At 39.1% G+C, this 72,089-nt stretch overlaps 1 protein-coding gene and 2 pseudogenes across 1 annotated transcript; 2 read left to right on the top strand and 1 right to left on the bottom strand.

Moving 5' to 3' along the window:
• The first annotated feature begins 6,387 nt into the window (after positions 1–6,387).
• Positions 6,388–59,009, top strand: CTTNBP2NL (CTTNBP2 N-terminal like). The gene is made up of 5 exons (XM_065890601.1): positions 6,388–6,513; positions 9,622–9,729; positions 52,083–52,313; positions 55,872–55,979; positions 57,072–59,009. Exons 2-5 carry the CDS (start codon positions 9,631–9,633, stop codon positions 58,551–58,553), a joined length of 1,920 nt encoding a protein of 639 aa, XP_065746673.1. The 5' UTR covers positions 6,388–6,513; positions 9,622–9,630; the 3' UTR covers positions 58,554–59,009.
• Positions 18,307–18,921, bottom strand: LOC136135420 (small kinetochore-associated protein-like; annotated as a pseudogene).
• Positions 43,817–45,223, top strand: LOC136128163 (26S proteasome regulatory subunit 4 pseudogene; annotated as a pseudogene).
• Positions 59,010–72,089: the final 13,080 nt, after the last annotated feature.

A 72,089-nucleotide genomic window follows, 5' to 3' on the forward strand; every position in this document is an offset into this window, starting at 1 on the left:
ACCTACCAGGTTAGAAGCAGTAAACTTGTTTTGATTTCTAAATTAGACACATGAGTGGTAGAAAGTGAGAACTCATTGGAAAAAGGAAGACTTCATTATCCTTACAGATGAAACCAAATATATGCTCTCCAGGGATGAGAAATGAGAGAACTGACCAGTCACTAACTCGTTTAAACCATTCAGTATCCTGTTAGAGTATGTATTGTCATCCGCATTTTATAGATGAAGAACTGAAAGCTCAAAGGTTACATGGATCAAGGAAGTATGAAGTGGTAGAGCCAGGATGCAAACTTAGGTCTGTAGGGCTCCAAAGTCCAAGCACTTTCCACTGCAACACACTGCCTCCCAGAAGAGTTACTGTCCCCAAAAAACCTTGGAGCAAAAACAATTGCTAGGTCTGTTGGTCATTTTCAAGTGATATCAAATTGTTAAACTTTTTAAAAAATCAGTGGTCTGATTTAGAAGACAGAAGTTAAAAGGCAAAACATCATCATCAGTTACAATATTCTGTTACAGGTTTTGTGAGATTTTTTTACAGCTCAGGGAGAGTCAGGTTATGGGCATAGCTAAAACACAGATACCTTGACTGTATTACAGTTCATCCTGCACACCATGTGCTCTGTTTCTTCCTGGTTTGAAATCCTGATGGAGTCAGCGACTTCATCCAACATTAAGGTTGAATATTTGAAGGGTTCTTGTATTCCAGGCTGCCTGTAGAATTGAGTCCCATGAATCATTTTACTGGAAATAAAATCAATCTACATATTATTCCCTCATTGTGGTATTTTACAAATCACGGTGACATTATTTCAGAAAAGCAGAAATTTAGGGGAATGATGGACAGATAGATGATATAGACAGATATACGTATTTCAATGAAATCATGTTATAATTTCATTGAAATAAATAAAGCCACTGACACATATACCTGAGATGGTAAATACTGCTGGTAATTTTCTGATATTAGAAGACATATTTTTAATTTTAATGAAAAAATGTGTTAATGTAAAAACTATTCTTCATTTTCATTAACGTACATTCCAGTAGCTTAACTAATGTAGCTCTTCTGGTTTGGTCTTGTCTCAGATGAGAATACTTGAAAAGGTGTAAACGGATATCTAGGTAGACAGACCTGTTTTTAATAGCGTTGTGCCAGATGTCCTCATTTTGGGGGAGAGATGTTTGAATGCTTGTTTATGGGCATGAGGCCACTTCCTCCCTTTCTTCAGGATGCATATAAATGTTGTTGGCAACATGTAGAAGAGACAATGATAGAAACAGATGTACACACATAGTAAGAGAGACGGACATTCACACACACACACAGATACACTAGAGATGTATGAGGCTTAAAACAAACAAAACAAAACCCTGATATCCATCATGGTGTCCCAGAAAGTGGATTAGACTGGATCTTAATAATTTTACTATTTAACTATAATCTTCAGTAATTCACTTAACAACCCTGGCCTCAGTTTTCATCTGTAAAATGAGAGTGCTAAATTAGATTATTTCTGAGGTCCCTTCCAGCTCTGTGAATCACATTTTAGCTGATAAAATGGGAAAATCTGATGGAAACAGTGGTTACCAAGTAGCAGTGGTTTCTAAGGAAGCCTCTGGAATCAAATTACTTAGGTTCAAATTCTATTTCTGCCACATACTAGATGTGAGACTTTAAGTTATTTAGCCTTTGTACCTCAGTTTTCCCATCTGTATAAAATGGGGATGATGATGATGAACTTGTTGATAATGGTTATAGCATCTATCACCTAAGGTTGTAAGGACGGAATTAATACATGTCAAGTACTTAGAACACTGCCTGGAACATGTTTATGTTTAGCTCAAAAAGTGTGTATCTTTTTTATTATTGCTATTAAGGCTTGAATTCTTCTTAGAAAACTACTCTAGAAAACTCTGAGGAAAAAAATAATCAAATAAAAATAAAACTCTGAGGAAGTGGTGATTAACATTGGTAAGTTCGATTATATTACTAATTTCTGTACTAAGTATAAATCTAGAATATCTGGTATCCTAGAATCAGCTTTGAGTAGAGTACTGAAAGCATTTTAAGTATTGATCTTAAAGAATAATCAGCTTTATTACAGAGCTGGTTTCTTGAGGCCTCCTTCAAAATCCATATTGACAGTATTGGATAAACAAGCACCTCAATCCTTTAGCACTGTTGTAATTTCTTTGTAAGTGCATTATTCATATTATATTTCAGGATCCTGAAATTTACAATCTCCAAAACTGTTTCAAAACCATTCTGTTTTATATAATCCTATACATAGTGTTGCTGGAAAAAGCAGACTGATAAGACAAAGCAGGGCATTCTTTGTTCAGGCACTCTCATGGTAAGGGGAAGGCTTTGATCTAGTTGCTGTAATAGTCTTTAAAAGTAGTAAACTATTAGCATGTTGTATTAGTTTGCTAGAGCTGCCATAACAAGTGCCACAGACTGGGTGGCTTAAACAACAGAAATTTATTTTCTCACAATCCTGGAGGCTAGAAGTCAGAAATCAATGTGTCAGCAGGATTGGTTTCTTCTGAGGCCTCTCTCTTTGGCTTGTTAAATGACCATCTTCTCCCTGTGTCTTCACATGGTCTCTCCCTGTCCTGCGTTTTTGTCCAACTTTCTCTTCTTATAAGGACACCAGGCATATTAGATTAGGGACTACCCTAATGACCTCTTTTTTTTCTTTCTTTGTTTTTTTGGCTGCACCACACAGCATGCAGAATCTTAGTTCCCTGACCAGGGATCGAACCCATGCCCCCCCACAGTGGAAGCGCAGAGTCTTAACCACTGGACCACCAGGGAATCCCATGACCTCATTTTTTAAAAATTAATTAATTAATTAATTTGTGGCTGCATTGGGTCTTCATTGCTGCACGCGGGCTTTCTCTAGTTGCAGCAAGTGGGGGCTACTCTTCGTTGCGGTGCGCGGGCTTCTCATTGTGGTGGCTTCTTGTGTTGTGAAGCACAGGCTCTAGTTGTTGGGCTTCAGTAGTTGTGGCTCGCAGGCTCTAGAGCACAGGCTCAGTAGTTGTGGCGCACGGGCTTAGTTGCTCCGCAGCATGTGGGATCTTCCCAGACCAGGACTCGTCCCGTGTCCCTTGCATTGGCAGGTGGATTCTTAACCACTGCGCCACCAGGGAAATCCCCCATGACCTCATTTTTCACTTAATTACCTCTTTAAAGACCCTGTCTTCAAATACAGTCACATTATGGGGGTACTGGGGATTAGGACTTCAATGTATAATTTTGGGGTTAGAGGACACAATTTAGCCCATAACACGTTATAACACATAGACACATAAGAATACAAATACTCAGATAATATCTTTTACCTTCAACTGAAAGAAGATTGATTTGACATTTGTAGTAAAGCTTTTATTGCATAGTATTGTAGAATTCAGTAAAAAGGTTTGTTTTTCTGTCTTGGTTTTAGAATCTGTAAATAATAATAGCAGAAACAGCTCTCTTTAGTAAACGTACAAAAGATCTGCTTTCGTGATCAGAAAATTTATTTTCTGATAATATATTGACATGTTTTTCTTTACTAACCTAATCCTAAAATGCCAAAAGTGGAATGAGAGGTACAATTTGGAATGTTGTCACTCTCTTACCCCCAAACGCATAAATAACCTTTATGAAAAACCAAAAATGCCAGAGGGTGGGAAGGCTTAAATCTTGAGATAGTCAAGGTAATGTGTCAACACCTTCCGCCCTCAGATAGGAGGTTGCTTTGGATACATTTTTTTAAAAATAGCTGTGCACTTTTGTCCATTTTAGATTTGGTATTTATAAATGTGACGTGTTTATTTTTTTAAATTTCATGTATACTGGATTTTTAAGGAAGTACATTATCTAATGGAAAGCTGTCAAAACAGCCACTTTGTATGTCAGTGTTGACTCTTTGAATTTTTAGGATTAACTGGCCTCCCAAATTTTGGTTTTGTTTATATGTACTGGAAACAGTCTTTACATAATTGGAGCAAGTTTGCTTTACATCCGTGCTAATACCTTATCACCGATACTAAAAACTTACTGAATGGCCTGAATCTTAGTCAGTTGTAGCCCAAGTATAAATTTCTTTAATCTGATATCTGAGTATATAGTAAAGAAGTGATTTTTATCCAGTTTTGCAAGAGTGGTCTCCTGGGTAAAATAACTGTTTTCTTTTTTTTTTTTTTTTTTTTTTTTGGTGCTAGCCAAATGGATTTTTAAAAAAAGATTTATGTAGGTTTTTTTGAGGTGCTTCTATGTTCAAAAATATCTGAGATTCACCTTAAAAATGTTTTTTCTCTTTCCTGTCCCACATCACCGACCACACAGAAATAAAGTCTTCAGTTCCACATAAAGACATACACAAACCCAGATACTAGATAGACAAACATCTACGTGTACTCCACCCTGCCCTGCCTTACTCCTTACATAGCTGTAGAAACTGGGGTGTTTCTTTTTCTGCCACCCAATCTCCATGTGGTAAAAAGGCAACAATGCCTGCTATCAAAGAATGAGTTCCAGAGCAAAAGCTGAGACTTCCTCAAGAAGGAAGAGGCACAACCAGAACCAGAATGAGTGGATGTTGGGGTCAAGGGAAAAGGCTAGAATAAAATGAACAGAGCCCAAGTCAGAGCAGCATACCCCCGTGGCAAAATGAGCACTGTTGTTCAGGAGGTGCAGAGCCAGTGTCCTCCTCGATACCCATAATTCTAGTGGCTGTTGGCACGTGGAAGTTCATACAGAAGAGATTCATGGACTTCCCTGGTGGTGCAGTGGGACACGGGTTCAAGCCCTGGTCCGGGAAGATCCCACATGCCACGGAGCAACTAAGCCCGTGCGCCACAGCTACCGAGCCTGCCCTCCAGATCCCGTGAGCCACAACTACTGAGCTCACACGCCACAACTACTGAAGCCCGCACGCCTAGAGCCCGAGCTCCACAAGAGAAGCCACCGCCCGCGATGAGAAGCCCGCGCATCACAACGAAGAGTAGCCCCCGCTGGCCGCAACTAGAGAAAACCCGCACAGCAACGAAGACCAATGCAGCCATAAATAAATAAATAAATAAATAAATAAATAAATAAATAAATAAATGTAATTTGAAAAAAAACAGAGATTCATGCTCTCCTGGCTGTTGGCCCTGTCTTGGTGGGAAGTAGCATGTAAATCATTTATTAATAACTTAAAAACAAGTTTTATACTTAGTCTATAAATAGGCTCAGTTTTCCAGGGTATTAAAATATGTGTAACTTTTTATTATATATGTTTATATATTTTTTTAATTGAGAAAACTTTAAAGTTTAATATAGCTACAGCTAGCTGTACCACAGTGTATGATAACATATACAGACAACTTGTCCACAGGTGGTTTTTATTTCAAATTTATAGACTGTAGCATTCCTTAGGCAGAAATATCTACATCTAAACTCTAAGGAAAGTTGGGTCTTGGAGAGATTCTGCCGGAAGGAGTGAGCTGAGCATCTGGTTGAAACGATCTTGTCTTTCACAGTTACTTAATGGACAATGACAAGTAACAGCTCATTTAGAAAATAAGTGGAGAATGAGTCTGTAGACTACAATATGACATGCCAGAAATCTGGCAGTCATATTTCTGATAATGAATATGGAGTTAGAAACAGCCTTTTTCTGAAAATCTTAGACCATATAATTTATATATTGGCAGAAATTGGAGTCGAATGGACTTGGTACTTTAAATACCTTAAATACAAGACAAAATTTATGTTTTATCAAATAAAAATTAGGGCCTATCTTTTTTTTTAGTTTGCAGGGTCTAATACACTATTAGAAAAACATAAACCAAAAATTACATATAATTCAACATTTAATATTTGAAAATAAATGGGAAAAAGTAGAATCTGGGATGAGTAATAAGCCTTACAAAGTTGAGGTGGTGACAGATTGATTTGTTTGTTTATTGATTGGCAAGAGATGAGGGGATGAGAATTTTCCTTACACAAATTTGGCAGTTTGAAAAGTTCAGTTGTAATTGTGTTTTTTTTTTTTTTATCTGAGTGCATTGTGCATAAGTCATGGTGTTTCAAGCAAATAGGCTTTTATCAATTCAGGGAGAGAAAGTCAGTTTCTTCTGGTGACATTCATAAAATAGTCCTTGAAATGACAGTGAAAAGATTTTGAAAGACCTCACCTTCCCTAATTATGATTGCAAAAGGGAAGTCAGATTCCTGATATTTTTTCCTATGTCACTCAGCTTCAACTTGAAGAAGTGGCTATTTTCTTCTTTCTTGTCTGTATCAACCAACAGCTGTCAGGCTTCATCAGCTATAATGACAGCTGACATTCTTGGGATTTACCAATTGTTTATAGTATGGTCACATAGACAATAAATTTCTTATTATTTTGCAGCATTGGACATTTTTCCACCATGCTGATGACATTTTAAATATATTTGTCCATTTTCCCAAATTTTAACTGAAGAAAACCTTAAGAATTTATACTTGAGGACTAAAGTGTGACTGCCAGTTATCAGGTCAGTATCACCCCCATCCCCATCCCCACCCTCATACCACCCCCAGGAATATCAGTGCCATACTAAAACATAATACAGTTTTACTATCGTTCATTTATATTTCAGACAAAAAGTTCTGCAATGTGTTGTGTGTTAAAATTAGATTCAAATGTAAAGGACAGCAAAGAACTAAATTCTAATATTTATAAAGAATGGTTATAGGAATATGCGAAAACAGACCTCTTGGGTTTGAATTACACAGCTGTGGCCCTTTTTTTCCCTCCTGTGTTGTATTTGTATTTATTTCATGTAGACACCAAGCTAAATAAGTTGATACATTAGCAAAATGTTCCAGATATTAAAATTTGTGTGCAGAAGTTATTTACAAGTGTAGAGGTAACATGAATATTGATCTTTATGCCATTGACAAAGAATAGAATTTTTTCTTGCCTAGGCTAGACTGTTTTATAATTAAAGTGACTTAAGATTGTTTCAATTTCACTCTTTTATGAGGATGTATATTTATCACAACAGATCAAAAACTGTGATTTAGGTACAATCTGTTTTAGTTCTTTGTATATTTACCTGTAATTTTGATTTAATTGATTTCTCTAACAAGTAATTCTTGATTTTCACTCATGAAAGCTTAGAATGGAACCATGAAGGACTTTAGAGACTATCTAGTCTGTTTTATTTTACCTGTGAGGAAACTCAATGCCAGAGCAACTAGGTAATTTTTTTTTCTCAAAGCCATATAGCTGTTTAGTAGCAGAGCTGAGACTAAAATTCTATACTCTTCACTCCCGGCCTATTATATTTTATTATATCACACTGCATCTTTAAGCCACAGTTTTTAGATTTCTAAATGAGAATATTTAAGGAGTATAAAGATACTGAAGGAAAAAAAAGTAATATGTGTAAACACTATCATTTTTAGCTCTATTCCTAGTTGATTTACTCAGTGCAGTTGGTATTTATGGAGCACCTTTACCAAGTGCCCATTATTCTGCTTAATATCAGGGGAGGGGTGAAAAAAGGAATAAAATGATAGGATTTTTTCTCTGCCTTATGATCTCCTTGAGAGAGATGAAAACATGAAACCATCAGGAATTGGGGGAAGGATTTCATCTAAGAAACCAGTGTGACTCAAATGGTAGTTTAAATTCCTCATCATTATTCACTCCAGGATGCTATCATCCTTCTTCATTTGTGGTTCCCAACTACAGAAGGGCAGCCAAAGTCACTTATTTCTGAAGTAATTGATCTTGGCTGCCCCCAATGTTGGTAATGCCTTTCTTGGAATTCTTTTGGAAAGTGAGAGAGGATAGTAGTTCTTAATAATTAAACCATTGATCAGCTTCTATCAGGAACTTGGCAAGATGTTTTATATTTATTAACTCAATCTTTACAACAGTCCTATGAGTTAGATATCATCATTTCACTTTCACAGGTAAGAAAACTGAGAATCAGAAAACTTGCCCAGTCACACAACTAGGAAGATGTTGACCTGGCATCTATCTGACTGCAAAGCCATGTGTTTTTTCCAGCATACCATCTTACGTTAAGTGTAGCTTTATTAGGTTTGTTGTTTTTTTAATTTTTTTTTAGCTCTTATTTTTTTTTTTTTTTTTTTTTTTGCGGTACGCGGGCCTCTCACTACTGTGGCCTCTCCCGCTGCGGAGCACAGGCTCCGGACGCGCAGGCCCAGCAGCCACGGCTCACGGGCCCAGCCGCTCCGCGGCACGTGGAATCCTCCCGGACCGGGGCACGAACCCGTGTCCCCTGCATCGGCAGGCGGACTCTCAACCACTGCGCCACCAGGGAAGCCCTAGCTCTTATTTTTAAAGTAACTGTTGTGAGCGCTCTCTAATACTGAAGTGAGAATGTGAGAATCGCTTACTAGTCGCTGACCCTCACCAGTTAGAAAGTTAGCAGTTAGAGCTGAAGTTACATTAAACATGTTTTACCATGTGGCAAAAGATTTGTACAGTGTGTTCTGGAGCAACATCTAACAACACAGTGAAGTATGCATTTTCTACACGCTCTCATTTGCTTAAAGGCAGTAGCTCTGGAAGGAATCAATGCCTCTTTTGTGTGCCTCCTAAAATTTAATGTGCTCATAGGAGTTGGGAGTTGCTGGAGGGTGTGTGAACTAGTCATGTTGTGATTCACTTTAAAAAAAAAAAAAAACTATATGAGAGTGGCAATTTAGAAGTAAAGAGTGAGAGAGGGAAAATAGTACTTGCTGTACTTTAGAAGTTATGAAATGTATCTTACCATACACAATGGTCAGAAGATCCTTCCAAGATTGTACACCGTCTAGCTTCTATCTATGTGTGGTTTGTGAGAAATTAATCTTATGGAAAGGACTGAGTTTGTGCCATGTAATTTGCCATTTAACATATTTTAAAAGATGCAAGATTTCATAGAAATGTGAACTTGTTAAGTCAAATAAATTCAGTTTATAGTAGCCTGGCCAATTAAGATGTTTAAACAATGTATTTTAAGCAGTCATTTAAAAGTACATTTGTACATGGTTGCATTTAAGTCTTATTTTACTATATGAAATATAAATATTGTGATAGATGTTCTCTGTGAAAGTAGACAATTTAAAAGAAAAATTTCTCCCATACTCCCACCAAACATTATCTTTGCTCAAATTCATTTCAGCCAGTTTCAGAGGGATCCCACAATGTTTTATATACAGTTTTGGAATTTAGTTATCTAAAACTGGGATATCTTTTCGTGGTCAAACAATTTTTCATTGAAATAGTATTCATTGTAACAAAATTTTACCTGAACTTCTAGTGAACAAAATTAGTGATTAATTTTTTCTGAGACCTTCTAGGATGTTTGTATATATGCCTGGAGGAAAAATGATAAAAATTTGATCTTTGTGAATGGTGATGAAATCAATAATTAAAATGAATTTTATTTTCTGTTACTGCTCAGTTTATGATTAACTCAGAAAGTTCTTATTTTTCCATTTAATTATAACCATTTCCTTTCTTAAAGTATTTTCTACTCTAATTGTTGCTCTTTTCTTATCTGTCTCACTTTATTTTTTCTTTAATAGTATCAAATTAACTCTGTCTTCTGAAGATTGTCTGATTATTGTCCTTGTTTTAGGCTTTCAGGATGAATCTGGAAAAACTCAGCAAGCCAGAACTCCTAACACTATTCAGTATTCTTGAAGGAGAGCTTGAAGCAAGGGACCTTGTTATAGAAGCTTTAAAGGTATGTTTAAAAAAAAAAGAGAGAGAGAGAGAGTGGTCATCATATATTTGAAAGCCATATCATTGGTTAACTAGGATATTTCTATAGCCCCAGTTGAAGTTGAGGGGCCTGGGTATATATATCAATACTTGCTATAGCAGCCACCTGTATGGTATGATTTTGGGACACTGATGAAGCCTTTCTGCCTCCACATAGTTCCTTTAGTCTCTCTACCTGATGTCTAGACTTTGAACTTCATTCTTTAGCTTAGTAGCGTTAGCTGTTTCTGAATGCCAACCCCTTGAGAACTTGATGAGACCTGTTTCCTAAAAAATCTATATACACGCATATACCATAATTCAGGATATAATATCTGATAGATCAAGGACCCCATTAAGACCGTGAATAGATTCCCTACATCCCAGATTATAAATCCTTACTTTTTTTTCAGTATTTGATATCTGTTAAAATACACGGGGCTGGGGGGTGGTAGATGACAACTCTACTTTCCACTCAATTTTGCTGTGAACCCAAAACTACTCTAAAAAAGTCTACATAAAAAAAAAAAAAGATCAAGAGGGCATAACTCCTTTAAAGGGTCTTGAATCTTTTACACCTTGGTAAGGATGTTTCCCAATCTGTCTTGAAATCAGGTTTGGAGAGGGGAAGAAAAGAGCTTAAGGCTATCTGTGTGAGTAGTAGGAAAATGATACCCCCATAGGTGAGGAGAAATGGCCAAAGAAGATGAGACTTGGGCATGCTGAAGAAAGCATAGTCTCTGCCGAAAACTATTGCTTTTTTGTTTTCCCTTGGAGCTTTGTAATGTGTGATAAGTGATTTCCAGTGGTTTCATTTCTCTGCAGTGCATGAGGCAGTTCCCTTCTGGTATGGGGGTAGAGTCTGACTTATTTTCCTTTTCCCACTTACTTCAGTCTTGTTTTGCATGGTGTCCCTGGGGATCATCTGTTTATGGCTTTGACACATGTCTAGTCACGTGATAAAGTTCATTGCCCGAGTCTTTGCCTGTCGTGCCACTGAGCATGACTGTGTGACCTTGGTAAAGTCATTCAGTCTGTCTGAAACAAAGCTTCCTTGTCTGTATTAAAAAGAAATGATTAACAACTAGTATTTCTGTGTAACATTATAATTTGCATGGCATTACAAATACTCCAACAGTGTAGGATTCATTTCTTCTTCTCCCTTTATTTATATTTTCTCAGTACATATCATGTACCCCATATCCAAGGAACAGTCAGTAGTAGCTAATCATTTGAATTGATGTCTCTAGTGTGCCCTCAACAGTGCCTGACTTTTCAATGACTCCCTTGCCAACATATATTACATAAAAATGTTCCCTCTGCTTGGTGACTCATTTCTGCCACATCCACCGGTCTTCCCCTTTTGTCACTATTGGGGATTTCTCATCCTTTCCCTGTACGTCCCTGAAAACTATTCTATTTCTCATAACCCCATCCCACTATTACCAGTAGTCCTAACCTGATTAAACCCAGGACACCCTCCCATTTATTTTCACATGTTTATCTGATCGATCAAGAGAAAAGAAAAAGAAGGGTTGAGGAAAGTTTGAGTTCATTCCTAATCCTCACTCCTAATGCCTGTTGTTTTTCCTACTTCCTTCCCTTCTTCTCATCTGAGACCTCTGGCTCTCCTCTCCACAGGAATTATCAGCCTAGACCTGGAAGAGTTCCACTGCCTAGGCTGAACTAGAAAGTGCATTGTTCGTGTCCTTTTAGAGCTCAGAAAGCATTTTCCAGGAGCAGCATTATTATAAATAGCAATCCGATTTTAGAAAACTACAATAGCTTGGCAGCGTGTGTTAAATAAATAGCCTCACCTGAGGATCTGTCCCTGTTTACACTGGGACTCCAGGAAGAAGTTTCCTGTAAATATTGCAGTTGACTTATACAAAAACTTCTGGGCCTCAACCCTCTCATAATTGGGGTAGGGGTTGGGGAATGGCTGCCTCTAACAGAAAAATTAGAGGATGACCTTATTTTTCTCTTTGCTTTTTAGCTTTAGAAATGATACAAACCTGTGGAGCTTTATGTTTGTTTTATTGAGCATATAGATGCTCAATAAATAGTTGTTGAGCAGATGAAATATATGCCATTGTTTTAAAAGATTGCCATAATATTTCAAAATGAATGTTGTGAACTATTAAATTTTACAGCCTGCCTTATGTGTGCTTAAACAGACTGCCTTCTGGTTTTAATGTTAGCAGATGCTAAGGTGCTTGTTGCATATGTTTTCCTAAAAAAATTTTTTTTCTGCGTGAATCCAATTTTAGTTACTTTAGGCAGCTTCTGACAAGTTGAAAGAGCAGCTTCAGAAGCAAGAGCTATAATTAAGAGAGCATTTTGATATAAGATACCATTCAGAATCAGGCACAAGTGTTGTATTTAGTCTGTGCATACAGCCTATAAGTGGTAAAGTTCAAGTTCTCTTCTGAGGCTTAAACTATAGGCAGTTTAGGTGAAATGAATAGCTTCACCAGAAGTAATACATCTTTAAATAGTCTATTGTTAGATAAAATAAGTAGCAGCTGGGGGTCAAAATTGTTTCAGTCCTTTGAGAAAAGCAACTGCCATACCAGATTCTTAAAGTTAAAATGAAATTGTTTTATTTGTGGAGTAGGTTTTTGTTTTGGCTTGGGTTTTTTTGTTTGTTTTTGGTTCTGTAGTATGTCAAGATTTCACTGCATTCTTTCTATATAGCTCTTGCTTAGCAACAAACACTTGCTCTTCTTGGACTAATATGACAGCTCACTAATTTTCTTCCTTTTAGTATTCTTTCTTAATTCATGCTTAGTTGATTGAAAAGGTTTTGGTCTTTGTCCTAAATAGCTTTGATTGGTTTTTCCTTTATGTTTAAGTAAAAAAAGCTTATCTTTTTTCTCCTTACCTTTAAAAGAGATTTTTCTTGGACATAAAATCTGTTCTTTAATCTTGCATCTCTGAACAAAACCATATGGTTCACTGTTGCTGTTAAATAAATAGTAGGTCACATTGGCAAGGGTTAGATTTATATAAGGATGTATTATAAAAGTTCCTGTAATTTGTAAGTAAATCCTACCTATAAAGTTATAATTGTAAAAGAGCTTCATTCATTTTCCAAAATGTCTGCAAAGTTTCAGATTGCAACTACACCCTTGTAGAGCCCCCATAATTCTTTTTCTCCCCAAAATTTTACAGAAGAGTGAGCCTCCTCACTCTTCTGTTGCAGCCTAGACACGTTTGGCATAGAGCCAGAGAAGTCAATAGAAAATAATGTAATATTCAGCCTCTTCTGTATTTGAAGTCTAATTGTTACAGAGGCCATTTATACAGTATTTGGTCCTAATTGAACTTTATATAAAGTGATTTTCTATTTTAGGAGGGATTACATCAGAGAAAACTTCATGAAAGTCTCTCCCTTTGACCTGACCACTTTATGTTCATGAATGAGAACACTATGGGAATCCCTTCGACAGTGAAAACAGATTACATTGCTCATGAACTGTCCAGGGGAGTTTGGGGTGGAACCACACAGTTCAGCAAGAGAGGCCCGGTTCATTAATTCTAAGAAAATCTAGGAAAAGCTTCCCAGCAGGGTCTGAATTCTCTAGAAGAAGATGAGGGAACCTTAATTTTTTAAATTTGGGAAATAGATTTGACTGCCAATAAAAAGTCAGATTAAATAGTTTGAGTCTTCCACATTGGGGATATTATATCTGCATGTGTCAGATCTGATGCAGACTACACTTAGCTATGACTAAGTAGAATCTACCCTGTATTAGTATCATTTTATTTTAAAGCATTCTTTAAATTGCTTCTGCAATAATAAATGGTAAAGTATTACAACTTTCACATAGAATTAGCTAAAAGAGTCTTGAATTCCTTTCCACTGATACCTCAGTCATAAAACAGGTATAACTCTTTTAACGTCTAGGATATAACTTTGTTGGTTTTGGCCAAAGGCCATTGGAGAATTCCCCAGGCAAGAAAATTTACAGACAAAAATGTTGTAGACAGGACAAAGTTAGAAATATATTTAGAGTATGAGACTGTAATATTTAACTACTGTGAGTTTTTTAAACAGCCAGAATTAAAAATAAAAATCTAAATGTTACATATGTGCCTGTGTTAACAATAAATGATTTACGTTTGCCAAAAATATTCTTAAAATAATAATGATTATAAGGATCTTGTGGCAGTGCCAAAAATATAGAACAAACAAAAGTTATGGAAGGTGCTGTGGCTCAAGAAAAATACAAGTTCACTGTAGGTTGAATCTGACATCTGCTTTTGGTCATGGCCTTGTGCTTATTATGGAAGCAGATTATTATAAAGGCTGGTCTGAGATGAGAAAAGTAAAATTGAATTTAGCAAAAAACATGCATTGTCCTATACTAGTAAGCTTGTCAAGTGTGTTTGCATTAAAAAAAAGAAAAGATCCATAAATATACTTAAATGTACTCAAAGTTGAAGCATTCTTTGTCACCCATAAGCCTGGACCTAACAATTCTTTGACCAAAAAAAATGATCCCATTTTGATAGATGTTTTTAGGAAGAGCTTTTAGGATTGGAGTAGGTAGTTTAAATCTTTAATAAACATCACCTGAACATAAGCTTATAACTGAAAGGAGTCCAGTTTCTGCATGGATAAGAACTGGGATATTAAGAAGCAAGTAGAACTTTATTTAGGGAATTGAATTATGGCATTTTTAGATTTACATTCATAGCCTTTACTATGAAACATGTTTTAGAAGGGAATTAATCAGTGGCCATTTGGGGCCAGTTTTTATGTGTTTTATATAGTTGGAATTGCTGATACTTTTTATTCCTACTCTCTGAGTAATGTGCATACATGAAATCCTAGCTTTTCAAAAAAGAAGCATAAAGATAATTACTAGGCACTCTACAAAACTATCAACTAGAACATTCAGTTAAGTGTAGCTGTTAAGAGCATGAGCTTTCATATCAGACATACCTAGGTTTGAGCTCTGCCATTTAATTGCTGTGTGATCATAGACCAGTTACTTACCGGGTTAAGCTATATGGTAGAATGGTACGGTTATCACAAGAATTAAATGAGATAGCACACGCTAATCGACATACTCATTGCTCATTTACTGTTAGTTATTATTATTAGAACATAAGTTTTAAAGTTCTTCCATTTAGGAACAAAGGTATATTCCATAAAGCAAGATGTACTGATAATATGCTGTCCTTCATAAGAAAGATGAGCATTTTAAATTAAATCTTTGTTATCAGAAGGGCTTGCACTGTAGCTTGTTTTTCTTATGGGAATTGATGGTTTTGAGTTGATCCATCCCCACTCTCACAACCAAAAGCATGTATTTTGAGACAGCTGGCAAGGGTTATGGGTGTACTGTGGGGCATGGAACAGATGTCATACTGCATTCCCTTCTCTCTCTCTTTATAATGAAAACAGGAAATACAGACACTGGAAACTTTTCAAATTGATTTTTTTTTCCATTGATTTCTTTGCTTCTCTATTGCTCGATTTGACATATTTGTTATATTTTGGTTTTTTTATTTCACTTTATTGAGGTAAAATTGACATACAATAAGCTGCATATATCTAATGTATACAAATTGATGTTTTGATATACATATCCCACATGAAACCATTACTACAATCAAGATAGTACACATGGGGCTTCCCTGGTGGCGCAGTGGTTGAGAGTCCGCCTGCCGATGCAGAGGACACGGGTTCGTGCCCCGGTCCAGGAAGATCCCACATGCCGTGGAGCAGCTGGGCCCATGAGCCACGGCCGCTGAGCCGGTGTGTCCGGAGCCTGTGCTCCACAACGGGAGAGGGAGGCCACAACAGTGAGAGGCCCGCGTACCACAAAAAAAAAACAAAAAAAAAGATAGTACACATATCCAACACCCCTCAAATTTTCCTTGTGCCCCTTTGCAACCCCTTTAGCTAACCTTCCCCACACACACACCCCCACCCCAAAACCACTAATCCTCTAGAGATTAGTTTACATTCTCTGGAATTTTATGTAAGTAGAATCATACAGAATGTAACCTTTTTTGGGGGGCGGCCCGGTTCTTTGACTCAGCATAATTATCTTGAGATCCATGTTGATGTTGTATTGATAATTCATTCCTTTTATTACCAAGTAGCGTCCATTGTATGTATGTACCACAGTTTGTTTTGTCTGTTCATCTGTTAGTGCACATTTACATTGTTTCCAGTCCTGGACTATTGCAAATAAAGCTGCTGTGAACATTCATATATAAGGCTTTGTATGGACATGTGCTTTTGTTTCTTTTGGATGAATACCTAGAAATGGAATGGAATATGTTTAACTTTTTAGGAAACTGCCAAACTGTTTTCTAAAGTAGTTTTACCATTTACATCCCACCAGCATGTATAAGAGTTCCATTTGCTCCACATCTTTACCAACACTTGATGTGGCCAGTCATTTTAATTTTAGCGTTCTAATAGGTATGTAATATCTCATTGCAGTTTTAGTTTGCATTTCCCTATTGACTAATGATGTTGAGCATCTTTCCATGTGATTATTTGCCATCTGTGTTGTTTTCCTCATAAAATATTTGTTCAGATCTTCTGTCCATTTTTTAAATTGAGCTGTTTTCTCATTACTGAGTTTTGAGCATTCCTTATATATCTGGATTCAGGTACTTTAATACGCCTTGCAAATATTTTCTCCCGGTCTGTGGCTTGTCATTTCATACTCTTAATTGTATCTTTTGAAGAGCATAAATTTTTCATTTTGATGAAGTCTAATTTATCAATGTTTCTTTTATGGATTTTGCTTTTAGTATCACATAACTAAGATTTAGTGTCATATAAGAAATCTTTGCCTAAACCAAGGTCAGAAAGGTTTTCTCCTATATTTCTATAATTTTATAGTTTTAAGTTTTACACTTGGGTCTGTGATACAACTTCAGTTAATTTTGTTATATGGTACAATATATGGATCAAATAAAAATTTTTTTGCGTATGGATATTCAGTTGTTCTAGCCCCATTTGTTAAAAAGACTGTCCTTCCTCTGTAGATGGCCTTGGCACATTTGTCACAATCCATTTTCTGTATATTTTGGGGTTTATTTCTGGACACCCTGTTCTGTTTCATTGCTCTATTTGTCTACCTTGATGCCCATACTACATTGTCTTGATTACTGTGGCCTTTTATGAAAGTCTTAAAATTAGGTAGTGTTAATCCTCCAACTTGTGTTCTTTTTGAAAGTTGTTTTGGTTATTCATGGTTCTTGGCATTTCCATATAAATTTTAGAATCAGCTTATCAGTTTTTCTAAAACTCCTATTCAAATTTTAATTGGAATTGCATTGATTCTATAGATCAGTTTGGAGAAAATTCACATCTTAACAATATTGTATTTGCTGATCCATGAACATGGTTACTTCTCTCCATTTACTTAGATCTCTCAGCAGTGCTTTATAGTTCTGATTGTATAGGTCTTTAACATCAGTTTAAAGTCAGATTTATCACTATTTCATATTTTTATGATTATTATAAATGGCATTGTTTTAAATGTAAATTTCTGATTGTTTATTGCTGTTATACAGACATGAAATTGAATTTGTATATTGATCCTTTATCCTGCAACCTTCCTAATCTCACTTATTAGTTCTAATAGCTTTTTTATAAACTTCATTGAATTTTCTACAATCATGTTTGCAAATAAAGACAATTTTACTTATTTCTTTCTCATCTGATTGCCTTTCATTTCTTTTTCTTGCCTTATTGCATTGGCTAGAACCTCTAGTACAATGTCAAGTAGAAGTAACGTGGATATCTTTGTCTTATTCCTGATCTTAGGGAGGAAACACTCAGTCTTTCATCATTAAATATGCTGGCTGTAGGTTTTCATAGATGTTCTTTATCAGTTTGAGGAAATGTCCTTCTATTCCTAGTTTGCTGAGAGTTTTATCAGGAATGGATATTAGATTTTGTCATGTGCTTTTCCTGTATTTATTGAGAACTTAATTTTTTTTTTAAGATTAAAATCTCCAAGGTGTATTGTTTCATAGGTGTTATTAATATTTATACCTTCACCCCATTTATTAAGCCATTTCAGGTAACTTCAAGTTCATAAATTTACAGTGAGGTTATAGAGCCCAACCAGGATGGGACAGAATGTGTTCCAAGTTACGGGGGGACTGCAGGGCTCCTCAGTGATATCTCCCGTGGAGCACCTGTGCTCCACTGTTTCTTCCTGCACATCTGAATGTGACCTTTCGGATTCTCTGGCTGTGGCTGATTTAGTCTCCTGATTCTAATCCTGTGCTGCTTTGTTGCACAGAAGGTTGATCCAAGCTTCCAGGCCCCCTCTCTTCTTAGGCCTCAATTATGTACTGTGAGGTTCAGGATAGCTGGCCAATCTGAAGACTGGGAATGCTTGCTTAAAGGAGGAACTGCCATTCTAGCATAAACTGTCCTTAATCCTACAGCAGAAACTGTTTTCATTCTGGGAATGGTGAGTCCTAGAAGATCATGACCAAGAAGCAGATGTCCTAAGGGGCTTCCTCTGAGAGTTTATCCCCAAGAGGGAGCCATGTGGCCACCTGCTTTCTATCACATTTCTAATAGCTGCTCCATTTCCTCAAGCGCTGTTGTAAAATCATTTACTTTACTGTTACATAAGGTCTGTTGTTGCAGGAACTGGGCCCTTTCTTCTTTCATCTTCAGCTTTAGCTTTAAGACCTATCCTGGGTTGAGGCCCTTGCTCTCCAAAACTGCCAAACAGTTGTCCTGAAACTTCCCCAGCAGCTCCACCTTTTAGGTCAGGTCCTTTAGCTCTCCCTGAGTTTCAGTCAACTTTTGGTGCAACTGCTTGTTGATGGCCTCTAAGAGCTGGTTCTTATCCTTGAGCTCTTCCTGTGATTTCAGTTTACTCAATAGTTTGTAGCTCTTCCTGGTGCCAGTGTCTGTAGCTTTAACCTGCCCATTCTCTCGTCTTGGCTTGATGATTTTTGTAACATCGTTAATCTGAACCTCTTGAATGAGGTTCTTTGGACTTAACAGGAAAAAGGTTCTTAGAAGTGGCTCACGTTTGTGCATTTGTGGGCAGGCCACTGCTGATAGCACAGAGGAGGGCTGCAGGGTGTACACTGTCTTAACCACTCTGGTCATCATAATGAGGTGGCACTGCTGGGGCCTAGGCACCTGCTGCTTCTGCCCTCAGGCCTCATCTGAGAACTTAATTGGTTTCTATGTCCTTGCTGTTTTTCTGAAATATTGTCTGAAAAAGGACTTCATCCCCTTTCTTATTGACCTTCTCTTAGATCAAGTACATTGATGTGGAGTAACTTTTTCAGCTTTGTTCTACAGCTTTTTAGAAACTAGAATTCTCTAACTTTATAATTTTGTGGAGTAGAGTTTAGTAATTAAATTATTTTCCCAGTGGCAAAAGTTAATTGTAAAGTAAAAATCATAAATATTTCCAAAAGAGAAACCTGAAAAAAAACCTCTGCTGCTTTAATGAACTGCTCTCCTTTAAAGCAACTTTTATCCTTTGACTTTAATCGTTTTGATAGTTTATTGGCTTCTTATGATAAATAATTTTTCCAGAGAAGGAAAACAACATGTACATTTTTTTCACCTTCTGACAGAATATTATTACCTCTTTCCTAGGAGTAACAAAAGCAGTTTATCTATTTGAAACAAGCTTAACTATTATCTTTTTAAGTTAAATCATTTAAATTGTGTTTTAGTATATCATATCAATAGTCAGGAAATAGACATCAAAATGCACTATTCCTTTATTATTTCCCAGAAAACATTATTTTTCTCAGTGTTAATTTGGACCACAGGAAGAAAATTTATTTTAAAGGAGGCTGTATTTATTACTGACATCCCCTATATCTGAATGCAGCTCCAGAGCCAGTTATTGAAGAATAGGTAGAAATACTTTTATTTCTCTTGTGCTTTTGAATAAAAAGAATTCAACATTGGTTTCTTTTATTGAATTTATTAATCTCAGGACACCTTTTTATTGAGGAGAGTTGCTGCAGTCTATATGGTTTTATGTGAAAGTATATTTAGAAAAAAACATCTTCTGTAAGTTACTTCAGATTACCCACCAAACATCCCATGATAACATAGTTATATTAATCTAGCTCCAATAACTTCTTTATAAAAAGTAAACTCTTGGTTAATGGCTATATAAATTGGGTGGTACAGCCACATGGTGGACTATTATGTGGCTATTTAAAAATATGATGCAGGGCTTCCCTGGTGGTACAGTGGTTAAGAATCCGCCTGCCAATGCAGGGGCCATGGATTCGAGCCCTAGTCTGGGAAGATCCCACATGCCGCGAGCAGCTAAGCCCGTGCACTACAACTACTGAGCCTGCGCTGAAGAGCCTGCGAGCCACAACTACTGAGCCTGTGTGCTGCAACTGCTGAAGCCTGCATGCCTAGAGCCCGTGCTCCGCAACAAGAGAAGCCACAGCAATGAGAAGCCCATGCACCGCAACAAAGAGTAGCCCCTGCTCGCTGCAACCAGAGAAAAGCCAGCACACAGCAACGAAGACCCAATGCAGCCAAAAATAAATAAATTTATTTTAAAATATATATATATATATATATATATATGAGGAACTTCTAATGACATGTAGTATTCCTACAATGTAATGCTAAATTTATGAAGCAGATCATAACATTAAATATATCCTTTAGAATCGAATAGAATAAAATACCTAGGAAATAAACCTACCTAAAGAGGCAGAAGACCTGTATTCTGAAAACTATAAGACACTGATAAAAGATATTGAAGACCACACAAACAGTTGGAAAGATATATTATGTTCTTGGATTGGAAGAATCTGCCTTGTTAAGATGACCACACTACCCAAGGCAATCTACAGATTCAATACAATCACTATCAAATTACCAATGGCATTTTTCACAGAACTGAAAATTTTTTTTTAATTTTTATGGAAACACAAAAGACCCCAAATAGCCAAAACAATCTTGAGAAAGAAGAACAGGGCTGGAGGAATCACACTCCCTGACTTCAGACTATATGATAAAGCTACAGCAGTCAAAAGAGTGTGGTAGTGGCATAAAAACAGACACATAGATCAGTGGAACGGGATAGAAAGCCCAGAAATAAACCCATGCACTTATGGTCAGTTACTCTACAGCAAAGGAGGCAAGAATATACAGTGGAGAAAAGACTGTCTCTTCAATAAATGGTGCTGGAAAAACTGGACAGCTACATGTAAAAGAATGAAATTAGAACATCCTCTATCACCGTACACAAAAATAAACTCAGAATGGATTAAAGACCTAAATGTAAGACCAATACTCTAAAACTATTAGAGGAAAACATAGGCAGAACACTCTTTGACATAAATTGCAGCAATATTTTTTTGGATAGGTCTCCTAGAGTGATGGAAACAAAAGCAAAAATAAACAAGTGTGACCTAGTTTAACTTAAAACCTTTTACACAGCAAAGGAAACCATAAACAAAATGAAAAGGCAGTCTATGGAATGGGAGAAAATATTTGCAAACAATGCAACCAACAAGGGCTTAATATCCAAAATATACAAACAGCTTATACAGCTCAATATGAAAAAAAAAACCAACCCAATCAAAAACTTGGCAGAAGACCTAAATAGACATTTCTCCAAAGAAGACATGCAGATGACCAACAGCCATGTGAAAAGATGCTCAACATGGCTAATTATTAGAGAAATGCAAATCAAAACTACGATGAAGTACCACCCCACAGTGGTCAGAATGGCCATCGTGAAGAAGTCTACAAATTATAAATGCTGGAAAAGGTGTTGATAAAAGGGAACCCTCCTACACTGTTGGTAGGAATGTAAATTGGTGCAGCCACTGTGGAGAACCATATAGAGGTTTCTCAGAAAAACTAAAAATTGAGTTACCATATGATCCAGTAATCCCAGTTCTGGGCATATATCCAGACAAAATTTTAATTCAAAATGGTACATGGGGGATTTTCGTTGTGGCGCAATGCAGGGGACATGGGTTCGATCCCTGGTCCGGGAAGATCCCACATGCTGTGGAGCAACTAAGCCCGTGCACCACGACTACTGAGCCCACGCTACTGAGCCCACGTGCCACAACTACTGAAGCCCATGCACCTAGAGCCCTTGCTCCACAACAAGAGAAGCCACCGCAATGTGAAGCCTACACACTGCAACGAAAAGTAGCCCCCACTCACCACAACTAGAGAAAGCCCGTGCAAAGCAACAAAGACCCAACGAAGCCGAGAAAACAAGGTACATGCACCCCTATGTTCACAGCAGCACTATTCACAATAGCCAAGACATGGAAACAACCCAAATGTCCATTAGCAGATGAATGGATAAAGAAGATGTGAGATATATATATATATATATATATGTGTGTGTATATATATATTTCTCCACTAGATGTATACTCAGCCATGAAAAAGAACAAAATAATGCCATTTGCAGCAACCTGGATGGACCTAGAGATTGTCTGTCATACTAAGTGTAAGTCAGACAGAGAAAGACAGATATATGATATCACTTATATGTGGAATCTAAAAAATGATACATATGAACTTATTTACAAAACAGGAATCGACTTGCAGACATAGGAAACAAATTTATGGTTAGCAAAGGGGAAAGAAAAAGGGAGGGAAAAATTGAGAATTTGGGATTAACATATACACAGTATTATATATAAAATAGAAAAAAAACAAGGAACTACTGTATAGCACAGGGAACTATATTCGGTATCTTGTAATAACCTATAATGGAAAAGAATCTGAAAAAGTGTATATATATATATACTGAATTACTTTGCTGTACCGGAAACATTGTAAATCAACTATACTTCAGTAATCAATCAATTATTGTCAGAACAAGTTTTTTAAAAATAAACTAAATACATACTTTAATCTCAATTATAAAGAATAACATATTTATTATCATATATATAATTATATAACGTGTGTGTGCATATATATGTGTGTGTGTATATATGTATGTGTGTATATATATATATATATATATATATATATATATAAAAATGACTCAAGCAAATAGATTGACATTTGTAGTTTGAATGTGGTTGTCCCTGGGTGTGGAATCGTATTATATTTTAATTTTTTTCATTAAAACTTCTGTATTATATATAAATAATTTAAAATCAGAAACATTTGTTTTTAAATAGCAGTAATCTTATACAACAACTTCTTGCTCAATATCTGTTTAGTAAAACTCACTCTAAGAAGGTAACTTAACCATATATTATTTACTTTGTTAGGAAAAGATATTAGAGCTATATAGAACCATAGTTGAATTCTTCCTTTTTTGTTGTTCCTGATATTGTTAATATTATTCTTTTCCAACCCAGTCTAAATGACTGAATTGCCTCTGTCTGAAAAACCTAAGTTACCAAGTTATCCAATAAAAAGATCACAGAGTTTAGGGGGACAAAAAAGAAGGCTGCGATAAAGATATCATACCAGAGTCTAAAGAGCTGTCTTTCAAACTTTTTGTTTTTAACTTCTTTATTGGAGTCTTTCAAACATTTTTTTTAACATCTTTATTGGAGTATAATTGCTTTACAATGGTATGTTAGTTTCTGCTTTATAACAAAGTGAATCAGCTATACATATACCCCCATATCTCCTCTCTCTTGCATCTCCCTCCCACCCTCCCTATCCCACCCCTCTAGGTGGTCACAAAGCACCGAGCTGATCTCCCTGTGCTATGCGGCTGCTTCCCAGTAGCTGTCTTACACTTGGTAGTATATATAAGCCCATGGCAATTTCTCACTTCATCCCAGCTTACCCTTCCCCCTCCCCGTGTCCTCAAGTCCATTGTTTATGTCTGCGTTTTTATTCCTGTCCTGCCCCTAGGTTCTTCAGAACCTTTTTTTTTTTTAAGGTTCCATATATATGTTGTAGCATATGGTATTTGTTTTTCTCTTTCTGACTTACTTCACTCTGTATGACAGTCTCTAGGTCCATCCACCTCACTACAAATAACTCAATTTCGTTTCTTTTTATGGCTGAGTAACATTCCACTGTATATATGTGCCACATCTTCTCTATCCATTCATCTTTCAGTAGACACTTAGGTTGCTTCCATGTCCTGGCTATTGTAAATAGAGCTGCAGTGAACATTGTGGTACATGACTCTTTGAATTATGGTTTTCTCAGGGTATATGCCCAGTAGTGGGATGGCTGGGTCATATGGTAGTTCTATGTTTAATTTTCTAAGGAACCACCATACTGTTCTCCATAGTGGCTGTATCAGTTTACATTCCCACCAACAGTGCAAGAGGGTTCCCTTTTCTCCACACCCTCTCCAGCATTTATTGTTTATATATTTTTAGGTGATGGCCATTCTGACTGGTGTGAGGTGACACCTCACTGTAGTTTTGACTTGCATTTCTCTAATGATTAGTGATGTTGAGCATCCTTTCATGTGTTTGTTGGCAATCTGTATATCTTTGGAGAAATGTCTATTTAGGTCTTCTGCCCATTTTTGGATTGGGTTGTTTGGGGTTTTTTTTCGATATTGACCTGCATGAGCTGCTTGTAAATTTTGGAGATTAATCGTTTGTCAGTTGCTTAATTTGCAAACATTTTCTCCCATTCTGAGGGTTGTCTTTTCATCTTGGCTATGGTTTCCTTTACTGTGCAAAAGCTTTGAAGTTTCATTAGGTCCCATTTGTTTATTTTTGTTTTTATTTCTATTTCTCTAGGAGGTGGGTCAAAAAGGATCTTGCGGTGATTTATGTCATAGAGTGTTCTGCTTATATTTTCCTCTAAGAGTTTTATAGTGTCTGGCCTTGCACTTAGGTCTTTAATTCATTTTGAGTTTTTTTTTTTTTTTAATTTATTTATTTATTATATTTTTAGATGTTGGGGGTAGGAGTTAATTAATTTATTTTTGCTGTGTTGCGTCTTCGTTTCTGTGCGAGGGCTTTCTCTAGTTGTGGCAAGCGGGGGCCACCCTTCATCGCGGTGCGCGGGCCTCTCACTGTCGCGGCGTCTCTTGTCGTGGAGCACAGGCTCCAGACGCGCAGGCTCAGCAGCCGTGGCTCACTGGCCTAGTTGCTCTGCGGCATGTGAGATCCTCCCAGACCAGGGCTCGAACCCGTGTCCCCTGCATTAGCAGGCAGATTCTCAACCACTGAGCCACCAGGGAAGCCCTTGAGTTTATTTTTGTGTGTGGTATTAGGGAGTGTTCTAATTTCATTCTATTACATGTAGCTGTCCAGTTTTCCCAGCACCACTTATTGAAGAGGCTGTCTTTTCTCCATTATATATTCTTGCCTCCTTTATCAAATATAAGGTGACCATATGTGCGTGGGTTTATCTCTGGGCTTTCTATCCTGTTCCATTGATCTATATTTCTGTTTTTGTGCCAGTACCATACTGTCTTGATTACTGTAGCTTTGTAATATAGTCTGAAGTCAGGGAGTCAGATTCCTCCAGCTCCGTTTTTCTTTCTGAAGATTGCTGTGGCTATTTCGGGTCTTTTGTGTTTCCATACAAATTGTGAAATTCTTTGTTCTACTTCTATGAAAAATGCCTAGGGGTTGCATTGAATCTGTAGATTGCTTTGGGTAGTATAGTCATTTTCACAATGTTGATTCTTCCAATCCAAGAACATGGTACATGTCTCCATCTTGTATCATCTTTAATTTCTTTCATCAGTGTCTTATATTTTTCTGCACACAGGTCTTTTGTCTCCTTAGGTAGGTTTATTCCTAGGTATTTTATTCTTTTTGTTGCAGTGGTAAATGGGAGTGTTTCCTTAATTTCTCTTTCAGATTTTTCATCATTAGTGTATAGGAATGCAAGAGATTTCTGTGCATTAATTTTGTATCGATTAGCTCTAGTACTCTTCTGTTAGCATCTTTAGGATTCTCTTTGTATAGTACCATGTGATCTGCAAACAGTGACAGCTTTACTTGTGTTCCGATTTGGATCGCTTTTATTTCTTTTTCTTTGATAGCTGTGGCTAAAACTTCCAAAACTACATTGAATAACAGTGGTGAGAGTTTACACCCTTGTCTTATTCCTGAATTTAGAGGAAATGGTTTCAGTTTTCCACCATTGAGAACAATGCTGGCTGTGGGTTTGTCATATATGGTCTTTATTATGTTGAGGTAACTTCCCTCTATGCCTATTTACTGGAGGGTTTTTATCATAAATGGGTGTTGAATTTTCTCAAAAGGTTTTTCTTCATCTATTGAGATGATCATATGGTTTTTCTCCTACAGTTTGTTAATACGCTTTATCACATTGATTGATTAGCATATATTAAAGAATCCTTGCATTCCTGGGATAAACCGCACTTGATCATGGTGTATGATTGTTTTAATGTGCTACTGGATTCTGTTTGCTAGTATTTTGTTGAGGATTTTTGCATCTGTGTTCATCAGTGATATTGGCCTGTAGTTTTCTTTCTTTGTGACATCTTTGTCTGGTTTTGGTATCAAGGTGATGGTGGCCTCGTAGAATGAGATTGGGAGTGTTCCTCCCTCTGCTATATTTTGGAAGAGTTTGAAAAGGATGGGTGTTAGTGCTTCTCTAAATCTTTGATAGAATTCACCTGTGACGCCATCTGGTCCTGGGCTTTTGTTTGTTGGAAGATTTTTAATCACAGTCTCAATTTCAGTGCTTGTGATTGGTCTGTTTATATTTTATATTTTTTTCCTGGTTCAGTCTTGGAAGGTTGTGCTTTTCTTAGAATTTGTCCATTTCTTCCAGGTTGTCCATTTTATTGGCATATACCTGCTTGTAGTAATCTCCCATGATTTTTGTATTTCTGCGGTGTCAGTTTTTACTTCTTTTTCATTTCTACTTCTGTTGATTTGAGTCTTCTCGCTTTTTTTCTTGATGAGTCTGGCTAATGGTTTATCAATGTTGTTTATCTTCTCAAAGAACCAGGTTTTAGTTTAATTGGTCTTTGCTGTCATTTCCTTCATTTCTTTTTCATTTATTTCTGATCTGATCTTTATGATTTCTTTCCTTCTGCTAACTTTGGGGTTTTTTTGTTCTTCTTTCTGTAACTGCTTTACGTGTAAGGTTAGGTTGTTGATTTGAGATGTTTCTTGTTTCTTGAGGTAGGATTGTGTTGCTATAAACTTCTGTCTTAGAACTGCTTTTGCTGTATCCCATAGGCTTTGGGTAGTCGTGTTTTCATTGTTATTTGTTTCTAGGTATTTTTTGATTTCCTCTTTGATTTCTTCAGTGATCTCTTGGTTATTAAGTAGTGCATTGTTTAGCATCCATGTGTTTGTATTTTTTACAGTTTTTTTCCTGTAATTGATATCTAGTCTCATAGCGTTGTGGTCAGAAAAATACTTGATACAATTTCAATTTTCTTAAATTTAGCAAGGCTTGATTTGTGACCCAAGATATGATCTATCCTGTAGAATGTTCCATGAGCACTTGAAAAGAAAGTGTATTCTGTTGGTTTTGGATGGAATGTCCTATAAATATCAATTAAATCCATCTTGTTTAATGTATCATTTAAAGCTTGTGTTTCCTTATTTATTTTCATTTTGGGTGATCTGTCCATTGGTGAAAGTGGGGTGTTAAAGTCCCCTTCTGTGATTGTGTTACTGTCGATTTCCCCTTTTATGACTGTTAGCATTTGCCTTACGTATTCAGGTGCTCCTATGTTGGGTGCATAAATATTTACAATTGTTATATCTTCTCCTTGGATTGATCCGTTGATCATTATGTAGTGTCCTTCCTTGTCTCTTGTAATAGTCTTTATTTTAAAGTCTGTTTTGTCTGATATGAGAATTGCTATTCCAGCTTTCTTTTGATTTCCATTTGCATGGAATATCTTTTTCCATCCCCTCACTTTCAGTCTTTATGTGCCCCTAGGTCTGAAATGGGTCTCTTGTAGGCAGCATATATATGGGTCTTGTTTTTGTATCCATTCAGCCAGTCTGTGTCTTTTGATGGGAACATTTAATCCATTTACATTTAAGGTAATTATCGATATGTATGTTCCTATTCCCATTTTCTTAATTGTTTTGGGTTGTTATTGTAGGTCTTTTCCTTCTCTTCTGTTTCCTGCCTAGAGAAGTTCCTTTAGCATTTGTTGTAAAGCTGGTTTGGTGGTGCTGAATTCTCTTAGCTTTTGCTTGTCTGTAAAGGTTTTAATTTCTCTGTCAAATCTAAATGAGATCCTTGTGGGTAGAGTAGTCTTGGTTATAGGTTTTTCCCTTTCATCCCTTTAAATATGTCCTGCCACTCCCTTCTGGCTTGCAGAATTTCTGCTGAAAGATCAGCTGTTAACCTTATGGGGATTCCCTTGTATGTTATTTGTTGCTTTTCCCTTGCTGCTTTTAATATTTTTTCTTTGTATGTAATTTTTGGTAGTTTGATTGATATGTGTTTTGGCATGTTTCTCCTTGGATTTATCCTGTATCGGACTCTCTGCACTTCCTGGACTTGATTGACTATTTCCTTTCCCATATTAGGGAAGTTTTCAACTATAATCTCTTCAAATATTTTCTCAGTCCCTTTCTTTTTCTCTTCTTCTTCTAGGACCCCTATAATTTGAATGCTGGTGCGTTTAATGTTGTTCCAGAGGTCTCTGAGACTGTCCTCAATTCTTATCATTCTTTTTTCTTTATTCTGCTCTGCAGTAGTTATTTCCACTATTTTATCTTCCTGGTCACTTATTCGTTCTTCTGCCTCAGTTATTCTGCTATTGATTCCTTCTAGAGAATTTTAAATTTCATTTATTGGGTTGTTCATCATTGATGGTTTGCTCTTTAGTTCTTCTAGGTCCTTGTTAAATGTTTCTTGTATTTTCTCCATTCTATTTCTTGGATTTTGGATCATCTTTACTATCATTACTCTGAATTCTTTTCAGGTAGACTGCCTCTTTCCTCTTCATTTGTTTGGTCTGGTGGGCTTTTACCTTGCTCCTTCAACTGCTGTGTGTTTCTCTGTCTTCTCATTTTGCTTAACTTACTGTGTTTGGGGTCTCCTTTTCGCAGGCTGCAGGTTCGTAGTTCCCATTGTTTTTGGTGTCTGCCCGCAGTGGGTAAGGTTGGTTCAGTGTGTTGGCTAGGCTTCCTGGTGGAGGGGACTAGTGCCTGTGTTCTGGTGGATGAGGCTGGATCTTGTCTTTCTGGCGTGCAGGACCGCGTCCAGTGGTGTGCTTTGGGGTGTCTGTGACCTTATGATTGTAGGCAGCCTTCTGCTAATGGGTGATGTTGTGTTCCTGTCTTGCTAGTTGTTTGGCATAGGGTGTCCTGCACTGGAGCTTGCTTGTTGTTGAGTGGAGATGGGTCTTAGCGTTGAGATGGAGATCTCTGGGAGAGCTTTCGCCATTTGATATTACGTGGAGCTAGGAGGTCTCTGGTGGATCAATGTCCTGAACTCAGCTCTCCCACCTCAGAGGCACAGGCCTGACACCTGGCCGGAGCACCAAGACTCTGTCAGCCACACGGTAATTATTCTTTCCAGTGGTGGACCAACAGTGGGTCAGGGAGAGTGGCTTGTCCAAGCTAAAATCCAGCTGGAGGAGGTCATGGAGAGGACATAATGGATGGCTGAACGGAGAGGCAGACCCAGGCAGTTCCGCGACTCGACTCTCGGGTTAGCAGGGGCGCCTTCCCCACATCCTCCAAACATTTTATTAAGTACATTTCACCATTTTGCCGCAATCCAGGACACACAAACACACCCACATACATATATTAACTAAAACAAAAATTTCACTAAAATGTACACTGTATGTTTTTTTATACTCTGTGTAATATTTACACTATACCATGCTATACTACACTGTTTTCTTTTGTACTTTATTTTTCTTTAAATGCTGACTGTGACCCCGAGTAACCTAGTTCATGATCCACATCTAGAAATTTTTGCTATAGATGTACTTAGACCTATACAATAAAGTGTAAGTGTAAGGATATTTATTGCAGCATTGTCATAGCAGCAAAATGCTGAAAACAACTTACGTATTAGGGTTCTGGTCAGTAAATTATGGTATATTGTGCAGTAGAATACTATGCAAACCTTAAAGAGAAGATCTTTATGAGAGCTAGATCTTATAACGTTCTCCAACGTATAGTAAGTTAAAGAATAAGGCACAGAACAGTGTGCACAGTAAAAGAAAAAACAGTATTACGTTGTAACTGGTGAAGCCAGAAATACATCTCACAAAGCCTCTTCCTTCCTTCCCCTTGACTTGGTTCCCTTGAGAATGGTAGGAGCCCCCAAAATGGTCTGCCCTGGGAAGGGAGTGAAATTAGTGAAAGGAAAGTACCAGGTTTGGTGGTAGGGTACTCTGGCACAAAAGAGCCAAAAGAAGCAGGAAAGGCTGGTCATATGTATGGATGTTTATAAATTGGGTATCTGTGAAAAAAGAAGACTACATTCTTAAGTAATTAAGTATCTTTATTGCATTCAGAAAAACATTGGGCCTCATACAACAGTGAACTCAGTAAGTGTCTGATCAGCTATTTGCTATTCTCTAAGATAATAGTAAATGAAAAAATAAGACATCGCTTTTTATCACGTCATCATTTACATTACAAATTGTGGCATTTAGGGGGTTTAAGAGTAAAGGTGCCAGAAAAATAAGCCCATTTATCATTTAACTGGCATCTTCCTGTCGGCTGTTTTTCTTATGTCTTTGAGGAAAGAAAGGGGGAATTCAGATTGTAAAATGCTACCTATTTAGAGAATATACAGTTCTCTAGCAGTTGGGGAAAGCTTCAGAAAAGAGTACAGCAGTGGGGAATTTCATTGCATTTTTCAGCCTGAAACTAAAACAAATAAAAAAGGGAAACAGCTTATTCCTGTTATTTTGACTTCCTCTTATTGTGTCTTCCTTCCATGTGTTAGCCTTGTGATTTGGGATTAATCAGAGGTTATTTCTAGTTGCCCCCATAAAGAGAAAAGAAACAAAGACAAAGAGGCTGCTTCTAAAGTTAAAGCCTGTGGTCCATCGTTTAGTATTTCAGTTCAGCTAGTTGTCAGATTCACTTGAAAGAATAGGAGGAAACCATCTTGTGTGTTCACTGAAAATCTTTATGGAAGAGGAGCATTTATAGAATCAAGCTGAAAATTTTATTATATAGGAAATTATTTCCTTAGAAAAGCACAGCAGTAAATCTATTCCACCAAACTATTCTTGTATCTGCACAAGGATGCTCATTGCAGTATTGTTTAATACAGTATTTGAAAACTACGAACAGCCTAAAATATCCATCAGTAAAGTATAGGTGTGTAACTGGTACATCCTTAATATGGAATATTATGTAATTGCTTTTTTATAAAGGAGGAAAAATGCTATGTACTTACTGACTTAGAAAATTCTCTAAGACACAATAAGTGAAAACAAGTTGCAAAACAGTTTTAAAATAATACCTCAGTAATTACACACACACACACACACACACACCCCTACACACACATCTGTGCTTGGAAAACGTCTGGAAGGATGCCCATGATACTAAGAACCTTTGGAAAAGAAAGAGAGATTGGGTTATGTTTAGGAAGGACTTCAGCTTTATCTATGGAATTAAAATTTTATGAGAAAATAGTCATTCACTAATGATGAAATTAAAATAAAAATTATATTTGTAAGAAATATAGTGTGAGCAATGGGATGGCAAGGAGTTAAGAACATTTACTTTTTACCGATCTTCTAGATAGTTTATACTTCTCACAGAAGTCTGTGTTAATTCGAATATATAGTTAAGGGAGTAGAGACAAGTATAGCATGCCTAGGGAAAGCACGAGCTTGCTACCTCTATATCCCTGATTTTCTCCCCGAAAAAGCAGAGTAAATTTCTGCCTAATTTTCAAATTCTGCCTTTGTGCAGGATACCTAAAAGTTATTCTTCCAGAGTAGATTCTTTCACAGGTCATGGACTCAAATTAAGTAAAGCTGACAACATATGTACGAGAAGCCACATGATTAAAATTTTAGGAAATTTTAATATCATAGCAAGAGACCTACAGCCCTTCAAAGTATTTTTCTTGTCTTCAGTTTCATGTATGTCGTTCATAATATTTCATCATTTAACAACAACAAGGGGCTTCCCTGGTGGCTCAGTGGTTAAGAATCCGCCTGCCCATGTGGGGGACTGGGGTTCGAGCCCTGGTCCGGGAAGATCCCACATGCTGCGGAGCAACTAAGTCCATGCGCCACAACTACTGAGCCTACGCTCTAGAGCTTACGAGCCAAAACTGCTGAGCCCACGCGCCACAACTACTGAAGCCCACGTGCCTAGCCATGCTCCACAACAAGAGAAGCCACCGCAATGAGGAGCCCGCACACCACAACGAAGAGTAACCCACGCTTGACGCAACTAGAGAAAGCCCACACGCAGCAACAAAGACCCAGTGCGGCCAAAAATAAATAAATTTATTTAAAAAACAACAACAACGAAAAGTATTTTCTGCCTCAAAAATCAACTTCACTCAATGAGTGCTAAGATACGCATAAGTTCCAAAAAATTTTTTTAATTTAATTCAATACCTAACATGTTGTCTGTTCAACAAAAGACTGAATTCATTGGTAGAAATGAGTAAGAGATAGTGTTATTATTTAATTCAGAAGTCTCTTCTTACTGATTTGAAACTTCATGTATAGAACTTCTCATATAAGCATACCTAATAAATTTTTGTACAGTTGAATCATACTTAACGTGTTTTATCTTTTTCTTTGTACTAGATTAGTAATAATTTGTCTACTGTGCTGATATGCTTCACAGATTATATATTTTCATCTCTCATTTCTTTATATTTCATATTTCTTTTTTTCAGTAAATATAAGATTCATGAGGGGCAGGTACTTTGTTTTTCTTGCTGCATTGCATCCCAGATATCTAGAACCTGGTAAGTTCTTCAGAAATATTTGTCATCCGAGAGAGTAAGTTAAGGCCCTTTAAGTTTAACTTGAATGTATTCAAGCCTCAAAAAATAGTTTGCCATTATACTGTAAGAAAACCATAATTCAAAAAGAGACATGTACCACAATGTTCATTGCAGCACTGTTTACAATAGCCAGGACATGGAAGCAGCCTAAGTGTCCATCAAAAGATGAATGGATAAAGAAAATGTGGCACATATATACAATGGAATATTTCTCAGCCATAAAAAGAAACGAAATTGAGTTATTTGTAGTGAGGTGGATGGACCTAGAGTCTGTCATACAGAGTGGAGTCAGAGAAAAACAAGTACCGTATGCTAACACATATATATGGAATCTAAAGAAAAAAAAAGTTTCTGAAGAACCTAGGGGTAGGACAGGAATAAAGACACAGACGTAGAGAATGGACTTGAGGACATGGGGGGGGGAAGGGCAAGCTAGGACGAAGTGAGAGAATAGTGTTGACATATATACACTACCAAATGTAAAATAGCTAATGGGAAGCAGCCGCATAGCACAGGGAGATCAGCTCGGTGCTTTGTTACTACCTAGAGGGGTAGGATAGGGAGGGTGGGAGGGAGGAACAAGAGGGAGGGAATATGGGGATATATGTGTACATATAGCTGATTCAGTTTGTTATACAGCAGAAACTAACACAACATTGTAAAGCGGTTATACTCCAATAAAGATGTTTTAAAAAAATAAAATAAATGCAAGAACAAAGGCCAGAAAAATAGGTTTCCATTTATTCATATTTTTGAGAAGAGAGGCTTAACTATAGTAATATAGTTTGCCAACTAAAACTTGTCACTTGCCATCTGGTTCTACAAGAATGAAGTCACTAGCCACTGCAGTTGCTGATCTTCAACACACCCTGAAAGGAGTTCAGGGCAGAGCTCAGGAATGAGGCACTCTGTGCCCTGCAAGAAACTGGCAGAACAGGACTTCAGGTAGATATTTTCAGGAGAAAATTTTACAAGCCCAATTTCTCGCATCTTCTCATATCTAGAAAAGCACTGAAATCAGTAACAGAGACATCTGCTCCTCTGTGACTAGCAGCAACCTTCTGCCAAAATGTGTGCTTGATTGCACGTATTCTCCTTCACCAAAATATATATATGACCTTCCCACTTACCTCTTCGGAGCATTTCTTCAGAGCTGTCTGAGAGGCTGTCTCCCAGGCTATAGTCCTCAGTTTGCCCCAAATAAAACTTAACTCACAGCTCTCACATTGTGCATTTTTTTTCGGTTGATAAGTTTCATAATTTTACTATTGCTGATAATTCCCACTCAGTGACATTATTTATATCTCACCCCTGTACTAAGAAAGAACAATTTGTTCTTCAGACAGGAAATTATTGCTTTGTGTTTGTTTCCATATTTTTAGTAATGGATAACAAATAATTAGGATATGCACCTTTTTTCACTATGTATCTGTATTCAACTAAAAAACAAAAAAATCAAGTGACATTTTACCTCAGTGTCCTTTCCTATCAGATTGAAATCTGCATTCCCTGAGAGGTTAGTAAGGAGAGTTTTGAGAGCATCAGAGACAATGGTTAGTACTTCTTGAGAGTGCAGTGTTGCTTATCTTTCTTCATCTATCTAGATATATTTACAAAAAACATTGTTCCCCACACTTGTCAGCTAAGGACCCCTGTGGGCATCTGTCTGCATTACACGTCCTTTCTCTATCTTTCAGAATATATTTCTTTATCCCCCACTTCTCCAGTGTTTTTGTTTTTGTTTTTGGCTTTCACAAAATCTTCATTATCCCCCATTTCTCTGCTTTCCAAATTGATAGCTCTGAGTTCTTTTCTCTTTAAAATCTTCCTTTCAGTCTCTTGTCCTTCCCTTCCTGACAGTGTCTTTCATCAGTGGGACGAATGACTATCATCTACACAGCAGACCTAGAAATCATTAAAGGAAAAGAGTGCTAAAACAAAGTCTTAGAGGTTTAGAATAGAGCTAGTTTTCCTGTCCCTTATGGGATTAAAATGGGGAAAGGGTCTAGGTTATCCCATTCTTGTCTTTGGTGACATTTAAAGTTTCCTAATGGTATCACCCCTTTTTAAAATAAAAAGGAAGGAGGGCTTATATATCTCCAAACAAAGATCTCCTGTTCTTCTGATCCAGGCATATTCTGATCCCCTTCAGTGGACTTTTATCATGAAGATGAAGGCATTCTTGGGTTGGAATAACTTGGAATTAATAGTAGCAGTGATCAACTTTCACATGCTCAGTTTCACCGTATATTCAGTGCTTTACTGTAGTGATGAACATTACCAGTTCACATTTTAAATTATCATTAAACACCCTACAATGCACTTACAGCCCACCTTTTACTTTTCAGTCTTGGCTTTTTTACCCCTCTCCCCATTCCATTCTCTAAAGAAAAGGGATCCTTCCTTGACTGGAGTCCCAAGCCACCTGTATGACTGCTGGTTGAAACTGAATAGCTAGCTACCTCCCTCTACATAAGGCTGCAGTGACAATAGAAATTGCCGTCTTCCCATCCTCTGACTTGTGACATGGAGCTTGTTAGGATGTATAATTAGCATTGTCCTTGCTTCCGTTTGCCTGCCCTGATGTCTTGTTCTCACTGCGTTGTGGTTCTTAAACCACACTGGTCCCCGTTTATCATTCTTTCCTGTCTCTATACTCCCCTTTACCCTCTTCTCCCCCACAAGCTTCTTATTCCTGTTTACTTGGTACACTTTTAATTGTGAACACTTTTACTTCTCAGCCAAGTAAGATCCCTTTTCCCAAGGCCTTACATTTAAGCAGCTTGTTTCTTGCCGTGCTTCCTTGTAGTATCAGTCTGTGTTTGTAATTTAAGAACCTTGCTTCAAACAAATTTTTAGAGTTATACAGCTTCAGATCCTCCCTCCTCAGAATCCCCTAACTAGAGGAAGACACCCTTTCTCATCTTATTTAGTAAGCTCTTTTTTACTATTTTAACACTGAAGTTAAGTTTCTACACTGTCTGTTAATATATAGTGAGTAAAAGAGCCAGAGCACATCTCTAATAAAGATGATTTTCAAGTTCATAGTCACTTAAAGTATCACAGAGTTACAGTCTGTGGTCTGGGTCTCCTTCTGTAACGCTTCAGAGACAGTTTTTGGATTGTGCCCCCTCAACCTCATGGTGTTTCCTGTGATTCATTAAATTGCTAATAGTCCCATTTATCTGCCAGAACCCACCCACTTCCAGGGTTGGCCTTTTCCTTCCTATTCCTTATGAGTGTAAGGGCTGAGTCTTAGAAAGTTCTGATCAAACAGATTGTACTTGGTGTTCCTCTAAACATTAATGGTATTGTTTAGAATACATTTAAATACGCAGAAGCAGCTTGTTTTTTTTCTGCTCTTAGGCCTTAAACTTGCCTGGCAAATTTTAAGCTCCTTGAGAGCAGCAGTTTAGTCAAATCTATATCCCCCTAATATTACCCACATCACTTAGCATATATAGTACCCAGCAAACATTAAGTATTCAATATAAGCATTCAAACATGTGCCCCTGTGAGTCAGCCATACATCCAGAAAATCTTCTCAGGCTTCTGCAGGGCTATTTTTGATTGTCTAACCCTGGCAACACAGACTTTTTTTTTTTTTTTTACATTTTGTATATTTGATGTTAGGCCAAACTTCTCCTGGTCTGTAGACTTTTATAACATTCATTAGTTTAAAATACTAATCCTGATTCCTTATTACTTCTATTAGAATTCACATGTTTATTACAGCTTAAACTGTTTAAAATTATAGATTCAGGAGTCATTCTTCTTAGGTTCTTCATTCTATTCTACTGTTTTTCAAACGTTTTTGGCAGGGACACATAGTAAAAAATAGACTTTGCACCCAAGGGACACACCAACGTGTGCACATACACACACAGATATACACACACCTATATTCTTATGCCAGAAGAAATTTTTCTGGAAATAGTACTCACAGCATTCAGTGCTCTACAATGTTTTCAATTCTGTTCTATTTCATTTTTAAGCTACTGATCGAGATCTACTAAATTGAAATTCATTGCTATGAAGTCCTGGGGAATATCTGTTTATGTGTATTACTCATTCAGTTAACATATTCAGTACTTACTATATACCATTTACTGTTCTTCTCCACTTCTTAACTGGCTTTCTGACTTTGGGAAAGTCACACGTTAATGTTCAGTTTCTTCTGTAAAATGGAGATACAGTGCTGTCTACCTGCAGAGGTATGCTGCTAGGATGAGATGAGCTATGTAAAGCACTGAGCACACTGCTCAGTAGGTAATGAGCACTCGAGTGTGAGCACCTCCCTTGTTGCTTCTCCTGTTGTTATTACTATTAAAATTACTTTGGTTTGAACTTCCCATGTTTCTGAAACAGAATATATAAAGCATATGTTACATATAACTCAATTTTCCTTTAACTCTCACTATACATATTTATGTTTTTAAACTAGAGATATATTTTAGATATAGTGAAATGCACAGATCTTAAGTGTTCAGTTCAATAAGTTTTGACAAATGCCACTCCATTTGACCTACACTCCTATCAAGACATAAACATTCTCATCACACCAAAAAGTTATCTTATGCCCCTCCCTGGTCATTTGTACCCCCCTATATCCAGATGTAACCACTGTTCTGATTTTCTTCACCATAGATTAGTTTTGCCCATTAGAACAGAGTCACAGAGAATACATTCTTTTATGTCTGGCACTTTTTTGTTCGATATAATGATTTTCAGTTTCATCAGTGTAATTGTGTGTATCAGTAATTTGTCCCTTTTTATTGCTGAATAGTATTACGTTTCATGAATTCGTCACATTTTACTTATCTGTTCTCCTAGTGATTGATATTTGATTGTTTCCAGTATGGGGCCATTACAAATAAAGCTACTCTGGATAATTGTGTAAAAGTCTTTGTGGATATATGTTTTCATTTCTTTTAGACAAATACTTAGAAGTGGAATAGCAGGTAGGCATTTTCTAACTATGAGAAACTTCGAGATTAATTTCCAAAATAGTTCTATGTTTATACTTCCACCAGCAATGTGAGCATTCTACTTACTCCATATCCTTTATAACATTTGATGTTGTCAGTCTTAAATTTTAGCCTTTTTAATGGCCGTATAGTACTATCTTATTGTTTTAATTTACATCTCCCTGATCACTAATGAGTGATCACTTTTTCATGTACTTTTTGACCATTCATACATATTTTTAGGTCTGTGATACATCCTTCTTTTTGTGTATGGTATGAAGTAGGTGTCAACTGTCATTTTTTTAACATCTTTACTGGAGTATAATTGCTTTACATTGTTGTGTTAGTTGCTGCTGTATAACAAAGTGAATCAGCTATATGTATACATATGTCCCCATGTCCCCTCCCTCTTGTATCACCCTCCCACCCTCCCTATCCCACCCCTCTAGGTGGATACAAAGCACCTAACTGATCTCCCTGTGCTATGCAGCTGCTTCCCACTAGCTTTCTGTTTTACATTTGGTAGTGTATATATGTCAGTACCACTCTCTCACTTCGTCTCAGCATACCCTTCCCCCTCTCTGTGTCCTCAAGTCCATTGTCTATGTCTGTGTCTTTATTCCTGTCCTGCCCCTAGGTTCTTCAGAACCTTTTTCTTTTTTTTTTAGATTCCATATATATGTGTAACCATATGGTATTTGTTTTTCTCTCTCTGACTTACTTCACTCTGTATGACAAACTCTAGGTCCATCCACCTCATTACAGATAACTCAGTTTCATTTCTCTTTATGGCTGAGTAATATTCCATTGTATTTATGCGCCACATCTTCTCCATCCATTCATCCAATGATGGACACTTAGGTTGCTTCCATGTCCTGGCTATTGTAAATAGAGCTGCAGTGAACATTGTGGTACATGACTCTTTTTGAATTATGGTTTTCTCAGGGTATATGCCCAGTGGTGGGATGGCTGGGTCGTATGGTAGTTCTATTTTTAGTTTTTTAAGGAACCTCCATACTGTTCTCCATAGTGGCTGTATCAGTTAACATTCCCACCAGCAGTGCAAGAGGGTTCCTTTTTCTCCACACCCTCTCCAGCATTTATTGTTTGTAGATTTTTGGATGGTGGCCATTCTGACTAGTGTGAAGTGATACCTCATTGTAGTTTTGACTTGCATTTCTCTAATGAATAGTGATGTTGAGCATCCTTTCATGTGTTTGTTGGCAATCTGTATATCTTCTTTGGAGAAATGTCTGTTTTGGTCTTCTGCCCATTTGTGGATTGGATTGGATTGTTTGTGTTTTTGATATTGAGCCACAAGAGCTGCTGTAAATTTTGGAGATTAATCCTTTGTCATTTGCAAATGTTTTCTCCCATTCTGAGGGCTGTCTTTTCATCTTGGCTATGGTTTCCTTTGCTGTGCAAAAGCTTTGAAGTTTCATTAGGTCCCATTTGTTTATTTTTGTTTTTATTTCCATTTCTCTAGGAGGTGGGTCAAAAAGGATCTTGCTGTGATTTATGTCATAGAGTGTTCTGCCTTTGTTTTCCTCTAAGAGATTTATAGTGTCTGGCCTTACACTTAGGTCTTTAATCCATTTTGAGTTTATTTTTGTGTATGGTGTTAGGGAGTGTTCTAATTTTATACTTTTACATGTAACTGTCCAGTTTTCCCAGCACCACTTATCAAAGAGGCTGTCTTTTCTCCACTGTATATTCTTGCCTCCTTTATCAAAGATAAGGTGACCAAAAAAAGAAAAAGAAAAGGTGACCATATATGCGTGGGTTTATCTCTGGGCTTTCTATCCTGTTCCATTGATCTATATTTCTGTTTTTGTGCCAATACCGTACTGTCTTGATTACTGTAGCTTTGTAGTATAGTCTGAAATCAAGGAGCCAGATTCCTCCAGCTCTGTTTTTCTTTCTCAAGATTGCTTTGGCTATTCGAGGTCTTTTGTGTTTCCATACAAATTGTGAAATTTTTGGTTCTAGTTCTGTGAAAAATGCCATTGGTGGTTTGATAGGGATTGCACTGAATCTGTAGATTGCTTTGGGTAGTATAGTCATTTTCACAGTGTTAAATCTTCCAATCCAAGAACATGGTATATCTCTCCATCTGTTTGTATCATCTTTAATTTCTTTCATCAGTGTCTTATAGTTTTCTGCCTACAGGTTTGTCTCCTACAAACCTAGGTAGGTATATTCCTAGGTATTTTATTCTTTTTCTTGCAGTGGTAACTGGGAGTCTTTCCTTAATTTCTCTTTCAGATTTTTCATCATTAGTATATACGAATGCAAGAGATATTTGTGCATTAATCTTGTATCCTGCTACTTTACCAAATTCATTGATTAGCTCTAGTAGTTTTCTAGTAGCATCTTCAGGATTCTATATGTATAGTATCATGTCATCTGCAAACAGTGACAGTTTTACTTCATTTCCAATTTGGATTCCTTATATTTCTTTTTAATCTCTCATTGCTGTGGCTAAAACTTCCAAAACTATGTTGAATAATAGTGGTGAGAGTGGGCAACCTTGTCTTGTTCCTGATCTTAGTGGAAATGGTTTCAGTTTCTCACCATTGAGAATGATGTTGGCTGTGGGTTTGTCATACATGGCCTTTATTATGTTGAGTTAAGTTCCCTCTATGCCTACTTTCTGGAGAGTTTTTATCATAAATGCAGGTTGAATTTTGTGAAAACTTTTTCTGCATCTATTGAGATGATCATATGGTTTTTCTCCTTCAATTTTTTAATATGGTGTATCACATTGATTGATTTGCCTATATTGAAGAATCCTTGCATTCCTGGGATAAAACCCACTTGATCATGGTGTATGATCCTTTTAATGTGCTGCTGGATTGTGTTTGCTAGTATTTTGTTGAGGATTTTTGCATCTATGTTCATCAGTGATATTGGCCTGTAGTTTTCTTTCTTTGTGACATCTTTGTCTGGTTTTGGTATCAGGGTGATGGTGGCCTCATAGAATGTTTGGGAGTGTTCCTCCCTCTGCTATATTTTGGAAGAGTTTGAGGAAGGTAGGTGTTAGCTCTTCTCTAAATCTTTGATAGAATTCGCCTGTGAAGCCATCTGGTCCTGGGCTTTTGTTTGTTGGAAGATTTTTAATCACAGTTTCAATTTCAGTGCTTGTGATTGGTCTGTTTATATTTTATATTTCTTCCTGGTTCAGTCTTGGAAGGTTGTGCTTTTCTAAGAATTTGTCCATTTCTTCCAGGTTGTCCATTTTATTGGCATATACCTGCTTGTAGTAATCTCTCATGATCCTTGTATTTCTTCTGTGTCAGTTGTTACTTCTCCTTTTTCATTTCTACTTCTGTTGATTTGAGTCTTCTCCCTTTTTTTCTAGATGAGTCTGGCTAATGGTTTATCTATTTTGTTTATCTTCTCAAAGAACCAGCTTTTAGTTTAATTGGTCTTTGCTGTCATTTCCTTCATTTCTTTTTCATTTATTTCTGATCTGATCTTTATGATTTCTTTCCTTCTGCTAACTTTGGGGTTTTTTTGTTCTTCTTTCTGTAATTGCTTTAGGTGTAAGGTTAGGTTGTTGATTTGAGGTGTTTCTTGTTTCTTGAGGTAGGGTTGTGTTGCTATAAACTTCTGTCTTAGAACTGCTTTTGCTGTATCCCATAGGCTTTGGGTAGTCGTGTTTTCATTGTCATTTGTTTCTAGGTATTTTTTGATTTCCTCTTTGATTTCTTCAGTGATCTCTTGGTTATTTAGTAGCGTATTGTTTAGCCGCCATGCATCTATTTTTTACAGATTTTTTCCTGTAATTGATATCTAGTCTTACAACATAGTGGTCGGAAAAGATACTTGATATGATTTCAGTTTTTTTTAATTTAGCAAGGCTTGATTTGTGACCCAAGATATGATCTATCCTGTAGAATGTTCCATGAGCACTTGAAAAGAAAGTGTATTCTGTTGGTTTTGGATGGAATGTACTATAAATATCAATTAAGTCCATCTTGTCTAATGTATCATTTAAAGCTTGTGTTTCCTTATTTATTTTCATTTTGGATGATCTGTCCATTGGTGAAAGTGGGGTGTTAAAGTCCCCTACTATGATTGTGTTACTGTCACTTTCCCCATTTATGGCTGTTACATTTGCCTTATGTGTTGAGGTACTCCTACGTCGGGCGCATAATTATTTACAATTGTTATATTTTCTTCTTGGATTGATCCCTTGATCATTATATAGTGTCCTTCTTTGTCTCTTGTAATAGTCTTTATTTTCAAGTCTGTTTTGTCTGATGTGAGAATTGCTACTCCAGCTTTCTTTTGATTTCCATTGCATGGAATATGTTTTTCATCCCCTCACTTTCAGTCTGTATGTGTCCCTAGGTCTGAAGTGGATCTCTTGTAGATGACATATATACGGGTCTTGTTTTTTGTATCCATTCAGCCAGTCTTTGTCTTCTGGTTGGAGCATTTAATCCATTTACATTTAAGGTAGTTATCGCTATGTATGTTCCTATTACCATTTTCTTGTTTTGGGTTTGCTATTGTAGGTCTTTTCCTTCTCTTCTGTTTCCTGCCTAGAGAAGTTCCTTTAGCATTTGTTGTAAAGCTGGTTTGGTGGTCCTGAATTCTCTCAGCTTTTGCTTGTCTATAAAGGTTTTAGTTTCTCTGTTGAATCTGATTGAGATCCTTGCTGGGTAGAGTAGTCTTGGTTGTAGTTTTTTCCCTTTCATCCCATTAAATATGTTCTGCCACTCCCTTCTGGCTTGTAGAATTTCTGCTGAAAGATCAGCTGTTAACCTTATGGGGATTCCCTTGTATGTTATTTGTTGCTTTTCCCTTGCTCCTTTTAATATTTTTACTTTGTATGTATTTTTTGATAGTATGTGTCTTGGCGTGTTTCTTCTTGGATTTATCCTGTATGGGATTCTCTGCGCCTCCTGGACTTGATTGACTATTTCCTTTCCCATGTTAGGCAAGTTTTCAACTATAATCTCTTCAAATATTTTCTCAGTCCCTTTCTTTTTCTCTTCTTCTTCTGGGACCCCTATAATTCAAATGTTCTTGCATTTAATGTTGTCCCAGAGGTCTCTGAGACTGTCCTTAATTCTTATCATTATTTCTTTTTTATTCTGCTCTGTGGTAGTTTTTTCCACTATTTTATCTTCCAGGTCACTTATCCGTTCTTCTGCCTCAGTTATTCTGCTATTGATTCCTCCTAGAGAATTTTTAATTTCATTTATTGTGTTTTTCATCATTCTTTGTTCTTTAGTTCTTCTACTTCCTTGTTAAAACTTTCTTGTATTTCCTCCATTCTCTTTCCAAGATTTTGGATCATCTTTACTATCATTACTCTGATTTCTTCTTCAGGTACACTGCCTATTTCCTCTTCATTTGTTTGGTCTGGTGGGTTTTTACCTTGCTGCTTCATCTGCTGCATATTTCTCTGTCTTCTCATTTTGATTAACTTACTTTTGGGGGGTCTCCTTCTCACATGCTGCAGGTTCATGTTTCCCGTTGTTTTTGGTGTCTGCCCCGCAGTGGATGAGGTTGGTTCAGTGGGTTGCGTACGCTTCCTGACGGAGGGGACTGGTGCCTGTGTTCTGGTGGATGAGGCTGGATCTTGTCTTTCTGGTGAGCAGGACTACATCTGGTGGTGTGTTTGGGGGTGTCTGTGGACTTAGTATGATTTTAGGCAGCCTCTCTGCTAATGGGTGGGGTTGTGTTCCTGTCTTGCTATTTGTTTGGCATGGAGTGTCCAGCACTGGAGCTTGCTGGTCGTTGAGTGGAGCTGGGTTTTAGCGTTGAGATGGAGATCTCTGGGAGAGCCTTCGCTGATTGATATTACATGGGGCCATGAGGTCTCTGGTGGTCCAGTGCCCTGAACTTGGGTCTCCCACTCAGAGGCTCAGGCCTGACACCCAGCCAGAGCACCAAGACCTTGTCAGCCAAACAGCCAGGTACATGGGGAGTTTCTTGACTTTTGGGAAGTCTGAGGTCTTCTGTCAGGGTGCGGTAGGTGTTCTGTAGGGGTTGTTCCACATGTAGATGTATTTTTGATGTATTTGTGGGGAGCAAGTTGATCTCCACATCTTACTCCTCCACCATCTTGACGGTTCTCCCTCTCATTATATTTTAAGAGATGTATGGTCCCCTGAATAAAAGAGATTAAGATCTAATGCAGCATTAAAAATTATACTTTCAACTTCTGGCAGCAGCGGCTCAAGTGGCCGAAGCAAGATGTGTCAAAGAGTGGTGGTCATGGTCCTGGAGGTGGAAAGAAGGGTGACAAGGATAAGAAAAAGAATTATGAATCTCCTATACCTATACCTATACCTGAGAAAACTCCTAATGAAATTGAAATAGGTGTGTTGAGTTTTTTTGTGTTTGTTCTATTATTTTAGGCTATGTATGTGATTGAAACAAGTTACATATACATTTTGGACTGGGTCTAAATAGGTATAGGCAAAAGAGGAAGAGAATAAAGGGACCAGATGCTGCCAGCATACTGCCCCTGGTGACATCTCACACTCAGTGCTGGTTAATGTTGAAGTTAGAACTGAAGACTGTCTTCTCATGGAGGAAGAATTCATTAGAAATCAGGAACAAATGAGGCCTTTAGAAGAAAAGCAAGAGGAGGAAAGATCAAAGGTGGGTGATCTGAGGGGCACCCCAATGTCAGTAGGAATCTTCGAAGAGATCTTTGATGACAATCATGCCATCGTGTCTACGTCTGTGCACTCAGAACACTACGTCAGCATTCTTTCATTTGTAGACAAGGATCTGCTGGAACCGGGCTGCTCGGTCCTGCTCAGCCACAGGTGCATGCTGTGATAGGGGTGCTGATGGATGACACGGATCCCTTGATCACAATGATGAAGGTGGAAAAGGCCCCCCAGGAGACCTATGCTGATATTGGAGCATTGGACAACCAAATCCAGGAAATTAAGGAATCTGTGGAACTTCCACTCACTCATATAAAGATGGGTATAAAGCCCCCTAAGGGGGTCATTCTTTATGGTCCACCTGGCACAGGTAAAACCTTCTTAGCCAAAGCAGTAGCAAACCAAAACTCGGCCACTTTCTTGAGAGTGGTTGGCTCTGAACTTATTTAGAAGTTATCTAGGCAATGGGCCCAGTCTTGTTCGGGAACTGCTTTGAGTTGCTGAAGAACATGCACCATCCGTCGTGTTTATTGATGAAATTGATGCTACTGGGTCAGAAAGGTATGACTCAGATTCTGGTGGTGAGAGAGAAATTCAGCGAACAACGTTGGAGCTGTTGAACCAGTTGGATGGGTTTGATTCAAGGGGAGACATGAAAGTTATCATGGCCACAAACCAAATAGAGACTTTGGACCCAGCACTTACAGACCAGGCCGCATTGACAGGAAGATCGAGTTCCCCTTGCCGGATGAAAAGACGAAGAAGCGCATCTTTCACATCCACACGAGCAGGATGACAACACTAACCCTGGATGACTTGATCATGGCTAAAGAGGACCTCTCTGATGCCAACATCAAGGCAATCTGTATGGAAGCTGGTCTGATGGCCTTGAGAGAACGTAGGATAAAAGTAACAAATGAAGACTTCAAAAAGTTTAAAGAAAATGTTCTTTATAAAAAACAACAAGGCACCCCTGAGGGACTCTATCTCTAGTGGACCACAGTTGCCTTCCAGGAAAAGGTTGGGAGTGTGTGATCCCTCAGAGGTGTGAGGTTGGGGAAGTTTCCCAGGAGTCCGTGTTCCGGCTGATCTTCATTAGCACAGCATCCTGAGTACCTTTCGAGCATGATGTGTAGGACGCCCATCCAGCTCTCTTCATATGTTGGTTGCGTGCAATGCTCTCTTCCCAATAAAGCGTGCTCTTTCTCAAAAAAAAAAAAATTATACTTTCAAATTATTAATTTATATTCAGAGCATTAATTTGTTCAGGTCTTAGAGAATCCCTTACACATTTTCTTCCCCACCTCAAAAAGTTTTTTATTTAGACCCAGTCCAAAATGTATATGTAACTTGTTTCAATCACATACATAGCCTAAAATAATAGAACAAACACAAAAAAACTCAACACACCTATTTCAATTTCATTAGGAGTTTTCTCAGGACTCTCTCAAATCTGAATGTTGAAGCAGCTACATTGTTTTGTTTACCCATATTCTTATTCTATCAATAAGCAGTCTACTAGCTAGAAGTACTACACTTGTAGCTATTTGTACTGAACTTACCATTTTTAGTCTTCAAAAGAATTTATTACACTGTAATCAAATAATATTGTAACATGATCCTCTGAACTTATGTAAATAATTGCTTTTATAAATATCTGTGGTTGCAAACTGACCCCAATGGGAATCTTTTTTTTTTTTTACCAGGATGATGAACGTTTTATTAAAAATACAAGGGGAATCTTTGAAGCTCATCTGCTTCAAAGTCAGTTTGCTAAATATATATATCGATATTACCTTAAGTGATTATACTAAGTAAATCCTAGATTTTACTAACAGCAAAATAAAATATTGACCTCACTAAAACGATGAGAGTAAGGAGAGGCTAAGACATCAGGAAAGAGGCTGGAAAATATGTTACATGTCTTGGGCTTAAGGCAAAATATAGGATATAGGAAGAAGAAAGATGTATTAAGGGCTTTTTCCTTCAGATCACTTGCAATCTAAGTAGCTTGAAAGAAAAGACAGAAGAGTGAGAAGTGTTTAATAACAATGCAAGAGATAAATATCAATTGACCACATTATATAATATGTCACATGCCAGTTCAGGATTGATTGCTAAGTAAATAGAATGTTATTGGTTATCCAGGTTCCTGATACATTTTTAGTGATGTGTTACTTCTGAGTTATCTGGGATTGGTGAATTTCGTTTTGCTTGTAATGGAGATTTACTAGCCTGATCCAATTTTACAGAATCTTAAGTCTGTGGGGTTGAGTTTAAGTCATTGGCTCTAAAACAGGAAAATCTATATTCTAAATTTGGTTATTGAAAAAAATAATTCATATTTATAGTACTTACTTTGTGTCAGGTACTATAGGAAGCATTTTACATTACTCATTCAATTTTTATAACAAACCTACAGGTAGATTGTTACTCTCATTCTACAGATGAGGAATCTGAGGCACAGAGAAGTTAAGGTTGTTACTAAAGGTAATACAGAAAATAGTAGTGACAGGATATAATCCCAGTTCTGTTAGACTCTAGGGCCCAAACGTATTAAAGAAAATAAACATATAGAAAAGACCAGATCTGAGAATACAGCATTTATGGTTAAGTGGAAGGAACACTCGGTTTTCAATAATATATTAGACATATTTTTTAAATGATGAAAATTTTCTCTTTTTGCTCCCATGATCTTTTTTTTTTTTTTTTTTTTTGCGGTACGCGGGCCTCTCACTGTTGTGGCCTCTCCCGTTGCAGAGCACAGGCTCCGGACGTGCGGGCTCAGCGGCCATGGCCCACAGGCCCAGCCGCTCCGCGGCATGTGGGATCCTCCCGGACCGGGGCACGAACCCGTGTGCCCTGCATCGGCAGGCGGACTGTCATCCACTGTGCCACCAGGGAAGCCCTCCCATGATAGATTTTGTGCCATTTTCCAGAAATTAGTTTAATTCCAATGAGGCTAAATCCTCTTTTATCAATATTATCAAACAGTAAAATCTGGTTTTCTTTCAGCAAGTGAAAAGGAGCTTCCAGAACAAAGGTTATACTTGTAATGTTATTATCATCTTCATCCAGAATGGTTGCTTTATTTCCAGTTGTCCAAGCAGCTATTTATAGTTTATTAGGGACTCCAGAGTATAAATGATTTGAAGATTAATAGATTCAAATTGTGTGTACAAAGATTCCTTTTAACATGCTTTTGGTAACATTAATAAAAACCATTTTGGAATCACGTTTTTTGTCTTTCTGATCCCTGACATAGAAGTATTCAGATGTTTTTAACGGCATAATGTTTATATTGCTGTTTACTTTTATAAGTATCACTTCAGAATTGGCAACAAATGGCAAAATTGCATATTCTAATACAGTTCTGGTATCAGCCTGAGTCTTGAAAATAAAACCTTGTACTTAAATATAAACCCCCATTTAAATGGGCCATAATTCTTCACCTTTACATTTGGAACCACTTCTCATGTTGGTGATTATCATCCAAAGAATAAAGAGATTTCCTATTTTAAGATTGAAATATATATATAATTTATACCATTATCGGGACTTCCCTGGTGGCACAGTGGTTAAGAATCCGCCTGCCAATGCAGGGGACACAGGTTCGATCCCTGGTCCGGGAAGACCCCACATGCCGTGGAGCAACTAAGCCCATGCGCCACAACTGCTGAGCCCACACACCACAACTGCTGAAGCCCGGGCGCCAGAGCCTGTGCTCTGCAACAAGTGAAGCCACTGCAATGAGAAGGCCACGCACCACAATGAAGAGTAGCCCTGGCTTGCTGCAACTACAGAAAGCCTGCACACAGCAACGAAGACCCAATGCAGTCAAAAAATATATATATACATGTATATATATATGTATTTATATATACTATTATCTACATATAATATTATTGAACTATTATTTATGTATATATGATATATACGTGTATGTTATTATAATAAATAAATTATTTATTATAGAGAGATGGTGATTGCTTCATATTTCTTTTTGTAGTTTATCATAGCAAAGCTGAAATTTTTGGAGAGCAAACATGGCGTATCCAAGGATATTATGTGGTTTTATTTTAAGCTTTCAGTAGTGGTGTGTTTCATTCAGCCTATAACAGTAAAAATAAATGAGTAATAGATGACTAGTATGTTTTGTCTGCTATAGTAATATCTTCTATCATTGAATCTGTCTAACCAGCCAGTTACTTTACTGTTATCTGAAATAAAGATCATTGTGTTTTCTGACAATGTAGGAATTTCTGTTCAGTTAAAATATATGTTGTCATTGAAGTAAAAATAATGAAATTGCAAGAAATTGATTGATTTTAGCTGTACTCCTGAACTCCTCTCCCCCAAAGTGAAATCCAGATCATTTTAAAGTTCTTATAAAATAGCTGGAATTTCATTAAAATACTAAAACTCAGCGTTGATAGTTTTTAGTACAGGTACTTAGCCTCTAAATTTTGACCTGAAACATAAACGGTAGTGGTAGCATGTCCAGTCATTCACGTTGATAACCAGCCTCCACGATGGCCCCCAGTGGTCCTCCCTCCTAATATTCACACCCTTAAGTAGTCCCCCACCCACCCACATTTACCAGGGTTGGTCCGTGTGATTGCTAGAATACACCAGAAATGATGGTAAGTCACTTCTGAGATTAGGTTACAAAACAGTGGGACTTCCATCTGGATGTGTCTATGTATGTCTGTCTCTCACTCTCTCACATCACTTGCTCTGTTGGAAGCCAGTACGTGCAAGAAACCAAGGCCTAGCCCAACAACTAAGCTTGGAAATGGATCCTCCAGCCCTAGTCGTGCCCTCAGATGGCTGCATCCTTGGCCAGCAGCTTGACTGCAACCTCATGAGACACTGAGCCAGAAGCACCCAGCTCAGCCCTCAGCCCCTCCCAGATTCCTGACCCTCAGAAACTGTATGAGATAAAAAATGTTTACTAAGCATTTAAATTTGGGAGTAATTTGTTATGCAGGAATAGATAGCCAACGCACACCTCCACTAAAGCTCTTCTTTCATTTGTCAAATCTTAACATCTATTTTTAGTTATTGTTGTTATTATTTGTGCTGTTAAGTATGTAAATACGTACAATTCACCTGACTGAAGCATTAAGTTGGATGGAAAATACTATGTTCCATCTCCCATTTTCCAATCCAGTGTTTAGTATAATAAATACAGAATTCACTTTTCCCATATTCGGGTCCCATATTAGAATGTACTTAAAATAATTGCTTTGTGACAAGGAGCCTTTTTTAGATTATTCTGCAGATTCTTTTCATTTATGTGTGAAGCTACCAATTTTGTATAACTTGTAATTACTATGCAAGTGATTATGGAATTACTGTGAAATACTTCAAGAGAAAACAGACAGCTTAACAACTATTCTCAGAGAAGTCTGAGGCCTCACCAAAGAAGCTCCTCATCCATTGCTTGTAACTCTGTGATGCTTATTAATGCTACAGGATAATGACAGTGTGGGTTTTATTTAAAAAGTTATATTTTTAAGGATTAGTTAACTATATACTGAAACCTGAGAGAGAGCTTCTTAGCAGATGCAGCTTCTTAGCATCATCAGGATCATGAATTGTACTCCCAGCTCTGCTCTCCCATCCCACTTTCTATTCTCCATGGTGTTCTGAAAAGGAAAGGTCATAAAAATACTCAGGTTCACTTTTTCCTTTTTGCCCTGCTAAACCAATTTTAGTACCAATAATTGTTTCTTTCCCATAGCTAATCATACAGAAACAGTAATCATGAATAAAAGATGTGACAGAAAAGTGGAATTTCAACTTCTTAAAGAGAAGTTTTTTTTTTTTTCTCTTGCTTCCTTTGTCTGTGTTTTTCTAAATGAGGATTTGCCTTAGGACATTAATAGCTACAAATAGATACTTACAGTGAATCCTGGGTTATCAGTCTCATGTTTTTTATACCTGAACTTAAACAGATGTTCTTAATGAAAAGAAAACATTGATGAGTCCCATGTTCTTTGACATTAATGCTCTTAAATATGTAACTAAAAATTAGCTTTTTTGTCTATTCTTGCCATGATTCTTAAAAACACTAATAAAAACAGCCAATTTTGGAATTGGTCTTGTCTTCCTCTATCCTAAATAGACAAGATTATTTTGAAATTTTACTGAAAATTTCCTTTTAATTTGGACCTAAAAAAAATAGGATTCTGTCTTTCAAATCCCTCCCCCCTTCAATCCACATGCTCACACGTGCACACCCACACACACGCGCACACTTGTAATAAGGTTAGGAGGATGGTTATCAGTAACTTCAAGGAACAAATGAATTTCACTCTTCAAATATTTAGTATACAGTGTTATCCAAATACTCCAATAATGTCATCACTTAAGACAGTTGTAGTCTAGCCAGAAGTAAAACCACCAGGGCTTCTAACTCTGCTTTGAACATCTGCCAACTGATACCAACACAAATTTGTAACACAAGGCTAATTCCTGAGTCTTGAACTTGGACAATCTCTAATGACGAAGGAGGCATCAAATTTTCAGCACTGAAACATGTCAGAGAAACCCCATGTTTGCTTTATTTTCTTGAGGGTTTTTGTTTTTTAAGCATGGTCACTGAATTGTGTATTTTTCTTTTCAAATGGGTTCCCATTTGTGGGTGGTGGTAGCTCCTGATGAAATAATTTTTAAAACTTGAGAAATAACAGTAATCTTCATAACTAGATTTCATTTGAAAGCTTAAATTATATAGTACTTTGCTATGATTTTTGAGAAAGTTTCCACAACCCTCTATTAACACTTCATTTTTTCTTTTTTTTGTAAAACGTCTCAGGAAACATTTAAATGTCTGTTTAGTAAAGTAATTGTTAATTTCACTCTGTTCACCTGCACGTAATATATGATGCTTATATGAAATAGTACTTCAAGTCTTTCCTAGCAGACATAAGAGGGAAGCCTAAGAATCTCCTTTCACTCCCTTCTTGATCATTCGACCTGACTTGGCGCCCAGGCCCAAAGCCGCAGGCCAGACTCCAAGCACCAGCCCACATTCCCTGCTCAAGTTCCCTTTCATCCCCAAAGCTCACCAGGCCCTGAAGGGGACAGAAAGGAGGATGGAAGACAGCTGAACAGAGGTTAGAAGAGGGGGGTGGAATTTGGCAGCAGGTAGAAGGACTTTGTCTGCACCTCTAGTGGTGAGTGCCTCCACCCTCTTGACCGGCCAAAAATTGAGTGAAGTTCTATGTGGACAAATCACAAACAGCCCTCGATTATAATGTAAAAATATCTCTAGCGGCCTTTACTTATCTACAGCCAGCTGGTTAGGTCTCTAAACATATAAACTCTTAAAGGTATTATGCTTACCGTATTTTAGAAATGTAAATGCCATAACACAGAAAAGATAAGATATACCTGTTGGTAATGGAAGCATTCATAAGCTGAGGCAGTAATTGTGGTGGTTAAGGTCACAGACTCTAGAGCCAGGCTGCCTGGGTTTAAATCCCAATTCTGACAGCTTGCTAGATGAGTAACCTGAAACAAGTCACTTGACCTCTCCGTAGTAATTTTCTCATCTGCAAAATGGAGATGATAGCACTACCTTATAGGGTTGTAAAATTTAAATAACCTGAACCTAAACACTTAGATCAATGTCTAATTGGTACTTAGCTTTACGTAAGTATTTGTTCCCATTAATATGCTATGCCCCTTTTCTGATGTTGTTTCTATACTTAGATGACCCTGTCTGATTTGTAGTCAAAAGGTTACTTCATACTCACACCACTACCTTTGATGTCTAACTACTAGCAGATCCCCTCCTCAGCAGTATTTGAAAGCAAAATGCTTATTTTCCTTTCTTTCCCAGGCCCAACACAGAGATACTTTCATTGAAGAACGCTATGGAAAATATAACATCAGTGACCCTTTAATGGCACTCCAGAGAGACTTTGAAACACTGAAGGAGAAGAACGATGGCGAGAAGCAGCCAGTCTGCACAAACCCGCTCTCGATTCTTAAGGTGGTGATGAAGCAGTGCAAGAACATGCAGGAGCGCATGCTGTCGCAGCTGGCTGCCGCAGAGAGCAGGCACCGCAAGGTGGGTTCACCGCTGACGTGCGCCTGCAAACTCCTGAAATGCCTGACACTTTCCCGTCAGCTGCCAGCTCTCACAGTAACTTAACTGGGAGGTCTCACAGGTGTAAAAAAGCCCCTGAGCTTACCTAAGAGCCAGGAGATAGAAAATGCAGGTTATTCCAAATGTTAAATTTGGGCAGCGTGCCAGACGCATTATTTCAGATGGCATTCCTTCTTGATATGACACTCCAAAACACTTGGTATGTTTTTTCAACTCTTGGTCATCCAAACTTTGGCAACAAACTGGGGCTTGACCAAGCCTTGTAGCTGAACGGAGTGTTCCCTATTTGCTTACTTAAGTGATAAATAGAAAGATTAACAGGTATTTGGGGAATGCTATATCAGAGAGAGAGAGAGAGAGAAAGAATTAGAGAATTTACCTGACTATAAACATACAAGCCAATAGATTATTTTCATTTATTTCTAGTTTCGAGTTTCACTGCATTTTACTTCTCATGAAACCATAAACAGTCCCTAGGGTTGTTTACCTTAAAGCTGTTCTACCCTGTTAGGAAAGTGTGTGAGTGTGTGTGTGTGTGTGTGTGTGTGTGTGTGTGTGTTAGGAAGGCAAACCTGTGCTTTCCTCTACCTCATCTCCTTGGAATTCTTCTAGCGCTTGTGATTTCATTCCCCGACTTATCATTTATGGCTCAGATTTGGCCTGCAAAAAATGCTTGGCTAGAGTCTGCATTTTTAAGAACTATTGGTTTAGATTTATATCAACAAGGGGGGACATCAGTGCATTTAGTAGGAAGCATTTTATTCTGAAAAAATTGGGCTAGCAGCTGCAGTTTGATGGACCTTCGTTTACTTTTATGGTTACCTGCTTTAGAGAGCCATCTGCTTAAAATGCATCTGACAAAGTGCTTAAGGGCTTAGGTCTTGCCCATGGTTTTTCTTTCCCTTCACAGAGTCCAAACAAAAGGCCAGAGTGGGAGTTCTTAACCACGAATGGGTCTCAGATGTTCCATGATCCCCCAGAAAATATACAGAGTGCCAAAAGTTTATGCATTTTGTAGAAAATGAATTTTTTCCCCATATCCTTACTTGAATTCTCAGAGTTCTCCAGGACCCAGAAAAGTTTAACCTCTGGACTAGACTGAAGTAATCTGAAGACATTTATGCCCCAGTTTAAAAGGTGTCAGTGAGACTGAGGTAGTTGCCTAAATTTGGGGGCTTTTACATAATATTATGAGAAAATCTTCATAACATCCTTGTTTGATAGGCAGGCCTGTTTTCTATTTCATACATGAAGTAACTGAGTTGTACTGAAGGGCTGGCTGGCTGTCATGCCCATTGAAGGTGTAGTGTTGGGATAATTTATGGTTCTAGGTGATTGGGGAGAGAGGAAGAGTTAAAAAATTCAAAATTCCCTAACACTGTATTTCAGTGTAAGATAGTATTAAATATTTTAAAACAGCTGCCTATCTGATCTTAAGTGTTTTATCAAAGTAGAACACTGACTTTGTTAGACATCAAACTAGAGGCTTATAATTAGGGTGCATATAGTCCCAGTTTGCCTGAGAGAATTCCAGTTTAAGCCTGTTGCCTTGGCATAGTTGTTAACAATACCTGCTTTGGCTCTCAGACATGTTAGTGGTTTGAACAGTCAATTATGTGGTTACTCTGCTTATTACGAAAACTAGGGTTCCCTAGTCCACCCCTTCCCATTCTCTCTCCTCCTCAGTATTAGAGACAACCTCTTTTTTCTTTTAACTGTTTATTTTGGCAGCTAACTTCCATATTTCTAACTGATATACTGTTCTCTCTTGCTTTATCAATTTTAGACACATATTTACTTTCTTTTATTATAGATGTGGATTTCATTATCTTACACGGTGTCCACCTCCCTTCACTCCACCCCTGCCATCTTCCCAAAACAAACATAATACCCTTTCCTCACCCTCATTCTCTGTCATATCTCTTATTACTAGATCTGGAGCCTGTCACATTCTGTTTCTTTAGAGGATAAACATCTGGTGTATTCCCAGGCAGTAGATGCCTGGCTGAGCATTCTGTGTACGGGAATCAGATTGCGGGGACGAATAACTCTTCTGAAAATATGGACTTGGAGCCAGTGCTCTTGTCTTCCCTCCTACACCTCGCCTCCCCGGTGCAGTGTCTGCCACCTGCAGGTTCCATATGTCCTTGGGGTCCTGCAGCGCACAGCAGCTTCCTCCCCCATACCAAAGTAGTTACCACTCCTCCAGCCACTTGCTTTCTTCAGAATGGTAGTAAAATTTCTCATCTGCCAAAGTCTCTCTTTTTGACTTTGTGGGGTTTTATTCTTTTCATCCCATTTCTATCATTTTAGATGGCTCTCCGAAGGGAGAGGAGATGATCTACCACCTTTAGCCAAAAGCTGTTCTATCAAGTTGCCAAAGTTTTCTTTTTTAACCAGTAGGAAATACACCAAAATATTTTCATTTTTGTATTTAAAAAGGAGTCCCAGGAAGTTTTCTCTCTCCTTTAATAACAGTTGTGAGGAGAAACAATAGGAAATGGCCATTGGGATGACAGTGCTCTGGCCTAGGGAGATCTAGGCCAAGGCACCTCTGAAGCATGAGCAGAAGCTACGAAGAAATCCATAGCCACTGGAATATTATGCAGTTGTAGGCAGGATTATGTGGGGAAATGTCCCTTTAAATTTGTGTTCTTAAAATTGGGCTTAATCCCTTGACACAAGGATAAGTGGAATGGGGTAGGCAGGTTAATTAAAAAGTATCGTGGGGCTTCCCTGGTGGCGCAGTGGTTGAGAGTCCGCCTGCCGATGCAGGAGACACAGGTTCGTGCCCCGGTCCGGGAGGATCCCACATGCCACGGAGCGGCTGGGCCCGTGAGCCATGGACGCTGAGCCTGCACGTCCGGAGCCTGTGCTCCACAACAGGAGAGGCCACAACAGGGAGAGGCCCGCGTACCGCAAAAAAAAAAAAAAAAAAAAAAAAGCCTTGTGAAAAATCTCCACTTAAGATCTCAATAATTGAGCCTTTTCACATGCAGGATAAATTCAAGAGAGTCTTTTCACCTCTTATCTACTGTACACGAAATGCATATATTAATTAAGCAAGGCACAGTTAGGATGTCACCTGTTTGAAATGTTTAATTTTAGGCTTCACCCTCTGGTACCTCCGGTGATTTGAACATCAAGGGAGAGCTTCAGCTTTCAGCTTTCCATGGTCCTGCCTTGCTTCATCACCTACATCTGTCCCCTAGTCCCACCAAACTTAATAATTCTCTGAAACCTTCTCAGCCCCTACAGCTAATGAGTTGCTCTCTTCTATTTACATGCCACTTCGTGTTACCTCGGATAAGTATGTACTGTATTGTTTCCTGGCACATAGCTTACATATCTTTCACCCTTCTAGACAGTGTGCTCCTTGATGGCCCTGACTGGGATTTACTTATTTATTTATCTGTGGAATGATGTTGGGTGCTTAGAAGAACACTTAGTATTTAATTGTATTCTAAGTGTGACTCCTTGATATTTGAAAATGATTTTTTTTTTTTTAATTCCTTAAAGGTAATCCTAGACCTTGAGGAAGAAAGGCAAAGGCATGCACAGGACACAGCTGAAGGAGATGATGTCACCTACATGCTGGAGAAGGAGAGAGAGCGGCTGACTCAACAGGTAATTAAGGTGGAGGGGCTCAGAGCAGTATTTGCCTAGAGTAGCATTTCTTGAAGATTATTCTGCAGGGTGTAAATTGGTGTTGCTCAAAAAAAGGGGGCTTTGTGGTCAAATAAGTCTGGGAATTACTGGATTAAACGAAGTTAAAGAGGTTTCTAACTTCAATTTGTTAGACCCTTTAGTATGCAGAAGCACGCTGTGAGTCTTCAAGAACAAGATAGGGTATTCTGTGTTTAGCAAATTTATGTTTTCATAAAATCTTTTAACATAGATCATTCACTATGGGACTGTCATTCCATAGAACACACTTTGGGGAACAGTAACTTTGAACTCTCCAACTTTTTTTGACTTAGGACTCCTAGTAAGAAATACATTTTACATCACAACCCAGTATATATACACATATATACATATGCCTGAAACAAAAATCTCATGAAATCATACATAACCCTTACTGCTTATAATACACATTGATATTTTCGCTTCTGTTTCATTTTTTTTTATTTCTGATCACGGCTCACTAAATGGTTTTGCCGTCCATGAATGAGTCTCAGAGTTTGAAAAACACTGACTAAAAGGGTTCCTTCAACCCTTTCCCTCTCACTCTGTGCCTTAAATAGGGTTGGGATGATGATTAAAGGAGATGGCATTTGTATAAGAGGAATGATTCAAATGCAACTACTTAATGTTTATTTGTTTTTAAGACCAGAAAGAATTATTACTGAAGCTTTAAAAGTTTTCAGCAGCATTCGTCACAAAATCTGGTTGATACGGCTCTCTGCTGTTTTGATTGGCTCTAATCCCCCGAACTTTCCATAACATAAAACGCAAGGATGATTCAGATTCCCACTAATAGCCCTGAGACAATGAGAACTAGAAGTGCCTCCTAAATCATCCAAGAGAGATTAAGTTGCAGTGTGTACATTTTTATGTTAGGTGTTCTGATACTTAAATATTTGATGTAAGCACGTGGCACACATGGTAATCCCATGTGCCAGAAAACAGCTAGCTTGATGCATTCTACTTGGTAAGTTTTTCAGTATCTCTTTGTTTCCTTACTCTAATCAAGATTGTGGTGGCATTCTTTTGTAGTTGGAATTTGAAAAGTCCCAAGTGAAAAAGTTTGAAAAAGAGCAGAAGAAGCTCTCCAGTCAGCTGGAAGAGGAGCGCTCCCGCCACAAGCAGCTCTCCTCCATGCTGGTGCGCGAGTGCAAGAAGGCCACCAACAAGGCCACCGAGGAGGGCCAGAAGGCGGGAGAGCTGAGCCTGAAACTAGAGAAGGAGAAGAGCCGGGTGAGCAAGCTGGAGGAAGAGCTCGCTGCTGAGAGGAAGCGGGGCTTGCAGACGGAGGCCCAGGTGGAGAAGCAGTTGTCTGAGTTTGACATTGAAAGGGAACAACTGAGAGCAAAGCTGAACCGAGAAGAGAACCGGACCAGAACTCTGAAAGAAGAGATGGAGAGTTTAAAGAAGATAGTGAAGGACCTAGAGGCTTTGCACCAGCAAAGTAGCCCCAGCGCGCAAGTGAAGAAACCAGTAACCCTGTCTAAAGGCACGGCAACTGAGCCACCTGTGCTAGTGTCTGTATTTTGCCAAACGGAGAGTTTTCAGGCAGAAAGAACCCATGGGAGCGGCACGGCCAAGGTAACAGCCACAGGGCTGCCTGGTCCCACCACTCCTGCTTACTCTTATGCAAAAACCAATGGACATTTTGACCCAGAAATGCAAACTACCAAGGAGCTGATTACAGGCAGCAGTGTAGAAAACCAAGCGCCTCCACGAGAGAAGCCTGTGGGATTGGCCCAAGAGAAAGCAGTAGAGAATGGTGGGTGCCCTGTGGGCATGGAGACTCCAGTCCTAGCGCCTGGTCACCTCCCTTCCAGTGGGAGCTCACTGTCTCCCAGCAGCACTGCCTCTTCCTCTCTCACATCCTCTCCTTGCTCTTCACCAGTACTAACTAAGCGCTTATTGGGGTCATCAGCTAGCAGCCCTGGCTACCAGTCATCCTACCAAGTAGGGATCAACCAGCGGTTCCATGCAGCTCGGCACAAATTTCAGTCCCAAGCAGATCAGGACCAACAAGCTAGTGGTCTACAGAGCCCTCCATCCAGGGATCTATCCCCAACCCTCATAGACAACTCTGCCGCCAAGCAGCTGGCCCGAAACACAGTCACCCAGGTGCTCTCCAGATTCACTAGCCAGCAAGGACCAATCAAGCCCGTGTCTCCCAACAGCTCTCCCTTTGGCACAGACTATCGAAATCTGGCCAACACTGCCAGCCCAAGAGGTGACACCAGCCATTCTCCTACTCCAGGGAAAGTGTCTAGTCCTCTGAGCCCCCTGTCTCCAGGGATCAAGTCCCCTACCATCCCCAGAGCTGAGAGAGGAAACCCTCCACCCATCCCACCCAAGAAACCTGGCCTCACTCCTTCTCCATCTGCTGCCACTCCACTGACCAAACCTCATCCCCAGGCAACCTCTTTGACCACCACAGAAGACCTTGCCAGCAGCTGCTCTTCTAGTGCTGTCGTAGCCAATGGCAAGGACGTTGAGATACTTTTGCCTACCAGTAGCTAGTCCCTAGGAGGGAGTCTCCACATTTGACATTCCATCAGATTTCATCCAAGAGCTCAGAGTCAAACCATTGAGTCAGATCATGTTATTTATTTTGATAGTAGCTGAAACTACCTGTATAATACATTCAGTGTATTTCACCTTTTTGTATTTTTTAGGTAGAAACTAAGTAGTTTGGATTTTTATGATTCACATCTTTGTGCTAAAGCTAGAAGGGCACCTCAAAGGTGTCTAAGCTTTGCAGTCACCATCGTGTTATGATGGAGAAAGCTAATTGAGTACCAGGTGGTGATTTCCTGTCTATCTGGGGACTAGAATCCCTCGACACTCCTTTTGAATTATGTGGAAGTGGCTCATGCAGACTTTTCATTCCAGATGAACATGTTATAAAAGTGCCTGAAGTGAGACTGCCGTACGAATGTGATTCTGCAGCAGTAACACAAAATGGATCATTCAGCTTCGAAAAATGAGATCCTCTGTGAATTCTGAATGTTAAAAACCAACACTGCTTTCAGTCGTCTTTTACTGTTTTTTAATACAAGCTTTGTGTTCAGAAACAAGGCTGCATAAGTAGAATGGGAATCCTAAAGGTGGGTGTGAACTCGCCACAAAGCTGAGCTTTATGGAGCCCTTGAGAAACCCTCCTGAACATTAAGCGGTTGGGGTGCTGATTTTCTTGTACTTTTGAAAAATTACATCGCTCCCAGTTTCCTGCATAAGTTTTTGAATACAGTGAAATCACATATCCTTCAAAAATATCTTCAGGCATCTACTGTTGTGTAAGGAACTTCTGATTCCGATTGCTATTACTTGAATAGGAAATGGTTACTCATTCTGTATAAAAGTTTTGCAACAGAATGAGATCTTTATTCTGTAATGAAAAAGCAATAACTTAAAGTTCACTGTCTTTGTAATATTATAAGTCAGAATTATACAGGTTTTAGCAAATTGTTACACTTTTCTCCAAGCTGCCAGCACTCTGTGTCTATCTGTGGAACCAAATTAACTTTTGCCTAAATGGAAGTATACATATATCTGTATAGATAAACACCCCTTTTACGTGTTTAACATACACACACTTAAACACATAAATAATAGTGTGATTATATCTTTGGAGTTTGCAATATAGCATAAAGGACGAGTAGAAATGCATGTTAAGATTACCTACCAAAACAACTAGTTATAGCTGGGACCCAGTCAATCACAGGAGGACTCTTGTCCACCAGGAGGGGAAAATTTCTAATGAAATCAGGTCTTCAGCATCAAAAGAAGACAAGGCCAAACCAACCCAGTGTCACAAAACTCAACTGGTCATATAAATGAGTGAAACAGGTCGGTCACTCAAGTGATGTATGACAGCTGGGAGCAGTGGGAGCTGTAGCAAACTGAAGTGCCCAAGCCCCGTTACAAAGGGCACCCCCTGTTCAGTTTCAGCCGCTTGTTGCCATGCAAGAATGCTAGACCCGGGTTACCAGCTCCTAAAATTTTTATGAAATCCAAATTTTCATGAGAAACATTCTCATTTTTAAATATCAAGAACTGATCCAGAAATATTTAAATACTGCTAGTTAAACACTTCTGCAGCTGGATTCAGCCCGCAAGCTGCAGCCTCTTTCATTCTAGAAACTTCGGTCGTTTCCATCACAGCAAGTTTGTGAGGACAGAAGCCTCCAGACTTTCCAACCTGTTGGCTAGCACAGCCAACAAACTCCGCAGAGTATAATGACTATTCTTCTCTTCCAAACAAGACTGTCTGCAACCGAGCTCATACATGGTGGGTACATGATTTTGTGTCCACAAGGATGAAGAGGCCTTGGTGTCCTCACATACATTTTTCTAGCCAACATCTATCCAGCAGCCACTGACCTGCTATAATTTAAATCTATTTCCTCTTAATCCAACATGAGTTGATGAGGGAAAAGCAAGTGATGGAAATCAAGATAAATGACTATGGAGTATATTGGTGTCTGCACAGCTTATGGTTTGACTAAAGACAATACATCAAAAAGTTAAAATACTATTAATGCCTCAGCGTGTCTACCAAATGACAAAGGGGTTATCTTAAACTTCCCAGAGCAATCACGCATTAAGTTTTATTCCCGTGTATAGTCACATGAACTGGATGATAAAATAGCTGAACTTTCTAAGCAGAAGAGGGAGCTATAATCCCAGAGTGTTATTACCTCTTGCTTTAAATGGTAATCTTACAAATTGCATTGTGCTCTTCTTTTGTTTTGGCATAGATATAGAGAGAGAGAGACTATAAGGAAGTTTATTTCTTAGGAAGTGCACTGAATAATGTATTTCTTTTACAGTGTAATATGGGGGTGGGGAAATGCAAAAGAAATGCGTATTTTTGCTAGTTGCCTATCTTCTGAGATAAATAAGCACAATACTGCAGTGGATCCAGTAACCCAGTTAGGTATTACAGGTTAGTATTGAGGTTTGCCATAGATTGTGTGTGTGCTAAGTAAACGTTCTGTGATTCACAATTTTGGTCTTAACCCGTGTTGCAAAAGCTGTGTTACTGGTCAACAGATTATAATGCTGTGCGATGCGTAGCACAAGCATTAACTAGTCCTTAACATGTGTAAAGCCAAATGTACCGTGCAGAAGTCTTCACCTGTTTTTATAGCAGACTTCATTAAAACAAGTTAAATCCTACTGTCTGGGCAAAAAAATAGTCCTGTTTGTACGAAATGGAAAATGTTGCACAACAGGGCCGATTTTGTTGGGGAAGGAGCAGATTGGTGAAGAGGGAGCACTCACTCCTGGCTTTAAAAGAACAAACGAAGTCAGTGACCCATCCAGGTTAGACCCCAAAAGGAGCTGGGTACATTGGTTTTCCTTAGAATCTTAGAGCTGGGAGGAGTCTTCACAATAATCCAGTCTGTAATTTTTAAACCATTTGGGGATTCTGGACCTTTTGAGAATCTAAAAACTGCTAGACTCTGTCCCCAGAAAAATGTCTATGCTTATGTGCAAAATTTGCTTGATGGCTTCACGGTGCCCAGAGGCCCTGACGCCATCCATGAATCACGTCCTCTAGAACGCCTGATCTTGCCCAGCCCTCTCATTTGACAAACGACTAGTGCATCCCTTGTCTCCCAGCCCACTGCTGTTGCTGCTACACTGTTAGCAGATGCCAGTGTAGCCAGACAAAAGCCCTTGAAAATCCTTTGATGCACAAAAGATGTTCAAACAGTGTGGATGTTTACATATCTAAGTTCCCAGCATTTAAGCCAATTAATGATCATTTCAACAAACACAGGGTATATCCATTTTCTCATAACAGCCTCACTTCAGCAATGCTGCCTTGTCAATTTGTGTGTGTGTGTGTGTGTGCGCGTGTGCGCGTGTGTGCGCGTGTGCGCATGTGCGTGATTTATAAAGAGCGCTTCTGATGCTTAGCCCTTGAAACAACTTCAAATGTCTTTTGAGAAATGCTGCTTCAAAATAGTTTGTGTTTTCATAATGCGTCAGAGGTAGGCAATGAGCATTGTTTGTTCCACAGGAGTAATTTTAATTTAATTGATATAAAACTAGTTGAGAAAACTTGAGAGCCTGTCCACCCATCTGCTCACTTATCAATGGCCAGTTCATTGGTGCAAGTAAAGGAGGAGAAAGGAGACTGGGGTAGTGATTCTTAAACTTTACTGTGCTTAAGGGAATCCTGCTAAAAATAAGGATTCCTGGGGATTGGGCCTGGGGCCAGGTGATGCAGGTGACCGGAGGATCACATTTTGAGAAGTAGTGCCTCATAGCCCATACCTGTTCTTTCACAAGAACTTACTTGCCTCTAACCTAAGGAGATGTCTTGAGCTCTAGAATCTGTTTTGCTAGAATGTCAATGATACTGGGAGTCAAGAGTGCCTCCTTGGATTCCAAGCACCATGTTAATGATTCCACACACATATTCCCTTACTAATTTGCACAAGGGTGCTGTGAGGTGTTATCATCCCCCGTGTGCACGTGAGGTAGTTGAAGGCCAGATTTGTAGTAGAGACCTTAGTAAGTGACAGGGCCTGAATTGAAAACCCAGTACTTTGCTCTTTCCACTACCTGCTTCCCAAATGAAAATGTCCAGAGTCACTCATGACGCCAGTTCCAGGCCCTTCCCCCTGGAGATTCTGATGAGTAGACCAAGGTGGAGCTCAAGGTAAGTGCCTGGGCTGCTTCTTAGCATGAGGCAGGTTTCAACCTTGCAGGACATCATGCTACTCCTCCACCCTAACCTAGAGACCTTCATCAGGTCAAGTAAATGGAACAAAAACAGAACATCTTAATTCCCCTCAAGCAACTCATGTTTCTTAGATATTTAAGATGAGACAGAAACCAAAGTGGCTACCGTAGAAAACCTCAAGGTACTCACGCTCTGGTTGGGGGGTGCACAACAACGCAGAAAGTTACCAGAGACAACTGAATAATGCAAGTGGGGTTTAAATGCCGTATAGGGTCGTTAAAGGTGGTCCTAGCAAAAACAGATCTTTGTGGGCAGGAAAAAGTTAAGAAGCAAGTATCTTTTCTCCTCTCACCAAAGCATTACTTACCTGGAGTTCTGCACTATCTCCCTGTGTTTGCATTATGTTTCAGTTGGCTTGTCTTGGTCTTAGGATGAGATCAGAGAGAGAGGCACAAGAGGGCCCCAAGAGCTGAGTCCTGGGCTTCCCTGGTGGCGCAGTGGTTGAGAGTCCGCCTGCCGATGCAGGGGACACGGGTTCGTGCCCGGGTCCGGGAGGATCCCACATGCCGCGGAGCGGCTGGGCCCGTGAGCCATGGCCCCTGAGCCTGCACGTCTGGAGCCTGTGCTCCGCAACGGGAGAGGGCGGCCACAACAGTGAGAGGCCCGCGTACCACAAAAAAAAAAAAAAAAAAAAAAAAAAGAGCTGAGTCCTGTTTCAGGGAGACAGCAATGTGGTGTGCTCTCTGCAAGGGCTCGGGCTGGTATAAGAAGGAGCTCCCAGGCCACAGCACTCTGCAAAACATTCTCAAATAACTTGTAGGGAAGACCTAGGAACGGGCAAAAGGCAAGCTGAGAAAGGACCTTGCTGCATTACACATAAATGTCCCCCTCCTACCCTCTAAATCTCTATAAGCAAAAGAGAAAAGACGAGCTTCGAAAAGAATCCAATGGGTACTTCTGGAACACCTACAAGTGATTCCCTTGGAGGGATGTAGAAGCAGCTTCTCCTTTTCTCCCAGTGGTGTGACTACTTGTGCTGCTGTTAGACTGGAGGGGCACAGGGAAGGTCTCGTGGCTCTGCACACCACTGTGAAATGGTTGGCTTGGAGAAATTACTGGGAAGTGTAGCAACAGGCCCTATCCCTGACAAGAGTCCTACTCACTAATTCAACATGGCAGACACTCAGGTCTCCCTTCAGGAATGAAAGATTTATTTTCCTAGCTGCAGAAAATGCTGACAGGAAACAGCCCTTGGCTATAAGCCCCTTATAGGAATTGCCTTAAATGAAAGAAAGCAATTTGACCAAGGTCACATCTCCATCCATGGGCAGTTCATATCTAAAGATTGATTGACATGGAATATAAAGACCTGGCCTCCTTGTCCCAAATCAAGGGAGCTCTGAAGGGACATCTCAGCTTCAAAACCCCCTGTAGGGTTGGCTGAACCCTCTACTGAGACTGTGTTGCAGCTCGACTTTCCTGCCCCTTCATTTTCCTCCCCTCCCCTCTCTTCCTGTGGATCCCAAGGGTTCTCTCTGGTAAGCCTCTTGCACCTTAATCTCTCAGACTCTGTTCTTTCTAGCCATGGTTAAGTCCTCTAAAGGTGGGTGGACACATTTTCTGAGTATTTTATTTGGTGCCAAGCTCTCGATCAGGTATATTACATATGTTACTTCATTTAATCAACTCAACTACTAAAAGAGGCAGGTTTTTCCTGCTTGACCCATAAAGTAACGAATACCTACTGAGGCACAGTACATTGTTCAAGGTCCTACAGCGGAGCAGGGCTGAGATTCAGCGGCACAGCTGGGATTCAAGCCTTCATCCATTTGGCCTTCAAGTCCACTCTCCTTCCAGTGGCCATACTATAGTCAAAACTATGTAATACATTTGGGGAGTTCAGAATATTAGCTTATGGTCAGTCATACACCTAAGTATGAATCCACTGATTCACTAGCTTTCTTTTGAGACTTTGAGCTAGGAACAGGACACTGAAGGAGTGGGGGCTTTGGTAGGGAGAAAGGGGGATGATCGCCTACACACATGGAGTCATCAGATGTTAGAGCGAGAAGGAAGCTTAGAGACCCTTGATTCTAGCTCCCTCGTACTACAGATGAGGAGAAGGAGGCCTGGGTTGAAAAGTCAGTCTGGCTCCCTCTTTCCGCTTCAGCTACCCACTCCTTCCCTAGCAGACTTGGGATCAGAATTCCTAGCCCAGCCCTAGCTGCTCCCTCGGGCACTCCTTCCTCCTCTCACCTGTTGCTCTACAATGTCTGACCTTTGATCCTGTTCACCTGGGCTTTGTCCTCTGCCTTTTGGCCTAGGGCTGCTTGCCATCCTGGTTGCCACAAAAATCCTGTCCTGTTTCTTAACCAGTTTGACGGCTGAGGTGAGGCTGGGAGTGGGGAGGATTGTGGAGCTTCTACTCCCAGGCTATGCCTCCATCTGCAGCATCAGCTCTGGGAAGAACTTACTCATAAGGCATGTCTTGTTCCTCAGGTGTGGACAAGAAGCCACTGAAGCCATGAGCATCTATCCCTCCCCGCTTGTGAATCTGACCTGCCACACCTGCCTGTGGAGGAGAGGGCGACTGAATACATGGGGAGAGACACCTCCTCGTCGTGCTTCTCCTTTCCCACCTGAACTCAAACCCATAGCTCTCCCAGGAAGGGTCTTTTGCATTCTCAAAAGACTTACCCATCTCCATTCTCTGTAGTGCCCACTCCCCACTCCTAGCCCACCTAACCCAAATCAAAGCCTTTCAAGACCATTTGGGCCTCAGAGCAGACAGGGTGTCCTCAGGGTGGTACGGTGGTGGCCACAACATACAGGCCCCTTCTTCATCCCTAGTGTGTTTTCCTCTCCTGAGTCTTGGTGAGTCAGCACCACAGGGCCACACACAAGGCTCCTATTCAGGGCTCATTTTCCTTCTGCTCTAACTCAGATCTTGGCATCTCTCTCTCGCTCTCTCACACACACACACATACTCTATGTGAGCCTTATTCTCACCATGGGAAAGCTCTGCTCCCTGCCCCAGTCTCCTTGGTTTCCCCCAGTACCCCCCCTACACACACATACACACACACACGCACACACACACACACACACACATGCGAACGTTCCTCATCCTTACCTTCTGGGAGTTTTCAGTCCCAGCTGGATACAAACATAAAGGAGGTAGAGCAAAATAGTAATGTTAAACTATTAAATCCTCATTCACATATTTTCAACAGGTTTTTGTTGTTGCTGTCTCTCTGCAGACCCTGAGCTATACTGAGAAGGACACACACACACACACACACACACACACACACATTTGCTGTGCCTGCCTGTCACTTATTCAGGTTATGTTTATTAAGCACTGACTCTGTGTGAAGCCTCCTGCTAAAGGCTGGAATTTACACACTGATGGGGGAACAAGCCTTGCAGATGTGACATCTCAGGGCAGTGCTGGGCAGCAGGTGCCCCATGTGGGTGATGAGGCCCCAAGTGCCTATGAAGTTCAGTAGAGCAGGGAAATCTGTGTGTCTAGAGACATCGGATTTAAATAAACAGAAGGGAGAAGGATCCTGGTTTGCGCTGATAGGGGTATGTGTGTAATCTATGTACGTAGGACGTGGGGATGCAGAAGTAGGAGGAGCAAGAAAAGTCGTTCAGAACAAGGACTCTGCCATCCTCTGTGTAACCTTGAGCGAGTCAATTAACCTCGCTAGCCTTCATTTCAGCATCAATGTAGTGAAGATATGAGAACCTTCCTCTTAGGGTTTTGTGAGAATTAAATGAGATAAAACGGGCAAGTACGTAGCACAAGGTGAGTAGTCTGCAGATTTGCAGCCTTTGTGAAAAGCAGCAGCGGGCGAAAAGGCGGCTCCAGGGCTGCGAGTCCAGAGAGGAAGCTGAGAGGTTGCCACGGCAGCCCCGCCCTTCATCGGAAAGCTGAATTGCTAGCGCCCCCTGGTGTTTCAGTCGCTAAGATTCTCTCTACACCAAGGTGTAGCCGCACACCCACCTCCTTAGAAAAGGACGGGTCAGCGGTCTGGAAGGGACCAGCTTCAGACCTGCTAGCACGGGCGGGGTGCGTCCCTCCCCACATCCGCGCTCTGCCACCTCCCTGATGGCCTAGTCGGGAGCTCAGCCACAGTCCCTGCCTTAGGCACGGATGGAAGCCCAAACTAGTAGAAGGGCAGAGCACACCAGAAACCACTTCATGGGATTGCGAGCCTTAACCGAGCAAATCTAAGACTCCAAACTAGTTAGGGCATAAGTAAGCACTCAGAAAGCGATAGCTACTAGTGTTATGTAGCTCCTAATAGTAGATCATCCGTAACTATTTGTTACACAGGGGTCATGACTCTATCAACATTTATTTATATATTCATTCGTTCATTTAAGTATGCTTCAAAAATGTCTTGCTCCTCCTATACTGTTTATGCTGAAACAAACAAAAACCTTAATAAGACAAATAAGTGACAAAAGCCAGCACTCTGTGGGAGGAAAACAAAGAGATTTCATTCGTTCAAACATGCATACATTAGCTCCTACTAGGTGCAACTCACTGACTTAGGCACTGGGATAGAGAAATAAGTAAGTTACAGGGCCTTAGGGGCTTTAAATGCTGGTGGGAGAGACAATGCGAAACACGGTATTATGCGGACTATGATAAAAATAGGAGGCCGCTCTCAAGGCTTTTGAGACGGACCACATTCTATGGAGTGTGTGTCCCCTTAGTAAATCTACTTCTTACCTCTCGCCGAATTCCTTCTTCATGAGACATAAAGAACCCGAGCTTCAGTAAGTCCTGACACCAGTTTCACTTGCTCATAGGGTGCCGAGTGCAGAGGCCTTGTCCCCCAGCACTTCAGCAAAATGGCTGTGCCCGACACTTCAGCTCGGCGGGTCGTGTGCAGAGATGCCCGGCACACACTGCAATTCAAGATGGCGGCGGCAGGCTGTGTGCAGGGACACACACCCGGCACTGTGATCTGGAGTGAGTGTCAGGGGCAGCACAGCTGTGCCAGACTGCCCAGAATTCCATCCTCCTGCCTCTGACAAGATCCTCATAAAACAGCCCCGCTGAAGGCCTCTCAGGGAGATCTTGTACTCAGGAGCACTAACTCACACCTCTCCATTCTTCGATCAAAGAATGAAGCTTTCCTCTGCTTCTGAAAAGAGTGAAAAATCAAAAAGATAAAAATAGGAATAAGCTGTGGTGACACAATCCCCAGTGGAGTCAGGAATGGTCTCACGGAGGAAATGACACTCAATCTGCTCTTGAAGGAGGGGTAGATGCTCCCAGGAAAAGAAGGCAATTAAGGGTATTCCAGGTAATGAGAAAAATGTATGCAATGCACCGAGTTGCCAACCAGCATGGTGAGAAGTCTGGGTGGGAGTGTGGATCTGGAGAGGTAAATGGGTTCAGGTAAGGGCCCAGTCCGCCCAGGAGAAGAATTTGGACTCTATTTGGTGGATCCCTGGGAGCCTGAACCAAAGAGGCATCAAGAGCAGAGGCAGACTTACCATGAAGTTAAGCTTCAAGGACCATGATTGGCACAGCCCCTTCCAAACATGAAGGGCCCAAGCAGTGTGTTCATATGGTCGTATGTTTTTATAAAATTTGCAAAAGTAAGTATTTTAACTGTAGTCAGTTAAGACTGCTGTCTCTTTTCACGGTGGCATCTATATCCCACTTTCCCCCATGTTGGGTGACCTTGGAGTGGTGGCCACAGCATTTTGAGAATTTAGCTAAAGGTTAATTGAATACGGGGTTATTTTTTTGAGTAAAATATATTTATATGGTTTGCAGTCACTTTCGTGTATAGTTGAGTTTTTACTAGCCATCCCAGTGTAGAAATGGCTTCCAGGAGTGGTGCTGCCTCACCTTGCATAATGACGTGAAGGAGAAGCACCAAAGGTTGTATTGATATAAATATACCTTATAGAACCTGGCCCTAAAAGTAAAATGGGAAATGGAGGACAATGTTTTAAATGTATGAAGCCAGAAGCTGGTCTCTAGAAAATTCTTCCAATTATTAGATGTGTAAAATTGTAAGTGGGCAATTAATTTCTCATCAATGCTAGTCAAAACAAAATTTCTCTTTTGTCAGGAAAATATTCAGTAATGCAGTAAACACAATTATAAATGCACCATAAATACAAAGATTAGAGTACGGAGTCAAAAGATATGTTTTTTAAAATTTTAGAGAATTCTGCTTCTGACCAAGATGGAATAATAGGGACTGGATTTGTTCTCCCATCTAAAACAACTAAACACTGAGCAAAATATATTAAACAACAATTTTCAAGAGATTGGACATCAGGCAACAAAGGATAGAGATGGAAAACAAATGAAGTGAGTCCTATGATTGACCCAGCAGTGAAAGGGGAATCAAGGTAGGCCTGGCAATCTCCCTAAGTACAGGAGATAAAGCTGAGAGTTGGAAGATAAGAGTATTGTAGACAAGAGAGATGCAATGAGAGGGAGGTCCTGAGATCCTCAAAGGATTCCTCTGGGGTCTTCAACTAAGAACTAATCAACATATGCATGTGAAGAAATGCCCAAAAGCCAACGAGAGCCACCCGAAAGGATTAGAGGGAACAATACTCAGAGCTCTCCTGGGACTGTGCGTAGTGTTCATTCTCACTAACCAGAATGACAAATCTCATAATTCATGGAACATGGGATAGAGTATTCATTCAGAAGGCTTTGTCTCTATAGTGGGCCAAAATTAACCTAAGTGCTGCTCTTCTCTCACCTTAAAAAAAAAGTTTAAAAGAAAAACTAAAAACGGGTCAAACTATTTGCAAATGACTGCATCCCAGAACAAAGCTCAAGAATTTGTATAGGAAAACAAAAATATCTGTACCCAAAAAGCTAAAATCAGGGAATTCCCTGGTGGTCCAGTGGTTAAGATTCCACGCTTCCACTACAAGGAGCATGGGTTCAATCCCTGGTCAGGGAACTAAGATTCCACATGCCACACAGCATGGCTACAAAAAAAAAAAAAAAGGGATTTCCCTGGTGGCACAGTGGTTAAGAATCACCTGCCAACGCAGGGGAAACGGGTTCGAGCCCTGGTCCAGGAAGATCCCACATGCCGAGGAGCAACTAAGCCCGTGTGCCACAACCGCTGAGGCTGTGCGCTAGAGCCCGCAAGCCACAACTACTGAAGTCCACACGCCTAGGGCCTGTGCTCCACAACAAGAGAAGTCACCGCGATGAGAAGAGTACACACCGCAACAAAGAGCAGCCCCCACTTGCCACAGCTAGAGAAAGCCTGCGTGCAGCAACGAAGACCCAACACAGCCAAAAATAAATAAATTTTTTAAAAAATTATATTTAAAAAAAGGTTCAAATCACAATATCTAGCATCTAATCAAAAATTACCAGGCACACAAAGAAGCAGAAAAATTGGGCCCATAATTAGGAGAAAAAGCAATCAATTGAAAATTAATGAAAAATGACACAGTAGTAGAATTAGTATATAATTATATTAAAACAGCTATTATAACTGTATTCCTTATGTTCAAGGAGATAGAGGAAAGATTCAGTTTGTTAATTTGAGACATGAAAGATAAAGCAAAGACATAGCTCAAACTTCTAGAAATGAAAACCACACTATCTGAGATGGAAAAAAACATTGGATGGTATTAATAGCAGATTACACAGTATGGAAGGAATAGTTGAAAAAATACCAATAAAAACCATTCATAATGAAACATAGAACATAAAGATTTTTAAGAGTGAACAGAATATCAGTGAGCTTTGGGACAAATTCAAGTCACATTATATAACTGAAGTCCCTGAAGGAAAATATTTGAACAAATAATGGCCAAATTTTTCCAAATTTGATGAAAATGAGAACCCCAAGCACAGGAAACATGAAGGAAAGTACACCAAGGACTATCATAATCAAATTGTTTAAAACCAGTGACAAAGAGAAAACCTTCAAAACAAGCAGAGGTAAAAGACCATATTCTATACAGATGAACAAGGATAAGAATTACAGCAGAATTCTCTTTGATAACAATACAATCCTGAAGACAGTGGAGTGATAGCTTTAGAATACTGAGGAAAAAACTGTCAACCTAGAATTCTATACCTGGTGAAAATACCTTTCAAAACAAAGGCAAAATAGAGACTTTTCTCAAACATGCACAGTCTGAAAGAACTTATCACCAGCAAACCTGCAGTATAGAAATACAAATTCCATTAGCTGTACAAGGAAGGGAAAATGAAGAGCACTAGAAATGGTAACTATGTGGGTAAATTTCAAAGATTGTTTTTCTTATTCTTTAAATCTCTTTACAATTTTATAACAATGAATTGTGGGGTGTATAAAATATGTAGAAAATGTATGACAACAATAGCACAAAGGCTGAGAGAGAAGAAATGGAAGTAAGATTCTTATACTATTGTGAATCAGTATAATATATGAAAGAAGTACATGATAAGTTAAAGTTCCATACTGTACGCCCTAAAGCAACCGCCAAGAAACAAAACAAAACAAAGGACATAAAACCGAAGACATAGCGTGACTGGAGAGGGGCTGCACTGACAACAAGGTCAGTCGTGGCGGTATGGACGCAGATGCTGCTCGGCATGTGGAACGTCAGAACTATGCAAGCCCTAAGCTTCAACTCTCAACGGTCTCAGCCCCAAAGGGTCAGAAAATTTCCATCCTGGTGTGGATGCCATCCAGGAGACCCTTGGGGCCTTTGGAAAGAGAGAACAGGCTGAAGAGGAAGGATAACTCCAAGCACAGACTAGAGAACAACTGTCAACCTTGAAGAAACACCATGAAGATGAGATCACTCATCACATAAAGGAGATTTAGCCCCTGCGGAAAGATACTGAGCAGCACAAGCAAGGGATCAAGAAATTAATAAAATGTTATGATGATTAAGTACACACAGCTCCCCATAGAATGGCTACATATCATTGCCCACTTCTTTGTAGACATAGTTCTGGTTTCATTAATATCTGTGTGCTGCCAATGGATTATAATAAATTGTTATCAGTGAAAAAAAATGGAATAAAAAATAATCCAAAACAAAGTAAAAGGGGAAAGGAGAGCAAAGAACAAATGATAGAAGAATAGTAAGATTGTTGATTGAAAACCAACAATCTCAATAACCACCTAAAATGTAAATGGTCTGAACAACCCAATTAAAGGCAGAGATTGTCATATTGTGTAAAAAAAGCAAGACCCAAATACATGCTGCCTACAAGAAATCCACTTTAAATAGAAAGACAAATAGGGTAAATTGTTATAGAATACTCCAACCAAATGGAGCAGAATACATGTATTTTTTTGTTAGTGCACAACAACATTCACTATGATAGACCATTAAAATGT

This window comes from Phocoena phocoena, chromosome 1 (genome assembly GCF_963924675.1).
Source record: "Phocoena phocoena chromosome 1, mPhoPho1.1, whole genome shotgun sequence".
Lineage (NCBI taxonomy): Eukaryota > Metazoa > Chordata > Mammalia > Artiodactyla > Phocoenidae > Phocoena > Phocoena phocoena.

Bases quoted from the DNA above. Each gene is read 5' to 3' on its own strand.
- CTTNBP2NL (XM_065890601.1), top strand. From the start codon at position 9,631: ATGAATCTGGAAAAACTCAGCAAGCCAGAACTCCTAACACTATTCAGT. The intron at 52,314-55,871 runs GTGGGTTCACCG...AATTCCTTAAAG, and splicing joins CAGAGAGCAGGCACCGCAAG to GTAATCCTAGACCTTGAGGA. The intron at 55,980-57,071 runs GTAATTAAGGTG...ATTCTTTTGTAG, and splicing joins GAGAGCGGCTGACTCAACAG to TTGGAATTTGAAAAGTCCCA.